The sequence below is a fragment of the Nycticebus coucang genome, chromosome 3, assembly GCF_027406575.1.
Source record: "Nycticebus coucang isolate mNycCou1 chromosome 3, mNycCou1.pri, whole genome shotgun sequence".
NCBI classification, from domain to species: domain Eukaryota; kingdom Metazoa; phylum Chordata; class Mammalia; order Primates; family Lorisidae; genus Nycticebus; species Nycticebus coucang.
The window spans coordinates 46184738-46256826 of NC_069782.1; the positions used below are offsets into that span (position 1 = coordinate 46184738).

At 42.6% G+C, this 72089-nt stretch overlaps 1 long non-coding RNA gene across 2 annotated transcripts; it reads left to right on the forward strand.

The window, feature by feature from the left end:
* The first annotated feature begins 3352 nt into the window (after positions 1–3352).
* On the forward strand, positions 3353–53117 carry LOC128582340 (uncharacterized). Of its 2 annotated transcripts, XR_008379032.1 has the most exons (4): positions 3353–3661; positions 9537–9654; positions 10848–10935; positions 49766–53117. It is a non-coding gene; the product is annotated as an uncharacterized LOC128582340 (long non-coding RNA). The 2 variants fall into 2 exon arrangements; XR_008379031.1 differs by lacking the exon at positions 3353–3661 and having other exon boundaries at positions 8988–9654.
* Positions 53118–72089: the final 18972 nt, after the last annotated feature.

Consider the following 72089-nt stretch of genomic DNA (forward strand, 5'->3'; position numbering starts at 1 on the left):
CCAGAACATCATCCAATATCCAATGTCCTTTCTCAGCCTGAGTTACCAGGCACAGAGGAGAGCTCTGAGTTAAGCCTAATTCCCACTCTTCTAGTCAGCAAGGGCAAGAGCACAGGCCTGGGGGATGTTTTTTGAAGGATGGCATATTCTTTTATCAAAAGGTATTTAGGAAGTTGTACTACTATTTGTAGACCCATAGGAGGAGAGAAATTGCGTTAAAAACTCACCCTCAGGTGAAGGGAAATGCCTTTGAACTCTGAGTCTCAGCAGGTAGTCACCTGTTCCCTCTCCTTGACACTGATGGTGACCAGAGACGCTGGGAGCAGTCTCCCCTCAGCAGACAGTCCCTGGATGCACCTGTGTTCAGTAATGCAGGTAGTTAGCAATTTTCCTTCTATCCTCTTCAGGTGTTTCCTTTCTACTCTGTACATGTTTTGGGGAAAATTGTAGGTCAGCATTTTGAAGTCATTCTGATTTTATTTACAACTGAAATCACAACCTACAGTGTCAGACTATCATTGTAAATAATTCTTCAGATTGTGTTAATACATGTATTCCTGGACCAATGATTGTAAACTCATTGCTGTCTCAGAATGCAGACATTGGCTTTTCATTTTTTTCTTTTCTTTCTTTTTTTTTTGGAAACAGGGTCTCACTTTGTTACCCTCAGTAGAGGGGGTCTCACTTTGTTACCCTCATCACAGCTCACAGAAACCTCAAACTCCTGGGCTTAAGTGATTCTCTTGTCTCAGCCTCCCCAGTAGCTGGGACTACAGGTGCCCATCACAATGCCCAGCTACTTTTTAGAGATGAGGTCTCCCAAGTGCTGGGATTATAGGTGTAAGCCACTGCGCCCAGCACATTAAAAATTTTTTTTTTTATTCTTTAAGAAAGAAACAGATCCAGTTAAAGAAAAATTCTGGAAGGAGCTTTCTTGCCCAGGGCTTGAACACTTGAAGAGTATCTTCTGATCACCAGCTTCTGAACAAATTGGGAATGGAACAGGTAAATCTGCCAGGGTCGCTTTCCCACCCATCTCTGAAGCTGTTAGAATATTAGCCATTCTTCAGATGCAACCCCAAGAGGTCCCGCTTCCCTCAGTGTGAATAATTCTGTCAAGTCCATTCTAACTTTGATGCTGGCATTAGTTTGGTCTACTTCCTCTAAGCAAGCCAAGCAAATTCTCCAAATACCAAATACAAGATGGAGATTCAAAGGGCATTGTCCTCCTCCTGCTGCTCCACCCCCACCCCAGCCAGCCGCGTGAGGCCTTCAGATTACAGCTTAAGCCAACAGGTCGCTGGACACTGCCGAGTTATCCTCCATGTCAGTTCAACTGGGGAGTTTTCTGCATCGCAAAATCAATGTTTACCCTGCCCTCACAAGCCTGGCACTGCGCTCTCTCACCCTCCCCTGCCGGTAGATTTGCATCATTTCTGTGTGTGTCTCCAGCTCTGTTGAGACTGTCTGTGGGTGGTTTCCCTGAGAGGGGATGACAAGGGCAAAGGTCAGAAGTGTCCATGATTCATTTCCTCTTCCCTGCACACAGTAGATGGTTTTCTGGGTGAGTCACTCAGATGCCAAACACAGGACGGATTTTCTTCACATAGAGGCCCCGAGGCTCTGCTGTGCCCTGAATTGGAGGAACTCGGTTCTTAATTCCTCCTCAAAAATTTTGTATTTTTTTCCGATGATCTCATAAGCCCATTTGTATTCTCTTTCTTTGCGTCTGATGACTCTGATTTGTGAAAGCTGCCAGCCCCTTGGGGAACTTGCTGTTATCTAGCAGAGCTCTGCTGAGTTCTGATGCTGCGGTAATTAGATTCTGAAAAATAGACCTCAAATATATTCCCCTCGTACACTATTGTCTGGTACGTCGCCTACACTGGAGCGTCAGTGGTCGTCTGTGCTTCTTAAACATTTACGCTCCCCTTTTTCTTCCAGAATAACAATCTTTGAGGGGAACAAGGACATCAACTAAGAAGATGATGTTGAAATACCCAGAGCTAGGATCTGTAGCAAAGTGGTATTTTCTCAATGGAGGGAGGTTATGGTGTTCTTTCTTTTTTAACCTTTAAAAAATTATGAACTAGAATATACAAATAGAAAACATAATTGTACAGTATAACAAATAATTACAAAATGAATCTGTCCATCAAGAAATGGTCTATAATTTTCTTTTCTTGTTGGGTCTTTTCCTGGTTTGGGGATCAGGGTGATGTTTGCTTCATAGAACATGTTGGGTAGTTTTCCTTCTTTTCTATATTTTGGAACAGGTTGAGTAATATAGGTACTAGTTCCTCTTTAAAGGTTTGGTAGAATTCTGACGTGAAGCCATCTGGTCCTGGGCTTTTCTTTTTAGGGAGATTTTGTATGGTTGATGCTATTTCAGAACTTGATATAGGCCTGTTCAACATTTCCACTTGATTCTGGCTAAGTCTTGGAAGGTGACGTGCTTCCAAGTATTGGTCAATTTCCTTCAGATTTTCATATTTCTGAGAATAAAGTTTCTTGTAATATTCATTAAAGATTTTTTGAATTTCTGAGGAGTCTGTTGTTATTTCTTCTTTAGTAAAGTATCTAAAGAATGGAAGAAAAAGTATCCAATGTACTCAGCCCTACTCTGAAACTAATTTATGGCTTTCATATGAAAGCTAGAACCCAGTTATAACCTAAGAATATGGGGAAGGGGGAAAGGGAGGGGAGGGAGGGGGGAGGATGGGCTGAGGGAGGGTGACTGGTGGGATTACATCTACGGTGCATCTTACAAGGATACATGTGAAACTTGGTAAATGTAGAATATAAATGTCTTAACACAGTAACTAAGAAAATGCCAGGAAGGCTATGTTAACCAGTGTGATGAAAATATGTTAAATGGTCTGTAAAATCAGTGTATGGTGCCCCTTGATCACAATGTACACAGCTATGATTTAACAGTTAAATAAAATTAAAAAAAAAAAAAAAAAGAAATGGTCCATGACCAGCCAAGAAGTCCCTCCTTTGTTTACTCAAGACCACATTTCCTCCCTCCCCTTTGAGGTAACTATTATCCTGACTTTTGTGGCAATCACTTCCTTGCTTTTCTTACCACTGGTGTATGTAAGGTTATTATTTTCTAAAGCTGTATCTCTTCTATCTTCTGCTGGTGGCACCAGGTAATTCATTTGTATTAAGTAAGGATCGCAGGATGACACTGGGCTGGAGTTGTGTCTGTGTGCAGTGTTCTCTCCCCATCCCCCAATTCCACAGAACTGCTTACCCCTGTCTGCTTTGTCATGAACTAATAATACTGCTGCTAAGAAACGGGTTTAGAATGTTGACAGTGACAAGGGAAGCAAGCATGGCACTGGCAGTGGTCTCTCTTCTGCACTCTGGGGCTCCTGAGTTGCAAGTCGAGGTAAGTCATTTGTGACGAGAAACAGGAATGCCCTCCCCCTCCTCTCACTGCTCCCTCTTTTTAATTTCCTTGGGGAAGAAGCCCAGCAAGTTCTAACATCTGCAGAACTTGGGCAGGAAAAGGACCCGTTCACTGGTCCTGAAATTTTCCCCCTTGGCTTCTTACGTCAAGAACACACACGCATGGTGCTTCGGCATTGCAACTCACTGCCACGATTCTCTGATGTTTGGTCTGACATACTCTGTGCTGAGCTAGAATAAGGAGGTAAGTAGGAATGGGACTTAAACCCTGACTCAGTCATTTTTACTCCCTTGCTTTCCTTCACTTCCTTATTTGGCTCAGGCAGGTTTGCGGAGGAGGGGAAGGAAAACCAGCATTTCTTATGCCCCCTAATTTGTGCCAGGCTCTTTTGAGTCCATTATCTTATTAAATACTAACAACATTATGAGATAATTACCTATTGTCTCCATTTTGTAAAGGGAGGCCACTACATTTCAGAGAGCTTAAGTAACGAACCAGGACCATGTAGTTAGAAATAAGCACAAATGGGAAGTAATATGTTTAACTCCAAAGCTAAGTTTTCTTTTTTCTTTGTTAAGCTTTCTTTGATTTTATTTGCCTGATAACCTCGGAGACCCCTTAGCAATCACTTTTTTAAAAGACCTTCTATTTCCTTTCCTTCTTCTTTTTTATTTTTTTGAGAGAGTCTTGTTCTGTTGCTCCAGCAAGAATGCAGTGACGTCTTTATAGCTCACAGCAATCTCAAACTCCTGGGCTCCAGCAATCCTTCTGCCGCAGCTTCTGGAGTGGCTGGGACTAGATGCGTGCCACCAGGTCCAGCTAATTTTTCTATTTTTGGTAACAATGGGGTCTTGCTCTTGTTCAGGATGGTCTTGAATCCCTGACCTCAAACAGTCCTCTTGCCGCTTGGCTAGAGATTATAGGCGTGAGCCCCTGTGCCCAGCCAAGAGCTTCTATTTCTATTAGACAGAATAAAAAGTGCTTGGGTTTATTAGCAGCAATGGGTTTAAGGTTTTCTTCTTAAGAGCACTGGTTTAGGGTTGGAAAACTGTCTGGTAAAGGATCTCATGGTAGTTTCATCAGGGACGGAGGGTGGACCACCTATCTTTAAAGCTCATGTTTGATTCAAGGCGACTGTCCATGCTTCCTGACATCACACACTGCTGTGACCTGGTGCCCTGCCAGGGTTGGGGAACCTGCAGCCTCAAGGCCACGTGTGGCCCTCCAATATCCAAGTATAGCCCCTCTACTGAATCTTAACTTCACAGAACAGATCTCTTATTAAAAGGATTTGTTCTATAAAATTTGGAGTCAGTTGAAAGGCTGCACTCAAGGGTCCAGAAGGCCGCACGAGGCTCCAAGACTGTAGGCTCCCACCCCAGCCGGAGATGCCCGCTGTGCTGTACTGCTGCTCACTGTAGAAAACAGTTTGTAAGGTGCCAGTCTGTCCTGGACCTCGCCCAGGGGATGTCACTAAGCAGCATAAGGATTCTGTCATCTGTTGGTCTTTCCTACAGGGCAGTTCCTCAGTGTGGAGCCTGTCACCAGTGTTTGCCATGAGAGGAGACCAGGTTAAATGCTTACAGGAAACAGTTGAGCCAGCAGAGGTGCAGGTATCAGGAAAACAAATGAGAAAGGAACTTAATTTTGGAGTAAGTTTGGAGGTGGTATTTATGGAGCACATAGAAGTTATTTTTGGAGATGCTCATGTGTTGTCTAAATCCATGCACTTAACTCTAGGAGGGAGCAGTGTCTGTGTCACACGCCAACTGTGGCACCTGCCTGAGGCTCATGGCTGGAACCTGGGCCAGTGGCCTTGCTTACTGTGGGGTCAGTGCTAGTGTTACAGGGTATCTGTTTTTCAGAGAAGGAAGTTGTAGAGGAAACTATGGTAGCTTCAAAGGGGCTCTGGGATGACAACTTTTTCATCTGTGAGAAATGAGAAACAATTTTTCAGGTTCTCCCACTCCCAGGCTCTAGACTGCAAATCCTCTGAAGGGATATTGTTTCCTCTTACGAAATACTTTTCTCTCTTTAGTAATATCTGTGGCTATTCACTTGTTCATTTGTAATTCATTCGTTTAATCAACAATTTTTTTTTTACCTTTTTAAAAATATTTCAGGTTAATGTGAGGGTACAAAGAACCAGGTCACACTATTTGAATTTGTTAAGTAGGTCATACTATTTGAATTTATTAGTTGTATCTTACACCCAAAATATTTTTTTGAGCTCATACTGAATGCTGGACATTGTCTTAGACCTGAGTGATACACAGCAATACAGATAAACAGTTACGATTTATTTTATTTTAAAAAGTTTTCTTCTTTTTTTCCATGAATATTGAACCCCTTCCAATCCCATTTTTCTGCCACCCACATACTTTCCAGCTCTTATTTATTTTGGGTGGGAAAGAGGTTGGTGGATTACTTGTAATTATCCTACAGTTTTAAAAGAGAAAAACATAAATATGAACTAACCTGATGATTTCATTATCTCTTTTGGGTTATATAAAATAATTCAAATGTCTTTGTTTATTTTTGTTTAATTTTTCTGAGTGCGATACTTCGTGAAGCAGCCTCCAGGACGTAGTCCAGGCTTCCTCTTGCACGTTGCACAGCAGAACGTGGTTTCTTTCCTTCCACCTTTCCCATTTCTTCTGCTGCAAACCATGCAATCCTTTGTTGATTTTTTTTCATTTTTCATTGTAAAATGTGTCTTCCCATCTAGCCTTTTCTCAGAGTCAGAGATGATAGTCTTCCCTCTTTCTTGAGTTTCTGTTCCTCATGTTGCTCACAAACTGAGTGATGATTTCCCCTGTAAGAAAGGTGTGTCTGCACTTTTTTCTACTTTCCTTCTTATCCAATGAGCAAAAGTTATATAGCTGTTCACACCTGCGATTTCCATTAGCCAAAAGAACATTTTTTCCCACCATTTGCAGGACCTCCTTGTAAATCCATAACATTCATGGTACTGATTAGTTCTGTCCACTCTTCTCATAACTTTACTATTCTAAAATAACTATTGATTTTTCACATTGAACAAGTATTTCTTCCTATAAGTGATCAACTATGTTTGGGGGCCAAAGAATGTACCCAGCATTGTCTTTAACTTCTTATCATGGAATGAGGGGCACCTCATTTTCATATCACATTCATGGACACATAATTCATCTTCCTGAAGTTTCTTATTTTTCAGATCCCTGGGAAAATCCTTCCTAGAAGCCATAACTGTTGCTGTTATATGTATTTTCATTTTATGCAATTCCTGAGTAAGTTGAAGGCTTGTGTAGAACCGGTCCGTGTGGACGTGACAGCGTGAACCACTCATGTGTGCTTGCAAAAGTTGTGTTAAACAAATCACTATTCAAGACCTTAATGGCAAATTAATTCAAATAGAACTTTCTGTTATTGTCTTGCCGTAATAGGGAATGTGAGAAGATACATCACCATTTTCTGAATCACATGGGCAAAAAATTCATAGGCCCCACTATGTAGCTTCTTCTGTGTAGCACCTGAATTGACTCCTTCCTTTGAAACCTACTGTGCTCTCATCTGTAGCCACATTGCTTCCCAGTACACAAAGTTCTTTGTGTTTATTGTCAATACACTCACTTACGTTCTTCACCTTGCTCCCTCAGCTATGCACACTCCCTTGAGCTGTGACAGGAGGAACTAAATGCAGCATCCAAAATACTTGGAAAAAATGGAGATGAGAGAAAATATCCTTGAAGAATGGGGTTTGGTCTAGCCAGTGTTTGGTAAAATAGCCTTCAAATTCAGAGCCATGTTTGGTATTACATCAAAGAACCCCTTCATTTCTTCTGATGAAACATCCTTCCATGAGGGCCACAGGGAGTATTTTGTTAGTGGAGTCACCTTCTGTATTTTTTATGATATATACATATTTATTGTGGCCACAGTATCACCAATAAATCCTCTGAGAAAAAGAACAGGAAATATTCAAGTTCAATTTTTGGCTTAGCACTTCTGGGTGAATCCCTGTTGTGTGACAGAGTGTGGGAACTTTGTAAGATCACAAGATCTTTGCAAGAACTTTGCAAGATCATGATCGTGCAATAAACCTTCCAGCTCCTTGTTACGGGTTGCGTATTATCACTTTTCTTCTTCATCAGTAGCTTCACATTCACAGATTCACAAATACTGCTGCACACAGGAGGAGTTTCTTCATGCTCACTTTCACCAGCAAACTCTCCTTCAACCTCACTGTGCTCAGAAATCCATGTTGCAATATCATCACTTACATGCTTGCTATTTTCCCATAAGCATGAATACAATGTATGATCACCTGTTCACATGGAGACACACAGCCTGCTGAGGAAGAGTACAAACCACGCGGTCCATCTGCTAGAGTCCTCACTACTCAAGGGAGCATCACGCAGGCTCCCACAGCAGAGAGAGGGAGCAGAGCAACCAAGAATATGTGTTGGACATCTTTGGACATTGGAGCAGAATAGGAAAATCAGTATGTCGATCAAGGTCTGACACAGGATGGTAAAGTTAAAACATAATTATGTAACTGCATGTGCTTGTATTTGTCATGGGCAGGAATAATTAAAAAAATGACATGTGTAAAGCTCAACAGTAGGGAAATAATGTGTGTTTTTCTAGGAGATGGAGCATGAGTCTGACTAGAAAATAGCCACATATGTCATTTCCCTTGTTCTTCTCATTTCTGTTTCTACATTGGCAACCAATTCTTGGAGTATGTTTTTTATGGATTTAAGTTTCTTTTCCAAGTTATTGTAGAGGGATCATTGATCTGTCTCCTGACTTTGTGCGAGTTACCAAATATTTTTATATATCTGAGATAGTTTGGTATCATACAATGTTAGAACTGGGAAGACCACCAGTGTTTACCCATAAGGAAATGGAATTCTGATGCGGAGGTGATTTGCCCAATGTCAGTGGCTAGTTAGCGGCAGAATTAGTTCTGTTCTTCTACCTCCAGAATGGAATTCCTGCCTGATTTGTCTCCCTAACTTCTATTTTATGACTGACCAAACTTCATGATGCTGCAAGTTCCTCTCTGTATCTAACATGTGCGTTTATGTAATGACTATCACGCCAATATGGTAACGTGTATTGAAAGCCTACTGTCTAGTGTGCAGGGAGCTGAGGGCTTTACGCATACAATGCTACGAATCCTCACAGTAACACTGTAAGACCAGAGTTGCTGTTATTTTCACTTTACAGATGAGGAAATGGAGTTAGAGAGGCTAAGGCAATGGTTTCCTTACCAGCTTTAGAAAATTAGATTATCTTAAATGACAAGATAATGATGGCATTGAATTAAAACTCAGAATAAAATAAATATCCATAAGCTCATACTGATATTGCTAAGGAAGGGATAAATAAATAAATTGAACACAGGGGCAGCTCTCCCTTATAGAACTCTTTCTTACAGATTCTGACTAATTAATGTAGAAGGGGTGCAGGAAACAGAAAATCACCATTAGGAAATCACAGTGATATCTGCGCAGATGTCAACGTGGGAAAGTTTGAGGAGAAACACAGCATTTACAGCGTCTCAAAGTATCTCCCTTAAGATATTTATGAATTATAAATGGAAAAATAGTAACTTTACAGTGGAGAAACCCAGCAGACATGATCTCAACCGAGAGGTCCAGGCTAATGTCACCAACTGTGAACGTAATGCTATCTTGTGCCCTCGATATGATACATTGAGAAGGGCACTTCCTGTCACTAAACACATCAAACATTAATCTTATCTTAAGAAAATACCACACTAGGGCTGGGCGTGGTGGCTCAAGCCCGTAATCCAGCACTTTGGGAGGCCAAAGCGCGTGGATTGCCTGAGCTCACTGGTTCAAGACCAGCTTGAGCCAGAGTGAGACCCTAAAATAGCTGGGCATTGTGGCGGGCGCCTGTAGTCCCAGCTGCTTGGGAGGCTGTAACAAGAGAATCGCTTAAGTCCAAGAGTTTGAGGTTGCTGTGAGCTATGATACCACAGTACTCTACCAAGGGTGATGAAGTGAGACTCTGTCTCCAAAAGAAAAAAAAAGGAATGAGAAGAAAATAACAAACAAACACCAACTGAGCAGCATTCTATAAATTATCTACCTCTTGTCTTCAAAAGCGGCAAGGTCATAAAAGTCAAGGAAAGGCTGAGGAGGAGGGCTGAGGAGACACAACAAAACACAGTGTGAAATCCTGGAAAGGAACAAAGATGTTAGTGGAAAACTGGTGAACACTGAGTATCACCCTAAGCAAGCACAGCATTACCCCAATGTTCATTTCTTAGTTTTGAGATTGTCTGCTGGTCATGCAAGATGCTAGTAATGGTAGGGGAGCCAGATAAAGGATATATGGAAACTCTCTATGTTGTTTTTACAACTTTTCTATAGGTTTAAAATTATTTCAAAATTGGAAGTTGGAAAAACAAATTGCCAGCCCCCGATCTGAACTAAATTAGAAATTTCCAGGTTGATACAACCCAGAACTCTGTACAGGATGACCCCTCTATCCAAGTTTGTAGGGTCAGGATTTGAACCCAGGACTGCCTGATTCCAGAGTTCATGTTCTTTGCCAGAGAAGGCTGCCTAATAGAGACTTGAAGTTAATTGGAAATTCAGATTAAAAAATCTCAACAATTTTTGAGATAAAAACACTCAGTGCACAGTGTTGTGTTTTTATATCTTGTTTTTTTAAATATAACGATATATAGACTTGGTGATTGAATTGAAATGATGACTAAATCTTTTTTTCTTGACCACGATTCCTAAATCATTTCCATTTATTTTATTAGGCAGCATAATTGTCCCAACCAAATATGGTATATGCAAGCCCTGGCTCTCAAGTTGCAAATGTCACTGTTAATAAAATCTGGGTAAATAAAAAAAGTTAATGGGCTCAGTGCTTGTAGCACAGTGGTTATGGCACCAGTCACATACACTGAAGTTGAGGGGTTTGAACCCAGCCTGGGCCAGCTAACCAACAATGATAACTGCAACAAAAAATACCCGGGCATTTTGGCAGGTGCCTGTAGTCCCAGCTACTTGGGAGGCTGAAGCAAGAAAATCGCTTAAGCCCAAGAGTTTGAGGTTGCTGTGAGGTGAGACACCATGGCACTCTACTGAGGGTGACATAGTGAGACTCTGTCTCAAAAAAAAAAAAAAAAAGTTAATGATTGATGTATATACATTTTGAATTAGATAAAAGGAGCAAAATTAGTAGCTGGATTCAGCGTTATGCATCTATAGTCCCAGCCTCTTAGGAGGCTGAGGTAGGAGGATGGCTTGAGCCCAGGAGTTTGAGGCCAGCCTGGGCAACATAGTGAGATCACCATCTCTTAAAAAATAAAAGAGCAAAATCATTTTTAAAAGTAATTTTGTAAGTGTGGTGAAAAGTTGAGGCCTATTTAATCTGTCATCTCTGATATTTGGCACAGCTCATCTCATATTGCCTCAGAATCTGGCAAGTGGAAGTTCCCAGCAGGCTGGAGTTACCCAAACTTGAGGGGACCGGTTGCCAAAGAGGTATGACTAGGAGGGCCCTGTGCCCAAGTCCTCTTCCTTCTCACTGCCTTTTGTCAGGCACCCTATCAGTGCCTAAAGATAGATGAATGTGGCATGGATCCCTGCCTTAAAGTGATGCCTGCCTTAGCTTGGGTGAGAGGCCTATGTGGGATTCAGAGCTGGGGCTTTGGCAGGTAAGGGCAAAAGGAAGGACAATTGCTATCAGAATAAAAATCTGAGACTAGGCGTGGTGGCTCACCCATACTGAGGCCCTGGCAGGAGGATCCCTTCAGCTCAGGAGTTAGAGACCAGCCTGAGCAAGAGTGAGGCCCCTGTTGTGGGGGGCACATATAGTCCCAGCTGCTCAGGAGGCTGAGGCAGGAAGATAGCTTGAACCCAGGAGTTGGAGGTTGTTGTGAGCTATGACACTGCCGCACTCTACTCAGGGTGACAGAGTAAGAAAAACAAAGGGAACAAAAACTGATCATCTCATTTACATACTAGGAAATTATCATCATTTACCTGGTGTGATGGCTCCTTCACTTAAAATTGACTGTGAACTGCCGCTTTGTGAACAGTGGATCTTTTCTACCCCCTGGGGGCAGCTGTGGTCTGGAAGAAGGGGGGGAGGTTCGGAAAGAGCTTTTCACCCTGCATAGTGCAGTGGAAGGACTGAAGGGGGACGGCCCTGGGGCCTCCAAGGCCCCTGGCCATGAGCAGGCTAGGGAGCTGGGGCAGCCGGTGCTGGCCCCAGGCAGGCGCCTCCCCCAGATTTCCCCAGATTTGTCAGGTGCACGGACATTTTGCCACATGCAAAAATGAATAATGGCAGAGAGTCGTGAGCTACCGGCCTGTAGTGGGGAATCTGCCCCTGGGATGGGGCGCGGGTGAGGGTAGGAAACATGAAAACTTCACAGAATACATTGTGCCTCAGGGCACTTAAAATTCCTTATTTAACTTTATTTTATGGAGATGAAATCTCCCTATATTATCCAGGCTAGTCTCTAACTCCCACACTCAAGGGATCCTCCCTCCTTAGCCTCCTGAGAAGCTGGGATGACAGCCAAGTGCCTCGGGCCTGGCTCTTCACGTCTGAGGTTAGTCCTGGAGTGTGAGTAGGAGTTTGTTAGGAGTAAAGAGCTTTCCAGTGAAAGGGCTGCGGGGCCGTAGTGAAGAACCCCTCCCTCACTCTGGTCCACTCCCTTTGAGCTTTTTCCTAGGGTGAGATACAGTGTCCTTCAAAACACAAACCCGTGTCCTGGGAGGGTCTATGATGTCCTAGCTGCTGTTAGAGGGATATAGTGGTGAGTTTTGTTAAAGAAAGAGACCCCCATGGTGCCTCCCCCCATACTTCTGCTCCCAGTTTTGGGGTGAAATGCTGGTTCTGGGTAGTGGGAGGGCATGAGGAAGGGAGGGGTGTGTGTGGAGGGGGCTGGGGAATGGGGCCTAAAGACCAATGTCACCTTTTAAGCCTGCTGGCTTTTGTGACATGGTCTTTCTCTGGTGTAGGTGGGAGGTGACTAATGATTTGAGCATTTCACACAGTCATGGTGATTGAGACGAGCAATGTGCAGGGCACAGAGCCGGGTGGTGACAGCAAGGTGGCAGGTGGGTCGCTGAGTCCCTCAGCACTCATCTGCTCCTTCCGTCAGAGGGCCACACCTTCTGCTGGCAGAGGAAGGAGCAGAAAAGGGGTGAAGAAACTTGTCATGGCCATGGGACCAACAGGGCAGGGACTGGACCCGAGTCCTGGCTCTTCAGCACGAGCTGTGCTGCTTCTCTCTCTATCTTTTTTTTTTTAGAGACAGAGTCACCCTTGGTAGAGTGCTGTGCTGTCACAGCTCACAGCAACCTCCAGTTCTTGGGCTTAGGTGATTCTCTTGCCTCAGCCTATCGAGTAGCTGGGACTACAGGCGCCTGCCACAACCCCTGGCTATTTTTTTGTTGCAGTTTGACTGGGGCCAGGTTCAAACACCCTCTGTATATGGGGCTGGTGCCCTCCCCACTGAGCCACAGGCGCTGCCCTTGTGCTGCTTCTCAAGCCAAGGTTTGGGCATAATCTTCAGTTTCCCTTCCTGGCATTTTGCATGAAGCAATTCTTTACTGTGTTGGCCTGACCAGAGTGGTAGTGCCACAGATCCTCACTGACCACCAGGTATTTCCGGGTCCCTGTGACTGCTGAAGATATCCATCCACCCCCATGTCCTGGTGCCCTCCAGGACTTTGCTACCACCTAGGAACGATGGCTACTGACCCAAGTGGATGAGTCTGGAAATCCAACCCAGGGCAAGATCTTGGGAGAGGCTGGTAGCTCTGGGCAAGCCTTTTAAGTTCTCAAGCCTCCTGAGCAGAGTAGTGAAATTGTTTCTCCAGATTTCACAGGATTGTGTTGAGAAGCCAACAGGTTGCCCTCATTTTAAGAGTGCTTCAAAATAATTAAAGTAGAATTTTGTCATAGATATTATAAGAGTAAGAAAGAGCTCCTGGGCTGGGGGCCGTGGCTCACACTGTAATCTTAGCACTCTGGGAAGCTGAGGTGGGAGGATCATTTGAGCTCAGGAGTTGAAGATCAGCCTGAGCAAGAGTAGGACCCTGTCTCTACTAAAAATAGAAAAATTAGTAGGGCATTGTGTACTTGCAGCTACTTGGGAGGCTGAGGCAGGAGGATTGCTTGAGCCTAGGAGTCTGAGGTTGCTGCGAGGTAGGCTGAAGCCATAGCACTTTACTCTGGGGCAACAGAGTGAGACTCTGTCTCAAACTAAAAAAGGAAAAAAAGAAAAGAAAGCACTCCTGGTTACAAGAAACTCACAGTCTAGCGGCTGAGTGAGGCCCTCAATCGACATTTATAGGCAATGAACGGATGCAGGACTTTGCTCTTCTCAAAGTGCAGTGCGTGGCTAAGAACATTCATATCACTGGGGTATTAAAAATATGGAATCTTAGGCTCTGTCCCAGACCTGTCAGATCAGAACACGTCTCTTAACAGGATCCCAGGTGGGCTGGATGGACATTAAATGAAATGATCACTGGTTGCACAGCACATAGGTTCTGTCTCAGAGACAGGAAAGTCCTCCCGAGGAGAGAACGCTAGACCTAGGAAAAAAATGAGTAGAGAAGAGAGTAACAGCATAGAATTTTTCCGTAGGGATTGTTTCTTCATTTGAGACATCACAGCTCTAAAAGGGCTGCAAACGTGTGTGTCATCAAACAGTTGAGTCTGTGACCCACGTTCATGTCTGAGAGCACTACCAATTTAGTGTGACAAAAATTATTAAGCAACAGTTATTCATAATCATTCACCACGTGCATGTTCTAGGCATGGGGCTGAGGGATGAACAAAACAGAGATATCCTTTCCCTGAGTTCTGAACCCAGAAGAGCCTAGGATAGAATCCTGGGAAAACCATCTGTTGGCTGTCTAAATTTGAGAAGTTATTGATCCTCTGTATTCCTCTGGTTCCAGGCCCGTGAAAAGGGATCATAACGGCACCCACTTCATTGGGTTTATGTGAGGATTATGTGAGCAATATACTTAGAACAGTGGGGATGATCAGAGGAGCACAGAGAGACTTAATAAGCACTTTCTGTAGTTAGTGGTCGGTGTGGTCAGGATAACTAAAAATTTCAAAGATCTTTCAAGAGTCCCTGGATTACCAAAACCACTTCGTTGTGTGTGAAGGTTGGTTGAGGTCTTACTTTTCCTGCCTCTTGATTGCAGACAACACCAGCAAAGGACTGATAATGTTCATGATGAGATCTAGCATGAGCCTGTCCAAAACTTTCTTCCTTAGCTGTTTCATCCTGCCTTGTTCCTTGCCCGTTGTGTAACCATGACACCACTGAACTTTCCAAGTTTAGGTTTACTCATCTGTACAATGGTAATAATCATTACACCTGCACACAGGGTGGTTGCTAGAATTAAAAGACTTACCAAAAGTTTAGTGGTTAGTAGAGTGCTTGATTCACATTAACCAGTTGATACATCTTAGCTGTCATGGTCAACTATTATGCCCTTGTTTAAAGAGCTGTCTGGAAACTAAGCCCATGGAGGGAGGGCATTACTGGAACATCAAGTTGAGGCTGGCTTTGATAGTGTGGTGTCTTTTATGCTCATTTCCCTGGTGGTTCTGTATGTTCTGTGTTGATAGAAACTTGACCTGATTGGTTATTAGGCCATATAAATTGTTACTAGTTCAGACCTATCCTGTGAGCAGGAGGAAAGTGGGGTCTGCATCCACAAAATAATCTCTGTTAAAAATGACAATTCTCTTGCAATTACCATCCCACAAACTTTGTTACATACAATTTGAGTTGGAATGCTCTTTCTCTCAAGTTTACGTAATTAGCCTTGGTGATTCTTTAACAAGGACAGATGGGTGAAGTACATCTATGGAGATGGATAGATGTACTTTGAAATGTGACCATGGTGGGATGGAGCAAGATGGTGTGAGTAACAGCTTCCCTGCAACTGGGCATGGTGAGTCTGGGGAGATAAGACTCCAGGCATCTCTGGCTGGTGGTATCTGCCTATAATCATCCCTTTGAGGATACAGGGAGTCAGCAAGGGACTTCTGGACCCCAAGAGGAGGACAAAAACAGTGGAAAACTGGCAAGTGGTTGCATGTGTTCAATCGACCTAATCCCACCGGCAACTGTAAGTACAAGCAGCAGTGAGACTGCAAACTGGAAAGGCCTTACCTGTGAACTGTTTCGGTGTTTCTGGACTTGGCACTCACTTGAACTGCCTTGGGGAGAGCTTGAGCAGGAGTACAGAGAACTTTGGGCATTGTCTAGGGCCCCAGACTGAGCTGCTGAGCCGGATGGAGCTAATAGTATTCGGCTGTGGGCCCCAGGGACCCATTGTGAGAGAACTGCCCTGGCAAGCTCTGCCCTCAGGGTCGCAGAGCAAGGATTGGGTGGGAGCTAGTAATCTAGTGACTGAGCAGCCTAAAGGCGGGGACTGAGCTGCCTTACAGCCTTAACCCTCAGGGGCAGAGTGAGACTGGTTTTGGCACACTGGAGCCTCGGGCTGTTGCCCTCGGTAGAGTGCCGTGGCGTCACAGCCCATAGCAACCTCAAAGTCCTGGGCTTGGCACCACCCGGACCTCCATAAGAGCTGTGTCCACTGGGCCTCTGTATGCCCTGACCAGGAACTGCGGAAACTGCACAACCCTGCATCCTCCCTCCCTCCTGTACCCTCCCTGCCTCCACACCAGCCTGCTCATCTGGCCAGGGACACTGGTAGCCGCATGCCCTCTGGAGCCCTCCCTGCCTCTGCGCAAAGCCCTTCTTCTGGCCAGAGACTGCTGGAGGCTTGGGCTTTCTGTGCCAAACTCACTGGGCACCAGGTACTCCCAGAACTGTGTGCACCACCTCCCGCCCTGTTGCTGGATTTGGGTGTGTCACACTCTGGAGCTGCTTCCACAATCAGAACTCCCTAGCCGGGGCAGCCACAGAGGAACTACACGGGGTTACTCCCTACAAAGATACAGCAACAATAGAGTGATCCCGCTGGGGTCTAATGTTGGAGAGACACCTCCCCAACTCTGAGAACGGCCAGAGGCAACAGTGAAAAACAATCATGAGGTGAAATCAGCAGAAAAACACTGGCAATATGAATAATCAGAGTATATCAACTTCCCCAAGGATCAATGGAGCAGACACAGCACAAGATCCCATGCACAAACAAATAGCTGAGATGTCAGAAATCGAGTTCAGAATTTGGATAGCAAATAAAATCGAATTAGAATTCCAAGCAGTAACCCAAAAAATATCTCAAGAATTTAACGAATTCAAAGACAAAATGACCAAAGATATTGACACATTGAGACAAGAACTTGCAGCCCTCAAAGATCTGAGAAACACAGTAGAATCCCTCAGCAACAGAATGGAGCAAGCAGAATAAAGGATTTCTGACATTGAAGACAAAGCTTTTGAATGCTCCCAAACTCTCAAAGAGGAAGAGAAATGGAGGGCAAAAACAGATCACTCCCTCAGAGAGCTCTGGGACAATTCTAAGAAAACTAATATTCATCTTATAAGGATCCCCGAAAGCGATGAAGTGACTTCACAAGGAACAGAGTCTCTTCTCCATGAGATTATGAAGGAGAACTTTCCAGACAGGCCAAGAGATTCTGAAATTCAGATAGCAGACAGTTTCAGAATTCCAGCATGACTCAACACAAATAAGACATCCCCTATACACATGATAATCAATTTCACTAAAGTTAATAGGAAGGAGAAAATTCTGAAAGCAGCCCGACGAAAGAAAACCATCACCTACAAGGGCAAGAATATTAGAATAACTACAGATCTCTCTGCTGAAGCCTTTCAAGCTAGAAAAGGATAGTCATAGACTTTTAATTTCCTAAAACAAAATAACTTTCAACCCAGGATCCTCTACCCAGCTAAACTGAATTTCATTTTATGACGGAGAAATTAAATACTTCAATGACATTCACATGTTGAAGATATTTGCCATAACTAAACCAGCTCTCCAGGATATTCTCAGACCTATCCTCCATAAAGACCAGAGTAATCCTCCACCACAAAAGTAAACCCACCCAGAAAATTCTGATCAAATTCCAACTTCCATAGTCACAAAAGGATTAAAAATGTCCACCGGACTCTCAAATGGCTTATTAATATTCTCAATTAATGTGAATGGTTTAAATTGTCCTCTAAAGAGGCACAGGTTGGCTGATTGGATACAAAAACTCAAGGCAGATATCTGCTGCATACAAGAATCACATTTTACATTAAAAGACAAATATAGACTCAAGGTGAAGGGATGGTCATCTATATTCCAGGCAAATGGAAAGCAGAAAAAAAGCAGGCATTGCTATCCTATTCGCAGATGCAATAGGCTTTAAACCAACTGATATAAATAAGGGTAAGGATGGACACTTCATGTTTGTTAAAGGTAATACTGAATATGATGAGATCTCTATTATTAATATTTATGCACCCAACCACAACGCACCTCAATTTATAAGAGAAACTCTAATAGACATGAGCAACTTGATTTCCTCTAGTTCCATAGTAGTTGGAGATTTTCACACCCCATTAGCAGTGCTGGAGAGATCCTCTAAAAAGAAGCTAAGCAAAGAAATTTTAGATTTAAACTTAAGCATTCAACATCTGGACTTAACAGACATCTACAGAACATTTCATCCCAACAAAACTGAATACACATTCTTCTCATCAGCCCACGGAACATACTCCAAAATCGACCACATCCTAGGCCACAAATCTAACTTCAGCAAATTAAAAAAAATAGAAATTATTCCTTACATCTTCTCAGACCATCATGGAATAAAAGTTGAACTCAATAACAACAGGAACCTGCATATACATACAAAAACATGGAAGCTAAACTACATTATGCTGAAGGATAGATGGGTTACAGATGAGATTAAGAAGGAAATCACCAAATTTTTGGAACAAAACAACAATCAAGACATGAATTACCAGAACCTCTGAGATACTGCAAAGGCAGTCCTAAGAGGGAAATTTATAGCACTGCAAGCCTTCCTCAAGAAAACAGAAAGAGAGGAAGTTAATAACTTAATGGGATATCTCAAGCAACTGGAGAAGAAAGAACACTTCAACCCCAAACCCAGCAGAAGGAAAGAAATAATCAAAATCAGAGCAGAATTAAATGAAATTGAAAACAAAAGAATTATACAACAGATCAATAAATCCAAAAGTTGGTTTTTTGAAAAAAATCAATGAAATAGATAAACCTTTGGCCAACCTAACCAGGAAAAAAAGAGTAAAATCTCTAATTTCATCAATCAGAAATGGTAACAATGAAATAACAACAGACCCCTCAGAAATTCAAAAAATCCTTAACGAATACTACAAGAAAATCTACTCTCAGAAATATGAAAATCTGAAAGAAATCGACCAATACCTGAGTACGCCACCTACCAAGACTTAGCCAGAACGAAGTGGAAATGTTCAACAGGCCTATATCAAGTTCTGAAATAGCATCAACTATACAAAATCTCCCTAAAAAGAAAAGCCCAGGACCAGATGGCTTTACATCAGAATTCTACCAAACCTTTAAAGAGGAACTAGTACCTATATTACTCAACCTCTTCCAAAATATAGAAAAAGAAGGAATATTACCCAACACATTCTACGAAGCAAACATCATCTTGATCCCCAAACCAGGGAAAGACCCAACAAGAAAAGAAATTTATAGACCAATATCACTAATGAATATTGATGCTAAAATACTCAATAAGATCCTAACAAACAGAATCCAACAACACATCAAAAAATTATACACCACGACCCAGTGGGATTTATCCCAGGGTCTCAAGGCTGGTTCAATATACGTAAATCTATAAATGTAATTCAGCACATAAACAAACTAAAATATAAGGACCATATGATTCTTTCAATTGATGCAGAAAAAGCTTTTGAGAATATCCAGCATCCTTCATGATCAGAACACTTAAAAAAATTGGTATAGAAGGGACATTTCTTAAACTAATAGAAGCCATCTACAGCAAACCCACAGCCAATATCGTATTGAACGGAGTTAAATTGAAATCATTTCCACTTAGATCAGAAACCAGGCAAGGTTGCCCATTGTCTCCATTGCTCTTTAACATTGTAATGGACATTTTAGCCATTGCAATTAGGGAAGAAAAGGCGATCAAGGGTATCCACATAGGGTCAGAAGAGATCAAACTTTCACTCTTCGCAGATGATATCACTCTTCGCAGATCGTATATCTGGAAAACCCTAGGGATTCTACTACAAAACTTTTAGAAGTGATCAAGGAATACAGCAATGTCTCAGGCTACAAAATCAACACCCATAAATCTGTAGCCTTTATATATACCAACAATAACCAAGCAGAAAAAATAGTCAAGTACTCTATTTCTTTCACAGTAGTGCCGAAGAAGATGGAATATTTGGGAGTATACCTAACAAAGGACATGAAAGATCTCTACAAAGAGAACTATGAAACTCTAAGAAAAGAAATAGCTGAAGATGTTAACAAATGGAAAAACATACCATGCTCATGGCTGGGAAGAATCAACATTGTTAAAATGTCTATACTACCCAAAGCAATACATAATTTTAATGCAATTCCTATTAAAGCTCCATTGTCATATTTTAAAGATCTTGAAAAAATAATACTTCATTTTATATGGAATCAGAAAAAACCTCGAATAGCCAAAACATTACTCATCAATAAAAACAAAGCAGGAGAAATCATGCTACTGACCTGAGACTGTACTATAAATCGATAGTAATCAAAACAGCATGGTACTGGCACAAAAACAGAGAAGTAGATGTCTGGAACAGAATAGAGAACCAAGAGATGAATCCAGCTACTTACCGTTATTTGATCTTTGACAAGCCAGTTAAAAACATTCAGTAGGGAAAAGACTCCCTATTTAACAAACGGTGCTGGGTGAACTGGCTGGCAACCTGTAGAAGATTGAAACTGGACCCACACCTTTCACCATTAACTAAGATAGACTCTCACTGGATAAAAGATTTAAACTTAAGCCATGAAACTATAAAAATACTTGAAGAAAGTGCAGGGAAAACTCTTGAAGGAATTGGCCTGGGTGAATATTTTATGAGGAGGACTTCCCAGGCAATTGAAGCAGTATCAAAAATACACTACTGGGACCTGATCAAACTAAAAAGCTTCTGCACAGCCAAGAACATAGTAAGTAAAGCAAGCAGACAGCCCTCAGAATGGGAGAAAATATTTGCAGGTTATACCTCTGGTAAAGGTCTAATAACCAGAATCCACAGAGAACTCAAATGTATTAACAAGAAAAGAACACGTGATCCCATCTCTCAGGGTGGGCAAGAGAAACTTCTCTAAAGAAGACAGACGCACAATCTACAAACACATGAGAAAAAGCTCATCATCCTTAATCATCAGAGAAATGCAAATGAAAACTACTTTGAGATATCACCTAACCCCAGTAAGAGTAGCCCACATAACAAAATCCCCAAACCAGAGATGTTGGCGTGGATGTGGAGAAAAGGGCACACTTCTACACTGCTGGTGGGAATGCACACTAATATGTTCCTTCTGGAAGGATGTTTGGAGAATACTTAGAGACCTAAAAATAAACCTGCCATTCGATCCTATAATTCCTTTACTAGGTTTATACCCAGAAGACCAAAAATCACAACATAACAAAGACATCTGTACCAGAATGTTTATTGCAGCCCAATTCATAATTGCTAAGTCATGGAAGAAGCCCAAGTGCCCGTCGACCCACGAATGGACTAGCAAATTGTGGTACATGTATACCATGGAATATTATGCAGCCTTAAAGAAAGATGGAGACTTTACCTCTTTCATGTTTACATGGATGGAGCTGGAACATATTCTTCTTAGCAAAGTATCTCAGGAATGGAAGAAAAAGTATCCAATGTACTCAGCCCTACTATGAAGCTAATTTATAGCTTTCACATGAAAGCTATAACCCACCTATAGCTTAAGACTATGGGGAAAGGGCCAAGGAAGGGGAAGGGAGGGGGGAGGTTAGGGAGAAGGGAGGGTAATGGGTGGGGCCACAACTATGTTGCATCTTAGAATGGGTACAGGCGAAACTTACTAAATGCAGAATACAAATGTCTACATACAATAACTAAGAAAATGCCACGAAGGCTACGTTGAACAGTTTGATGAGAATATTTCAGATTGTATATGAAACCAGCACATTGTACCCCTTGATCGCACTATGATCGTACACAGCTATGATTTAACAATAAAAATGAATAAATAAATAAATAAATAAAATGTGAGCATGGTCTGAAACTGCCAGCCAGCCCAGTCTCTGCTCTTCCAAACTGTGAGGCTGGATATTTCATCACCTTCCCTTCTCCATTCCCTTTTCATTACTACACAATGTGCGATTTTACCATGACATGAAAATAGAACACCTCTTGTAAATCTTAGCAGATTTTGTTTTGTATTTTCTTGTGAAGTCAAGCTAGAACCCCGCACTGGCAAAACCAGCTGTGCCTCACATTCAAACACACGCTATAAAGTGTCAGGGAAAGAAAAAGTGACTTAATGCACAAAAAACAGTACTGAGGGTGGAATCTGTTTTCGAGATGTGCGAGCTGAAAGCAAGTCATATTTTCATAAATATTAAATGAAACTCATTTTATTGTGGAAGACAGGCTGCATTTTCTTATGAACATTACCAGGGGATGCTTCTTTTCTGAAACTTGGGTTGTTTCCTTGGAATGATATGTGTGTGAACACATTACAATAAATCTTCTGAGAACTAGAAAATATATGATGGCTTGGTACTATAAAAATTGTATTTACTTTCTTCTAAAATGTGTCAAAATTTTATCTGCAGAAGAATTCTGTCAGTGAAGAGCAGGGGAAAAAATGGTATCTTATATTTCAACTCCTTTGCCCTTGGTTTGAAGTATTTGAGATTTAAAAAGTCAGTCCCAAATTTTGGATAGGAAGCGTGACATGAGCAACATCTGTCCTTGGATCCTCAGTATTTTTTTTCTATTTTCCAAATTCTCCTTCAATTTTGGCTGCCACAAAGAGCTGCACTCTGTCCCCTATCACTCGCACCCCTGACTGTCACCAGGAAAAGATCGGACTCAGTGTGCATATGATCTTTCAGAACAGTGTGTGCACTTATGATTTTCTCACTAAGTGCAGAAGGAAAGGTTGGAGCATTTGCGGGGCATTTGGGACATGTAGGAGGCAATCGTGTTTTGTGGGGCAGGAGGGACAGAGCCTCCCCTCTCAGGGGGCACCTACCACATCACGCTTTCTCTGTCCCTGGAGTTGGATGGTGCACTAGTCCTGGAGAAGGAGATGGTGCCGTGAGCTGCTTGGTGTTTCTGAAAGTGCACTGGGACCAACTAGGAACCTAGCTGTGTGGCCTGGCTGTGTGTGGGAGAGAGTCCGTCTCACAAGGAAGTGAACCGGCACAGCTGTCAGAAATGCTTCTCTCCTTCAGAGAAGCTAATTACGGTCCTTCAGGCAGGATGGAGCCTGCAGGAATAGGCAGTGTGGTCAGTGGCTTCTGACAGACTGTCACAGATGGCCACTGTTAGTGCCCTGCTCAAATGGAGCAGAACTTGAATGCAGAGGCCCCATCCCTCTCAAGTGGCTCTTCCAGAATATAGTCTGATTTTTCTAGAACTATTTAGAAGTTTTTCCTCTTGCGTGTGAAAGGTGATGATGAGGTATATTATACAAGCCTGTCCTTTTCCAGGTTAAGCTGTGCTATGCTGACTGGGACAACTCTTGGGTCTTGATTTGAGAGATCATCTATGTAGAAGCAAAGAAACAGGCTTTGAAATGAAGCTGAACACAAATCCCTCTAGGGCAGGAAGAGTATCCATCTTTTTTTATTTTATTTTTGAGACAGAGTCTTACTCTGTTTCCCTGGGTAGAGTGCCATGGCATCATAGCTCACAGCAACCTCATACTCTTGGGCTTCAGCAATCCTCTTGCCTCATCCTCCCAAGTAGCTAGGACTACAGGCATATAACACTAAACTTGGCTAGTTTTTCTATTTTTAGCAGAGACAGTGTCTCACTCATGCTCATGGTGGTCCTGAACTCCTGAGCTCCAGTAATCTGCCTGCCTTGGCCTCTCAGACAGCTGGGATTACAGGCATGAACCACTGTGCACAGGACCATCCTGTTTGTGGATAACTAGTAATACCCAGCTCTCTTGGTGATGAGTGAATATAGTAATGATTTATTGAATGTTAAGGCAATGAATTGATGAATACATGAGTAAATGAACTAACCTGTCTGAATTCCCAGAGCTGCTATGTTTTAGCTTTCTGAGTCTCAATGTTCTTTTTGCAAATTGGAAATATAATACTTAAGGGGTTGCCAGAAGAAATAAAACCATCAAATGCATCTATAGCCCTTGACATAATGCCTGAATAAGGGCAAGCTATGAAGGTGGTAGTAACAGTGTCATGTTGATAGCTCCCACCGCACACTGTCATTGTTCACTGGGGAGCAGGTGGTTAAAATATTAGATGCACATCCTTACAGCAACCATTGAGATCAACAACAGAGAAGAAGCTGGAGTAGAGTCTGGGCAGGGGGTGTTTTATGAGATTTAGGTGAGAGATTGTGCATTCTTTGGCTTTTGCAAAAAAAGTAGAAACAGCCTTAGCAAACTTGGGTCAATATCAACAGGAGATTGGTCTTTTTGGAAGATCATAGATGTGTCAGGCCATTTCTACCACACACCTACCTATCTGAAGAATAGAGGGGGAGAGAAATTCAAGGATGTAGGTGTGTGCACGTATGTGTGTACATGTGTGTATGTGTGCACATATGTGTACGTGTGTATATGTCTGTGAGTATGTGTGCATGTGTGTTTTAAAGGCCTAGAAGGCACTGCTTGATTGGTAATGGAAACACAGTTATGGGGAGGCAGTGGGAGAAAAAAAAAAGGTTGGTGTTAACCAAAGTAAGTTTCTGCTTTTCTCCCTTCTGCCTGGGGCCAGCCTCACATACCCACTGCCACCTTGGGCTGGGTAGCTCATGCTGGCTCATCATTCTTTCTGGAGAAAAGCAATGAAGTTTGCTGTTACGTGATCTCATGCTACTTTTGCATGAGATTTTTATAGCCTTTACAATTTACAAAGTACCCTTTAAAAGGGAATACATAAAATGCATGAAAGGAAAACCAAGAGAGAAAGTTGATACCATGAATGTGTGTCATTAGCTACGTTAAACTAGGTATATTGGGCTAGATTTTTTACATATATTGTGTGCCATTTCACAGCTCCTCTCTCCATTTTATCAGTGGGAACGCTGGGACTCAGATTATGTAACTTGGGTAGCACGTTGTGAAGTCAGGATTCAAACCTGGGCTCCGTGCCTATAGCTTAGTGATTAGGGCGCTGGCCACATACACCTGGGCTGACGGGTTCAAACCCAGCCCAGGCCTGCCAAACAACAATGACAATTACAACAAAAAAAATGGCCAAGTGTTGTGGCGGGAGCTTGTAGTCCTAGCTACTTGGAAGGCTAAGGCAAGAGACTTGCTTAAGCCCAAGAATTTGAGGTGAATGTGAGCTGTGGTGCCATAGCACTCTCCTGAGGGTGACATAGTGAGACTGTCTCAAAAAAAACTTCAAACCCAGCTCTTTCTGAATTCCAAAGCTATTCTCTTTCTGACATTCTCTGATGCATGCGAGGACTCAAAGCTAAATGAGCCCCTTCACCTCCTGCCTTTGTCTTCTTCTGCCCGTAGTTGTCTCGGCTTATGTGGAAAAGTGAGCTCCGCGACAGGAGATGTGCTGATGGGAACTAATCCCTTGATTTGTCAGGGACAACGGCTGTATCTTAACCTAAGAGGCGTGAACAATTACGGAGTCAGTAATTTGTGCCAGCCACTGTGCTAAGAGCATCACCTTCCCAATCCTCGCAGAAAGCCCATGAGCTGAGGATGCTGTGAGCTCACGCTGGGAGGCCATGGCTGGGATCCGAGCAGGGGCTTTGTCACTCACGGCTGAGCCTCAGAGGGGGGTGGGTGGTGGGTGGGTCCATTGCACCTGTTTCAGGCTGATGCAGGAGAAGAATGCACAGGGACCTGGGTCCTCGGGTCACAGCGTTCCCTTCCTCTTGACTACACACAGCTAGTGTGAGACCTTTCTTCCTCCAGAAATGAGTGAGCTGTGAGTGCAGACACAGTTCACTGATAGTCAATATGACTTGTAAGCTGGGAGGGACAGCGGTTTTGCAGGTCCACATCCTACCTTATTACCTGCTTGCCTATAAGAATATTAGCTAATATTTGTTGAGCTGCTGCTAAGTGCCAGATACTGTCCTAGTTAGGGAACACGTGTTCTCGCATTTAATCTCCAGAACGGCTCTCTGTGAGTGGAACTGAGACAGGAAAGTTAAGTCCATTTGCGGAGGTCTCAAGGTCAGCAAATAGATAGGCTCCCCTAAATAGATAGTTAGGGTCACAGTGACTGACAAGGCGGTCTCTTGCTGAAAAGCTCAACCAGACTATAAATTCCAGCAGTTTATTCTGTGTTTTTTCACCTTTCCAACAGAGTGAAGTCTTGGTGTTCCCTTCTGTGCATAGTGGGGACTCTAATCCTTGTTGCTCCACTGAACCACCGAAAGGTGAGGGTTTCAGGGTGACTGGCCATGACGTGGAGCATAGTGTATGAGCTATGTGCTTTTTCACCGACTTGGATTGAGGCCAGGCTTATCCTCCTGTTCCTATTCTGGGCCTGCTTCATTATTACCGTTGGTTTGCGCTTCTCTTTACCTGCGGAGTTCTCAGCCTCTGCTCTCTGCTCACATTTCTCTTCTAACCAAGCCTCCCCTCAGGGATGTGCTCAGATCTTTTGCCTCTGTGAGTAAGGGGTGAATTTCACAAAGGGCACTTTCCCCATCAAAGTCAAATTCCATATTCGATGTTTTCTGAGCTATGAAGTTCTGACCTGGCTGGGCATTGTGTTCTTAGAGGAGGGACACAGCATGAAGCTTTTGATTTATGTCAGGGCCCTTCTCTCTCCTTTTGGAGCAGTATCAGTCAGAGGTACTTCTTAGAGAAACTCCGGCTGGTTCTTAGGAGCTTCCTGTCATCCTGGGCCAGCTGCTATGGCCGGGTTGCCAGGTAGCAGGTGTGGCAGGCAAACATACCTGCTTCAGAGGCCTGGGCCCTTTGAAGTGCCGAAGGAATGTCACACTTCAAAGAAACCTTGCTGCAGCTGTCACCTGGCTATCTAGGGGAGGTCAGAGAGTTAATGTGCAACCATGAAACTCCGGCTTCTCACCTTCAACCAACACCTGTGGTGCTAAAGCACATTTTCTCCAGTGTGGAGGTTTGAAAGCTCCGTTCCTCCTTCATCTCAGGTAGAGCTCGGTGGCGCCCTGAATCTTTAGATAAAGATCATTGTGCACATCTGTCCAACGATGAAATAAGTGAATGAGTTGGGCTATTCTTTTCTGAATAGGAATTATTTAATAATGAATTAGGTATTTGCAATTACTATTAGCATGAGTTTAATTATAGGACTAATTTGTAAAAAAAAAAAGAACTAGTGAGGCTTTGTACAAACATGGCATCTTTTATCTGAGGATCACCATGCAAAGCGAATTAACAAACTCTTCCCAGCAGTTCCACTCTGTGCACTAAATTACTATTTTATATTTTCTGGGACATCCAGGACTCGGGTGCTGGGGTGGCAAGTCAAAGTTTATTTGTAAAGTGCATCAAAGATGGATATAGATTAGATTAAAAAAAAAAAAGGACTTACTGGTTGTGGTGTTATTAAATGCTAGTCTGAAAAACTGTGGCAGTTTTTAAAGAGTTTTGTCAAGAGGACTTTCTGCCACTTTGGTGGTTCCCTTTTCACCACCAAACCAAACCTGAGTCTTTGACTTACATACACACAAAAAAATATACCAAAGAAAAGAAAAAGAGAGTTGGAGTGAGGGGGTAGGAAGACTCAGAATCTGGGGGACTATTGTAAGGCTCTGCCTCTGCTAAAACCTGGGTAGCAAGAAGATGGGTCCCAGTTAAACATCAGAAAAGGCCAAGATTTAGCTGGGGTAGTGTTGGCGACAGTTCCTGTTTTTAACTTTGGTTTCAGCTCCCTTTTCTCTCCTACCTTGACCTACACATTCCGGAAACGATGGTAGACTCTGCGTCTTTACAAAGCAAGCACATTATTCAGGGTGTAGTTCCTGCCCTGACTTCTGTCTAGTGCTGACAGACGACAGACCAGACCTGATAGCCTAACAGTCCCTCTGTACTTGGCTGATGTTTCTTCTACAAACATTGGGCAGGGAGAGAAAAGATTTTGGAACAGGCCCAATTCTTTGCAAACTGCCCGTGGCTACTCTGATGGCGGCACCTGTTCACCCTCACCCTCTGTTCCTTGCTCGCTCTCCTCGACTTGTGCCTTACGGCTTTAGAAATCTATATAATGTCTATAGCTTTGGTGCCAAACCTGGCAATCAGTTTGCTTCTGGACTCATTTTGGATTGCAGCAGAGAGAGTACAAAGCCAACGGAGCTGAAATAAAAGTTCCTAGAACCGAGTCACTTAGTTCAAAATCAGGCTCTACTATGCACGAGGCATGGGAGCTTGAACAGGTTTTTTAATCTCTCTGCTGCAATTTCCTTGTCTGTCAAATATAAGCAGCATTCATCCCTACCTTATAGAAAAGTCATGAGAGTTAAATGAGATAATACTTGAATAAGCTTATGGTAAACACTCAAAAATGGTGTGGTAATGAGAATTTCTACTGTCAGTTTATTAGGCCCTCAAAACATAAGAGAGCTTACGTTTACATCTCTTTCCTGGACCCAGAGCATCGTCAACTATTACGGTGTTTCTTTACCTATAAGTTGGGTTTAATTAATAGTTCATAAATTCAATGAAGAAAAGAAAAATATCTGTACATGAGGCAGATATTAAGGATAGTAATATTTTATAAAACTTTTATTTCTATTATACATGTATACTTATGTATTATATATGTGTTTACTTACATGTTTACATATGTGTATTTGTGTACATAGTTATTTTACAATGTAAAATATCTTATTTCCAGCCAGTCAAAACAAATGAAAAGCATAAGATATGGTCATACAAATCAAAAACTGTGACCCTCTGTGCCGTGGGTTGTGTACCAAGCTCTTTCAAGATGGGAGGGTCTTTTAGAAATATGATTAGGAAAGTCACCAGTGCAGCTAAGGAGGGAAGAAAGAAAAATTCACTTGACTCATGGGGCAAAGAGGACAAAGACTGTTAGTTATACTGTGTCAATTGTAAAAATTTGCTCTTTGCTGGGTGGTGCCTGTGGCTCAAGGAGTAGCGCACCGGCCTCATATACTGGACGTGGTGGGTTCAAACCTGGCCCCGGCCAAAACCTGCAAAAAAAAAAAAATTTCTCTTTGCAAAGTATATACATTCAAAGGGTTAATAGCTTTACTGTATAAAGAACACTTACAAAGAATGTGAATAACAAATCCAAAAGGAAGTACAATCAGCTCTCCCTCTGGGTCTGTGTTTTGTGTCTGTGGAGTTAACCGACTGTGGATAAAAAATATATATATATATATTTTTTGTAGAGACAGAGTTTCACTTTACTGCCCTCGGTAGAGTGCCCGCGGCATCACACGGCTCACAGCTTACGCGATTCTCTTGCCTCAGCCTCCCAAGTAGCTGGGACTACAGGCACCTGCCACAATGCTTGGCTATTTTTTTGTTGCAGTTTGGCTGGGCCTGGGTTTGAACCCGCCACCCTTGGTATATGGGGCTGGCGCCTTACTAACTGAGCCACAGGCACGGCCCGATAAAAAATATTTTAAAAAATTGTGTTAGAGAGGGACTTTACCTAACAAATGCAATCACTGTAACCTGGTTTATTGTACTCTTGATGAATACCCAACAATAAAAAAAAAAAGTAAAAAAGGGCGGCGCCTGTGGCTCAAGGAGTAGGGCGCAGGTCCCTGCCGGAGGTGGCGGGTTCAAACCCAGCCCTGGCCAAAAACCAAAAAAAAAAAAAAGAACAATATGGAGATTCCACAAATGACTAAAAGTAGAATCACCATTTGACCTAGCAATCTCATTTCTGGATATATAGCCAACAGAATTGAAATAAAGATGTCAAAGTGAAAAAAAAATTGTGTCTGAACTGAACATGTACAGACTATTGTCATCATGTTATCATTCCCTAAACAAAACAGTATAACAATGATTAACACAGCTCTTATGATGTATTAGGAATTAGAAGTAACCTAGTGATGGCTTAAAGTATACAGAACATGTGCCTAGGTACTATGTAGATACCAGCTCATTTTACACAGGGGACTTGACCATCCGGGGGTTTTGGTATTTGAGGGTGGTTCTAGAACTAATACCTTGCAGATGACTGTAAATAGTAAACAATCATAGAAAAAGATCCTCAGCCTCATCAGTAACAAAGAAAGACAATGGAATTATTTTTTCACCTGTTAAATTAGCAATTTTGTTTTATGATAATACCCAGTGTAGAGAAAGTTATAGGAAAATAAATACCTCCATGCAAGACCAGTGGAAATAAATATTGGCATAACTTCTCTGAGGAAGTAACCTACAATTTGATTTCAAAAGCCATAAAAATGTATATATGCCATGATTGGGCAAGGTGGCTCATGTCTATAATCCTAGCACTCTCGGAGGCTGAGGCTACAGGGTCCCTGGCCTTCAGGAGTTGGACACCAGCCTGAGTGAGAGGAAAACCTCATCTCTACTAAAAATAGAAACACTAGCCAGGCATCATGGCAGGAGCCTGTAGTCCCAGGTACTAGGGAAGCTGAGGTGGAGAATTGCTTGAACCCAGGAATTTGAGGTTGCTGTGAGGTAGGCTTATGCCATGGCACTCTAGCCTGGGGCAACAGAGTGAGATTCTATCTCAAAAAAAATGTATATACTCCTTGAGTTGACAATTCTATCTGGAAAATTTATCTTATGGCCATAATAAAGCAGGTGCACAAACATTTAGCAACCAGGATTTTCACTATAGGGCTGTTACAGTAAAAAAGATTGGATAATAAATTTTTTATTCAAACAAACACAACTGATAACATAAGCTTTGGTGCAAGTGATACAACAGAATAAGAGTTAGTCATTAAAAATGAAAACTACCGAGATAGTTTTCTTCTGTGTAGGGCCTGGTCTCCACCAGCAAATTTCACTTTGTGAAGCCTTGCTTTCTGTGGGTACCAGACAAATCTTAAATTATTTAAAGACTTTAACCTTCAGTTCTTCAACTTTGCCAAAGGGCAATAGATTCAATTCAGGTACAAGTGCTAACTTGCATAATAAGAATGTGATCAGCTTTAAGTGATATATAATGCGAAAGAAACTGCAAGTTATTTATACATGAGCCATGTAGTCCCTACCTGCCCTGGGCTCTCCATAAGAGATGTAATCATACCCGGTTAAGCTTTGGCCTCTCCCCACTAACCTGGTGCAAGGGTCAAGCATTCTGGACTGTGTGGTGTTGTTACGCCTGCTGATGGAACTGCTGTCCCTTGCTGCCTACTCCAGGGGAACCCAGGGCCGTGAACCAGAGCCTGTAGGTACTTGCAGCTGCCAGGGTGCTGCTGCAGCTCTTGTTTTCCCCTAACTAGCAACCCAGGGGCTGAGGAGGGCTCAGGAGCCATTTAATTACCCTTTTTGTGTTTTTCATATCTATTGAGGCTAGCCCACTGGTAAGAAGAAAAAAATGCTGTTGGTCCCACTTTTGGAATTAGGAAATTAAACCACACTGTATCATATGGAGATGACAAACCATATGGTGAGCAAAAAAAGCAGTTAGAGGGCCAGGTGTGGTGGCTTGGACCTATAATCCCAGCTACTCAGCAGGCTGAGATAGGAAGATTGCTTGAGGTTAAGAGTTCGAGATCAGCCTGGACAACATAGTGAGACTCCTTCCCCCCACACCCCAGCTCTAAGGAAAAAAAAAAACAACGAAAATAATTAGCTTGGCATGGTGGCACTTGCCTGTAGTCCCAGCTACTTGGAAGGCTGAGGCAGGAGGCAATGTTGAGCCCTAGAGTTCAAGTCTGCAGTGGGCCACTGCACCAGGCAACAGAGTGAGAACTTGTCCCTAAAAAAATAAATAAAAAATCTGAAAAAGCAGTTATAACACAATATTATATACACTATAGTATTATTTTGGGGGAAATAATATGTACGCATAGATTAATATACATGGAAAATACAGCAAAAAAGGCGAATATATGTCGTAACGCTAATGGTGGTTTTTCCTTTTGTTTTTTCTCCTGGTTGGGAGGATTTAGGTGGTTCTTGTAGTTTATTTACATTTAGTAATTTTTCTTGGAGCCCACATTACTTTTGTAAAAAAGACAAAATAACTTTTTTGACACTGTTGTTGTTGCTGCCTGTGCCAGAGAATGGCAGCTCACGTGTAGCGGCCTTTCGGTAAATACCTTTTACAGGGATGACTGAATCCATGGGAAGGTCATGCTTTCCGTCGGGAATGGAAAGCGGTAAAGAAGGCCTTGAACGCCTCGTTACCAACACAGTTTTCTAATCTCCTCAGCTTGTTAGGGTCACAGGTTGGAGTTTTGGGATTGTGTGTTAGAAAACATTGTTCCTTTCTTCTTCAAAAATCATGTATGACTTTTTTTAAAGTAACTCTTTCCAAAAATCTTTTAAATTACTCTCTTAAAAAGGATCACCCACAACTTTGGGCACCCCTTGTGTGCTATCTTTCCTTTAGCCCAGATTGTTCCCACCTACTGAAGAGGGCTGGTTACTGTAGTTCAGCTGATCTGCTCAGCCTACCCCTGAAAGGTGGGACAGTCATGGGTCTGACCAGTCTGGTCAGAGGTTGGCAAGGGAAAAATATCTCTGTATGAGCCCTCCCTGTCTATGCACTCAGTGTCTCTGGGCAACTGGGAGGGCATTTATCATCCTTCCTCCAAGAGTGCTGAGCAGCCCCTCATATGCGCAGTTCAGTTTGTGGTAAATTTCTGTCTTTACCAATGAGCTTGTGATGGGAGTCAAGTACAAAGGAAGCATTAAGTCTGGTTTTATTCTGGTTACACAGTTAATTCTGGCACTGTAGATGGTTTCCCAAGCATTATACAAAGCCTGAGTTTGTTGCATTAAAGGTGAGCACAGGAGTCAATGACACAGTGGCTATTGGTTCGTGTTTCTTGTCTTTCTGCAGCGGGGTTATTTTGAAGAATAAATTTGCCGTATGCACCTGGTACTGGGTTAGGAGCTGTTAGTGATCAGTAAATGGGAGTTCCCTGTCCACTTCCCCTTCTCTCCTCATGGCCTCTACATGAGAGGTTTGCACTAGGAGGCTGGGGCAACTAATTATCTCAACTGGTGTGGGAATTTAGCTGCAGAGATTGGTAGATTTAAACTTGGATAGTTCTGACCAGAGGAACACTGCTGTACACCTCATTAAGTATCTTTGAGGCGTTTTGTCTTTCTCTCCCTGTCTGTCTACTCCACACACACCCTTCTTAAAGACTGCCACTGTTGAATTTGAAGTTTTCACAATACCAATACCATGGGGTTTGTGGGAACTGAATAAATTGCTTCAAGATCTAACATAAAAATAAGTCCTGGCCTGAAGTCTAAAAGCAGTCACTGGGAACCCAGTCAGAGCCGGGCATGGGCCCAGGCCCAGGCTAATGAGATGTTTACATACTCAGCCTTTCCCTCAGTCTCGGCTTCCTGGGGCTCATTTGTGAGGAAGTCCAGTATGTTCTAGAGAAAGTGCTTCCCAGCCTAGTGCTGGGGTTCCCCTAGCAGGGAGGGGACCCCAAACCCAGCATGTTCAACATATGACAAAGCCCCAGCCCAAAGCAATTACTTTTTTTTTTCAATCACTTGTTTTTCACCTGAGTCTACATCTTTTACCCTCTTTACTTCTGATCTTTTATATTCTGAGAGGAGCTGAGAGGAGATATAAATAGGCAAAGGAAATGTCATCTTATTTCTTTCAATGTTTGTAGGAGCACTTGGTCGTAGAGCGTTTCAGGGGAGTATTTTAATCTAACAGTTGAAGAAGGCACCCGAAAGAGAATTTAGAACTGGAAAACAAGAACTTTGTCTAAAGGAAGCATTTTTCTCCAGATGAAATTTTTTTGGACGTTAGCATTGCAGAATGTCATGTTTCTTCTAAAAGTAGGCAAGCAATTTGTGTAATTTGTGCCCGTGTGAGGAGGGGAGGACCAGATGGCTTTGCCAGTAGACTTTCATGTCTCAACTAGAACAGGGAGAGACAAAAGGGAGGCAAACTTAGTGGCTTAAGAGATGGAGAGTAATTATTTCAAATTAGGGGTGGGAAGAATTCAAGTTAAAGTTTATTTCCAGAAATTGCTTCCACATTCCTTGATTTGGGGATGACTTTTTAATAATAGCTCTTCTGACGTATAGTACCAAAATCTCCTTTTTATTTGCTTTAATCATAACTTCAGGGGTGTCAAGAAAAATTACAAACTTGTAAATAAGGGAAAAAGAGGACAACATGTCCTATATTAATGTCACATTGGGGAAATGCTCAAAAGGCCACCAATGACGATATAATTGTTTAACAGTTGGATGCACTGTTGCACATTTACTACTGACAGGGCCCAGACTTTTAGGTCCTTGTTAATTTGTAGATTTATGTCTGGGATCAAAGATGGCCTCAAAGATTGTGGTTCATTGCCCTGTGGGACATTAACCAGTTTAATTTAACCTAATAATCTTATTTATACATTCTCTTTTACAAATTTCTCTGAATGCTCAGGTCACCAAATGCCCTTGAAACCAATTTGATCCTTCTGTTAGCTTCCCCATCAATGAAATGAATATGAGTTAACATGTGTTCATTCTTTATTTTATGACTCAACATTTGTAACTATTTTAAAATTGCACCAATAGTGAAATTTGATCTTTTATTGTTTGCTGATTTCTCATAATAACTTGTCTTTGATGCTGAGAGGAATTGTGACTTTACTAACATTGATTTTTGTGGAGGCCTCATGTAATCCCACGTATTTTATTCAAACACATTTGTAAATAACCAACAAATCTATTTCCTCAGGTAAATCAGCGTGTAACTCCATCCTTGTTTTTAAAGGAAGTTAGAGCGAGTGAGATTGGAAAATTAGCTTTTAATATAATTCAATATTGATTGTCAATGAAGAGGTCTTGTAAGTATATATGAGTTTTTGGTGGCTTTTGTGTTAAAAGTTATAGCTACTCACATAAATGGTTTGGCAAAAAAGACTGAAATGGTTTGAAAGAAAATCAAATGTTTTAAAAGGAAAATAATCTGGACTATAAACAGTTAAGTTCAGTTGGAATTATCTGTTCACTGCCTGAATGGATTTGACTCCTTGTCCTTGAATAATGAGCCACTTGAATTCAACTACTTTTTGGTGTGATATAGTTGCGTCTTTGAAATTTTGGAGATGCGACGTGACTTCAAATAATCTTAATTATTTATTTAAAAAAAAAAAGCCAGGCCTGAGAAACTGTGCTACTTTTAAGGCAACAGATACACATTTCTAGGACAGTGACCATTCTCTGTCAGTCTCTTCCACCCAGAGAGGTAAGGTCTCTTTATACAAACACGTACTTGATTTCCATTTGTTATATAAACCTATCTCGAAGCTGCAAATAAACTCATGACAAATGGGCCCCTTATGTTTATATTAGTGTTTCAATATTTAAAATAAAAGTACTAATAACCATTAATATTTATTTCTTTAGACTACCCATTCTATAGTTAAATAATTAAATTCTTGCTTTGAGTTGTGCATAAATGGACTGTCCTCAAGAGGGTTACCCCCCTCACTGAGGGTAGTAGGTCATGAGAGGAAATAACCAGTGAGTTTTGTGTATTTAACTAAGCGGTATTCATCCTTCGGGCTCCCCAAATCTCCATTTGTAAATATGGCATTACCTTTGTTTCAAAACTGGGGCAAGCGTTATGCTCCTCACTGTAGTATTCCTTCAGCAGCCAATTTCCAAGATGGAGTATCATCCAAGGTACAGCAGAAAAGAAATGTTTAATGTTTTCTCTTTTATTGATATATAGTATTTTATTTATTTATGGGGTATGTGCAAGTGTTTGTTATATGCATGGGATGTGCCATGATCAAGCCAGCGTATTTGGAGTCAGGTTCAATTAAGACTGGTTAATCCCTCACCTTGAGTCTTTACCATTTGTGTGGGTGTCATTTCGAGTCCTCCCTTCTAGTTACTTTGAAATATATAGAATATTACTGCTGAGAATAGTCACCCTAGTCTGTGTCAAACACTATAGTTTATTTCTTCTAACGATGTGTTTGTACCCACAATCACCCTCTCTTCCTGGTCTTGGGTATCTATTGCTTTATTCTCCATGTCTGTGAGATCCACTTTTTTAGCTCCTAGGTAAGAGTGAGAATACGTGATATTTTATCCTTTGGCACCTGGCTTATTTCATTTATCACACTGACCTCCAGTTCCACCCATGTTGCAGCACTGCCGTGATTTTATTCTTTTTATGGCCAAACAATATTCCATTGTATATGGAGACCACATTTTCTTTATCTGTTTGTCCACTGATGCACTTAGGTTGATTCTGTGGCTTTGCTGCTGTGAGTAGTGCTGTCACAAAAATACATGAGTGCAGGTGCCCTGTTAGGATACTGATTTCTTCTCCTTTGGATACATACCCAGAAGTCGGATTTCTGGATCATATGGTAGTTCTATTTTACTTTCTGAGAAATCACTACACTGCTCCTCATATTAGTTATATTAACTAATATTCTCACCAACAGTATGTAAGAGTTGCCTTTTCACCACATCTTTGCCAGCATCTATACTTCCTTTTTGTCTTTTTAATAACATTCGTTGCAGGCCAGTGCAGTGGCTCACTCCTGTAATCTTAGCACTCTATGAGGCTGAGGTGGGTGGACTGCTTGAGCTCAGTTCAAGATCAGCCTGAGCAAGAGCAAGACCCTGTCTCTACTAAAAATAGAAAAACTAGCCAGTGTCATGGCAGGAGCCTGTAGTCCCAGCTATTCACTTGAGCTCAAAAGTTTGAGGTTGCTGTGAGCTTTGACGATGCCATAGCACTCTACCCAGGGTGACAGAGTGAAACTCTGTCTCAAAAAAATAAAAAAAATTGCATTAATTCTAACTGGGGTGAAATGATATCTATCTCATTGTAGTTTTGGTTTGCATTTCCCTGATGATTAGAGATGGTAAGCAATTTTTCACATACTTGCTGGCCATTTGTCTGTATATCTTCTTTTGAGAAATGTCGATTCATGCCCTTTGCCCACTTTTAAGGGGATCATTTGTGGTTGTTTTCTTTTTTTTTTTTTTATTGTTGGGGATTCATTGAGGGTACAATAAGCCAGTTACACTGATTGCAATTGTTACGTAAAGTCCCTCTTGCAATCATGTCTTGCCCCCATAAAGTGTGACACACACTAAGGCCCCACCCTCCTCCCTCCATCCCTCTTTCTGCTCCCCCCCCATAACCTTAATTGTCATTAATTGTCCTCATATCAAGATTGAGTACATAGGATTCATGCTTCTCCATTTTTGTGATGCTTTGCTAAGAATAATGTCTTCCACTTCCATCCAGGTTAATACGAAGTATGTAAAGTCTCCATTTTTTTTAATGGCTGAATAGTATTCCATGGTATACATATACCACAGCTTGTTAATCCATTCCTGGGTTGGTGGGCATTTAGGCTGTTTCCACGTTTTGGCAATGGTAAATTGAGCTGCAAGAAACAGTCTAGTACAAGTGTCCTTATGATAAAAGGATTTTTTTCCTTCTGGGTAGATGCCCAGTAATGGGATTGCAGGATCGAATGGGAGGTCTAGCTTGAGTGCTTTGAGGTTTCTCCATACTTCCTTCCAGAAAGGTTGTGCTAGTTTGCAGTCCCACCAGCAGTGTAAAAGTGTTCCCTTCTCTCCACATCCACGCCAGCATCTGCAGTTTTGAGATTTTGTGATGCCATTCTCACTGGGGTTAGATGATATCTCAGGGTTGTTTTGATTTGCATTTCTCTAATATATAGAGATGATGAACATATTTTCATGTGTTTGTTAGCCATTCGTCTGTCATCTTTAGAGAAAGTTCTATTCATGTCTCTTGCCCATTGATATAAGGGATTGTTGGCTTTTTTCATGTGGATTACTTTGAGTTCTCTATAGATCCTGGTTATCAAGCTTTTGTCTGATTGAAAATATGCAAATATCCTTTCCCATTGTGTAGGTTGTCTCTTTGCTTTGGTTATTGTGTCCTTAGCTGTACAGAAGCTTTTCAGTTTAATGAAGTCCCATTTGTTTATTTTTGTTGTTGTTGCAATTGCCATGGCAGTCTTCTTCATGAAGTCTTCCCCCAGATATAAAATCAATGTCCACAAGTCAGTAGCCTTTGTATACACCAATAACAGTCAAGATGAGAAGCTAATTAAGGACACAACTCCCTTCACCATAGTTTCAAAGAAAATGAAATACCTAGGAATATACCTAACGAAGGAGGTGAAGGACCTCTATAAAGAAAACTATGAACTCCTCAGAAAGGAAATAGCAGAGGATATTAACAAATGGAAGAACATACCATGCTCATGGATGGGAAGAATCAACATTGTTAAAATGTCTATACTTCCCAAAGCAATCTACCTATTCAATGCCATTCCTATCAAAGTACCTACATCGTACTTTCAAGATTTGGAAAAAATGATTCTGCGTTTTGTATGGAACCGGAAAAAACCCCGTATAGCTAAGGCAGTTCTTAGTAACAAAAATAAAGCTGGGGGCATCAGCATACCAGATTTTAGTCTGTACTACAAAGCCATAGTGCTCAAGACAGCATGGTACTGGCACAAAAACAGAGACATAGACACTTGCAATCGAATTGAACACCAAGAAATGAAACTAACATCTTACAACCACCTAATCTTTGATAAACCAAACAAGAACATACCTTGGGGGAAAGACTCCCTATTCAATAAATGGTGTTGGGAGAACTGGATGTCTACATGTAAAAGACTGAAACTGGACCCACACCTTTCCCCACTCACAAAAGTTGATTCAAGATGGATAAAGGACTTAAATTTAAGGCATGAAACAATAAAAATCCTCAAAGAAAGCATAGGAAAAACACTGGAAGATATTGGCCTGTGGTTGTTTTCTATTGAATTGTTTTAGTTCCTTGTATATTCTGGATATTAGCCCCCTGTTGGGTGAGTAATTTGCATATATTTTCTCCTGCTCAAGAGGTTGTTTCTGGGCCGTGCCTGTGGCTCAGTGAACAGGGCGCCGGCCCCATATACCAAGGGTGGCGGGTTCAAACCCGGCCCCGGCCAAACTGCAACCAAAAAATAGCCAGGCGTTGTGGCGGGCGCCTGTAGTCCCAGCTACTCGGGAGGCTGAGGCAGGAGAATTGCCTAAGCCCAGGAGTTGAAGGTTGCTGTGAGCTGTGTGATGCCACGGCACTCTACTGAGGGCGATAAAGTGAAACTCTGTCTCTACAAAAAAAAAAAAAAAAAAAAAGAGGTTGATTCTTCACTTTGTTGTTCCTTTGCTATGCAGAAGCTTTTTGGTTTAATGTAATCTTATTTGTCTACTTTTATTTTTGTTGCCTGTGCTTTTGAGGTCTTACCCTAGTTTTCTTATTTTTTTTTCTAGGAGCTTTATAGTGTCAGGTCTTAGATTTATGTCTTTTATCCACCTTGAGTTAATTTTTTTTTTTTTTTTGAGACAGAGTCTCAGTTTGTCGCCCTCGGTAGAGTGCTGTGGCATCACAGGTCACAGTAAACTCAAACTCTTGGGCTCAAGTGATTCTCTTACCTCAGCCTCCTGAGTGGCTGGGACTAGAGTCACCTGCCACAATGCCCGGTTAGTTTTAGAGACAGGGTCTTGCTCAGGCTAAGACTGGTCTCAACTCCTAAGCTTAGGCAATCCACCCACCTTGGCCTCCCAGAGTGCTAGGATTACAGGCATGAGCCACTGCATCCAGCTGAGTTAATTTTTTTATGGGATGAGAGATAGCGGTCCAGTTTCAATCTTCTGCATAGGGTTATCCAGTTTTCCCAGCACCATTTATTGAAGAGGGTGCCCTTTCCCCGATATTCTTGGCAGCTTGTTGAAGATTAGTTGGCTAGAAATGTATTGATTTATTTCTCGGTTCTCTATTCTGTTCCATTATTCTGTGTGTCTATTTTAATTAATTAATTTATTTTTGAGACAGGGCCTTACTTTGTCATCCAAGCTGGAATGCAGTGGCATGATTATAGCTCACTGCATCCCCAAAGTCTTGGGCTCAACCAATCCTCCTGTTTTACCCTTACTTCCCAACCACCCTCTCCCTGAGAAGCTAGAAATACAGGCTTGTGCCATCTATGCTGAACAATTTTTTAATTTGTTTTATTTTATTTATTTATTTTTTTAGAGACAGAGTCTCATTTTGTCACCCTTGGTAGAGTGCTGTGGCGTTACAGCTCACGGCAACCTCCAGCTCTTGGGCTTAGGCAATTCTCTTGCCTCAGCCTCCTGAGTAGGTGGGACTACAGGCGCGTGCCACAACGCCCAGCTATGTTTTTGTTGCAGTTTGGCTGGGGCCGGGTTTGAACCCACCACCCTTGGTATATGGGGCCAGCGCCCTATTCACAGCCACAAGCGCTGCCATTTTTTAATTTTTTTTATTGAGACAGGATCTTGTTATGTTGGCCAGGCTGGTCTTGAGCTCTTGTCTTCAAGCGATTCCCCTTCCTTTTCCTCCCAAAGTGCTAGGATTATAGCATGAGTCACTGTGCCTGGCCTCTTTTTGTGTGTGTGCCTATGTGAGACAAGGTCTCTCTCTGTTGCCTGGTCGTGGGCTAGAGTGCACTGGTGTCATCAATCACAGCTCACAGCAACCTCAAACTCCTAGACTCCAGCCATCCTCTTGTCTCAGCCTAACAAGTGACTGGGACTAAAGGCATGGGCTGACCACACCTGGCTAATTTTTCTGCTTTTTGTAGAGATGAGGTCTCACTATTTTGCTCAGGCTGGTCTTAAACTCCTGGCCTCAAGCAATCCTCCTGCCTTGGCTCCCAGTGTCCTAGGATTGTGTGCCATCTGTCTGGCCTATTTTTATGCCAATACCAATACCATGCTGTATTGGTTTCTATAGCTTTATAATATGTTTAGAAGTCAGGAAGTGTGATGCCACCAGCTTTATTCTTTTTGTTAAGATTATTTCGGCTATTTGGACTTTTTCGATTCCATTAAAATTTTGAATTTTTTCCCATTTCTATGAAAGATATTGGCATTTTTATAGTAATTGCATTGAATCTGTAGATTGCTTTGGGTAACATGGTCATTTTAGGAATGTTTAATTTTTTTTAGTCACTATGTTAAAAACCTAAGACCAAGAGCAAAATTCTATAGTTCCATGATTGACAAATTGGAGTTGGTTAGACAATAAAAATAAAGAATTACGATTTTAACATGATTTTTACTAATCAATAAAAAGCTGACATTTTTGGTATCATATGTTAACAGGCATCTAAGTTGTAATTTGGAATACTTCAAAATGGATAAACAAACTTCGCAGATTTATAAAACTATTTTTAGCTCTTGTTGACAGCTCCCTAGAGATAAAGATGTTTATTATTTTTTCTCTTTTGACTAGTAATGAATTGCAAATAAATATTATATATAAAAAAAAAAACTTTTGCTCTTACTAAAATATCTTCAAATAGGAAAATGGGGTTTGAAATTGTTGAAAGCAGTTTCTGGAATCACTCCCACCCCCAGGCTGTAGTGCTTTCTTGGTCTTTGTAAAAGTGACATCAGAACATGGACCAGCTACACAGCTGCTTGTTGAACATGAAGCTTCTTCTAATTCTGCAGGTGCTATTTAATGTTATCAGAGAGCCTCGATTATTTTAAACGAGCAGTGTTTACATACTCCTTTACTGGGCACTCCTCATCAGCTTTGATCCATTTGAGTAAAACGGAAATGATGATCTCAGAGCTATTGACTCTTAGAACAAGAAAGTTGAAGTTGGCCAACTTTTTTTTTTTTTTTTTATAAGAATATTATTTGGCTGGGCACAGTGGTTCATGCCTATAATCCTAGCACTCTGGGAGGCCTACATGGGTGGATTGCTTGAGCTCAGGAATTCGAGGTCAGACTGAGCGAGAGTGAGACCTCATCTCCACCAAAAATAGGAAAAACAATTAGCCAGGCACTGTGGCAGGACTAAAGGCATGGGCCTATAGTCTCAGCTATTCAGGAGGCTGGGGCAGGAGGATTGCTTGAGCCAGGAATTTGAGGTTGCCATGAGTTATGCTAATGTCATGGCACTCTAGCCTGGGGAACAGAGTAAAACTGTCTCAGAAAAAGGGGGGGGGCACCTGTGGCTCAAAGGAGTAGGGCGTTGGCCCCATATGCCAGGGGTGGTGGGTTCGAACCCAGCCCTGGCCAAAAACTGCAAAAAAAAAAAAAAAAAAAAAAGAGAGAGAGAGAGAGAGGGAGAGACACTATTATTTGAAAAAAATTATAACAGGAATATATAGTCTTAGCTGAATATACAGGAAAGAATAAAGAGCATTGAGGGCGCAGAGTCAATCCACAAGGCTAGATACTGCAATCAGCAAGAGTCCTGTTTCTCTTTTGTTCAGCACCTTTGAGGAAGGAAGAGCTTTTTGTTACTTACAACCAAAAGTACCCTAAGCATTCTTAAAAACTTTCCCCAGATTCTTTTTTTCTAATTAATAAAAAGCTACTAAATTTGAAAAAAAATGATAAAGATAAATTATAATACTTGTTACTTGAGGCATTCCAGCATTTTTTTCATATAGTGGCACATGGCCTGTACCACATAACACAACATTTTTTACCAAAGGGGAAAAAAAAGTATTTCAAACTTTTCCTTAAAGCCATTCTTTCTAGCACTGTGTAATTTATCTAAGGATGAGTTTCGCACACTACAATCAGCCAGCTTAATTCCTGCAAGTAAGGATGTAGGAATGACTTAAGATTATTTGAGTTTTCTGCAGAAAAGCAACCTTAGCAAGTCCTATGGCAGGAACCTGATGAATCTAACAAGATCATGCTCATCCTGGAGCAACAATCGTAATGACCGAAAAGTATTCTTTTCTATGAAAGAATATAGGGTCCCCCTAGAGTAAATGATACAGCCCAAGGGATTTGGGGGGAAGTCTGGATGTTTCTGAAATCTTCAGCCGTCATGAAGAGCAGGGTGTATTGCTTGGTATACTTGGTAGAAAGATTTTCAGTTCAGTCCCAGCCCACGTAGAATTGGTCAGCATCTTTGCCCTAATTGGTTAGCTTTGTAGAAAAGCTCATATACTCTGAGTTCAAATTCTCACTCTACACTTGCTCGCTGTGTGACCTCAGACAAGTTACTTAAACTCTCTGTGCCTCCCTTAACTCATCTGTAAAATTGAGATTCATTAGAACCTACTACGATTGATCCTTGGTATTGTGGAGGGACTCGTTCCAGGAGCATCCTGGATACTAAAGTTCACATATACTCCATCCTGTAGTGGGTCTGGGGAACCCATGGATATGAAAATTTGGGCCTTCATATACATGAGAGTCACATTTCTTGAATCTGTTTGGTTATAGATACCGTGGGCCAACTATATTTATTGAACAATAATCCCCATGTAAGTAGAACCTGTGTGCTTCAAACCTACATTGTTCAAGGGCCAAGTGTGCTATGTGAATTGCAGTAATTGACAGAACAGTGTAAAAAACTTAGAAATAAGTACCTAGTACAGGGCAGGCATTTAATAAATACTAGCTGTCTTTATTTTTGTAATTCTACCTCTGGTATCCTAGGACTTTCTTTTAACTTTATTTTGTTTGTGTCTATATAGGTGCTTTAAAATTATTCTTTGTGTGTGATTATCATATACCTAGTATTAACAGTGCATTCAAAAACATTTATGAGTAAGTCAGGAAAAATTTTAGAAATAGAGGCCTTCCTAATACCCTGAAATCTTATCACCCAAGAGCTGTCTACTTCAGGTTTGTAAATTACAAGATAATCTACTGTTTAAGAGAGCAAAAGACTACAGCTTTCCTGGCTAGAGTGTTCCTTGTAAGGCATGAGGATGATTAATTACTTAATGAGACACTAAAAAGAGAAAAACACCTCATTCTTTTTTTGAGACAGAGTCTCAAGCTGTCACCCTGGGTAGAGTGCCGTAGCGTCATAGTTCACAGCAACCTCCATCTCGTGGGCTTAAGTGATTCTCTTGCCTCAGTCTCCCAAGTAGCTGGCACTACAGGTGCCTGCCACAACGCCCGGCTATTTTTCTGTTGCAGTTGTCGTTGTTTAGCTGGCCTGGGCCGGATTTGAACCTGCCATCCTCAGTGTATGTGGCTGGCACCCTACCCCTGAGCTACAGGCACCGCTGACACCTCATTCTTAGATGACAGCGTTTTCCTTTCTTTTATGAGATGGATCTAAGGCATTCCAATTCCTCTGCGTATCCGGAGTGAAAGCTACCTCTTTCTCTTGAAGTCCTTTCTTTGCTATTACTCATCCTGTAAGTTTTAAGTTGTCCTCCTTTCCCTTTTCCTTGAGTTCTCATAACCACCAGGGCCACCTCCTACCCCTGGCAACTTGGTTGGCGTCACACAAACTGTCAGTCTCTCCCACTGAACCATAGCTCCATGAAGAGAGAAATTATCATTTTTCTTCTTGTTGTGATTTTGGCACCCAGCAAAATGCTTAGCACATAGAAGATACTCAGTAAAAGTTTGTTTGTTGCATTCCGAGGCATTTGAGCTTCAGTGCTGAGGGCCCCAGTTAGCTTTGAGCCTTAGTGAATGTCCCAGGAGAGGCTAAATGGGTCTGAGAATTTGCTGGGCATATTTCCATGTGCTGAGTATAGAAGACTAAATTAGACCTTCTGCCTTTCTGCTTTACCCTACAAATCTGAGGTAACTCCTGGAAAATAAGTCAGCCTTGATAATGTGTTGCAGGGTTTCCTGGACAACTGACAGTAGACATTGGGGTGAGGAGAAGGCCAGTGGCTTTCCCATCCAGCTTCTGTGCCACCTCAGAATGCTACTCTTTTTTCAATTAAGAGGGGCAGAGTCCTGATCTGTAGATGAGCCTCTGCCTCATTTCCTTTTCTGTTCTCCGCACATAGATTTATGAGTAACTTTACTGCCCGGAATAACATGGGTTAACTTCCTTTTGGAGGAGATAAGCCTTACCTGAGTCACCCAAAGGCTTCTTGTTATTCCGATTCTTTTGTGGGTGTCAGGTTAACGCTGGCTGGACCTGGGGCTTCCCTTCTCTCATCTCATCTGCTTGCTAATCTCACTTGTTCATTTCTCTCTGCTGAATGAGGGTATTCCCTGGTCAGTGCACACAGTAAATGCAAAATGATGTTGCCATTTTGTCAAAGCAGGAGCCCTTTCCCTTCTCCCTGTGGGAAGGAGAAGAAAAGGTCTGTTAGTTGTGCTGGGTAAGGGCTACGTGCCTCTATCTCTTTTAGTTCTTGCTTTAAAAAGGAAGTGACTCATACTGCAGATAAACTGGACTTGAAAGAATGTCTGGCCTATGCAAAACTCCTATTTACATACCAGATTCTTTATTCAAAAGCAAATAGGGACTCTAGGACTTTGGGCCTGGACTGACTTCCTCTCAGTTCTTGCTTCTTGAGGGATAGTGACCTACGTGATTCCTGGGAGTAAGAGTGAAGCAGGAGGGAGGGAGGTCTAATTCTCTGCCCGTAAGGTTTTTTTGCACTCAGCTTCTCCTTTCTCTGTTGAAAATGAGGATTTCATGAATGTAAGAGCCGAGATCAGAGGGGGAGTCTGAAAGGTTCCTCCATGTTACATTTCTAACTCCTCAAAGGCTTAGACAACCCCCCACTGGTCTCCGTTATCTTCTGGTGATATTCACCCTACTGTGACCTTAACAGGGTTCAGGAAAGGAGCTTAGAGTAGGGACACCTGTACTTTAGTGTCATTTGGCTGGTGTGTAATCTGGGGCAAGTCATTTAATCTCTCAGCCTGTTCTCTCACCTGGGAGTAGGATTGTGTGATCACACCTGAATCCTAGGGCTGCCGTGAAGCAGATGTGAGAATTTCTATGAAGCCTAAACTCATCTAATATTTGAAATCGTCATTCATAAGAATTTTCTTTGTAACCTCATTTAGTGTCTAATTCTGTTTTGATTTTATGGTTCTTCTTTATGGCCTTTCTAAATTTTTCCTTAAATTTAAACCACTTTTCCTCTCCTTATTTTCTGGTCAATGGAGAATCTATCTGGATAGGTGCAGAAGCCACCTGATAGGGTCAAACCCCACCCAAATAGGGGGGACCCATCTAAAAGAATCACCCCACTACCCTCTCCCACCAGATGTACCACCTGGGAAAGGTAAATGGGCCAACCTCCACCCTTCCAACAGATGTCCAACCCAGGAAAGGGAATGGTCCCGACCTACCTTTCTGACCTTTAAAAACCCCATTCACCATTACCCACATGTGAATTTCTTCCCAGTTAGAAATCCCACTCCACCTGTGCCCAGGTGGTATAAAGCCATTTTAATCGCACAAACGGGCCTCTATTTTCCTTTCGTCTCGCGCCTTGGAATAATCTTTCATCTCGGCTCCATAACCTTCACCATCCACCTGGTATTTGTTGAACAAATGAATCAATGATGAATGAATGGTGATGGTTCCTGTTTGCAGTTATAAGCACCTACTATGTTCTCAAAAATGCAAATTTGTTCCTGAGATGCCTGGGCGGGTGGATTGGCTGCATGGTGAGGAGTTTATTTTATTCAACTGCACAGTTAAAGGGGTTCTTAAGGTCCAGGATTTCTTGCCCTGCCCACTGGCTTCTGAACCTACAATGACCTCAGGCTGGTGTGGTCCATAACAGTTCCCGTGTAGACCTGCCTGACCCAGTATTCCCAGCAAAACAGCATCTGGGCAGGGCATGAAGCAAATAAAATCTCTTGTTTTCACCTCCCTTAAAATAACTCTCAGACATTCAAAAGGCAGTTATTAATGCAGTCACAGCTAGTATATTAGTTTGGTGCAAACAACTATTAAAGCCATCTTCTCTGAGCTTTGCTCATAGATTCTGCTCTTTATTCATTTCATATTTCTTTTGCTTTCTGAATTCTGCTTCACTGTATATTCACTCATTTACTCTCTTCATCCCTTTCTCCCATTACCAATGAATCAACTGACTAGTGGTGAGTGGAAGCTCGAAGGCTCAAAGTTATACATTATTATTATAGGCCAGGCAGATGGCTCACACCTGTAATCCCAGCACTCTGGGGGGCCGAGGCGGTGGATCGCTTGAGCTCAGGAGTTGGAGACCAGCCTGAGCAAGAGCAAGACCTCATCTCTACTAAAAATAGAAAAACTAGCTGGGTGCTGTGGCAGGCACCTGTAGAGCCAGCTACTTGGGGTGGGGGTGGGGCTGAGGTGAGAGGATCCCTTGAGCCCAAGGGTTTGAGGTTGCTGTGAGCCATGGTGCCACGGTACTCAATGCTGGTTTGTATCTCAAAAAAAAAAAAAAAAAAGCAAACAAAAACATATATAAATAAAAGAATCTAGGGTAGACTAGAGATCCTAAATAAAACAAGACTAGTCACGAGCAAAGCGTCTTTTTTAAAGTAAAGCTCACTCTGACCTTCCCTTCTTTCTTGCTCTGTATGTATGTGTATGTAGGAGTGGAGAGCTGTTTGTTGAAAGATTACTTGTGGCATGGTTACGTGACCATCCAGGGAGAAACTTGGGAAGTGGACTGGAGGGCCCTAGACAGGAGGAGAACGACCCCTATGGCTATTGCAGCAATCCATGTAAAATGGGAGGAGCTTTGGGCAGGAGAACATGAAAGGAGAGGTAGACTAAGGTTGATATCACTTGAAGATTGATCAGAAATGGGAGCAAAGGGAGCAGGGAGGGAGAGGAAGTCATCAAGATAATTGCCAAACTTCTGTCTTGAGCAACTATGTAGCTGGGCATCATTCACAGTGAGACAACACAGAGAGTAGAGGAAGTTCAGCAGGAAGACAATGGGTCAAGGTGTGAGTGTGATTAGTAGAGTAAACCAGGCCCCAGGATTGCTTTCTGAAGCCATTCCCACACCACCGTGACCAGCTCTCTCATTCCTGATGGCTGATCAGGATTTATGAGAAGCATCCCTTGACTACCTGCCTTCTTGTTGGTGACCCTGTCAGTATCTGTAGCCGTCATCCTCTCCTCTGCTGATCTCCCAGACAAGTTGATCTCCTTCTCCCTCCTATCTAAGGCCATTTTTTCCATCAGTCCCTGGGCCCCCTTTCATTTGCCTCTTTAGGAGTACTCTCCGTTTCATCCTTCTTCATATCTCTATCTCCCTTTGACCTCTCCTCTTCTCTTCTCCCCTCCCCTCCCTTTGCCTCTGCTCTCCCCTCCCTTCCCCTCCTCTCCTCTTCTCTCTTTTCCTCCTTTCCCTTCCCTTCACCTCCCCTCCCCTTCTCTCCTTTCCTTTTGTTTGTTCTGACAGTGTCTCACTCTGTCATCCTGGGTAGAGTGCAGTGGCATCATCAAGTTCACAGCAACTTCAAACTCCTGGGTCTAAGTGATACTCTGGTCTCAGCCTCCCAAGTACAGGGTCTCTGCTTTGGATCAGGCTGGTCTTGAATTCCTGAGCTCAGGTGATCCTTTGTCCTCAGTCTCTCAGAGTGTTAGGATTCTAGGCATAAGCCACAGAGCCTAGTCCAAGCCACATTTTTTTTTGACACAGAATCTCACTCTGTCACCCTGGGTAGAGTGCTATGGTGTCACAGCTCACAGCAACCTCAAACTCTTGGGCTCAAGCCATCCTCTTGCCTCAGCCTCCTGAGTAGCTGGGACTACAGGTGCCCGCCACAACACCCAGCTTTTTTTTTTCAGTAGAGATGGGGTCTCACACCTGCTCAGGCTGGTCTTGAACTTCTGATTTCAAGCAGTGCATCTGCCTCAGCCTCCCAGAGTGCTAGGATGATAGGCGTGAGACACCATGCCTGGCCCTTCTTTCTCTTTGTTTAACTCAACATTCGAGCCCCAGGTCAGGGGTCCCCTCTTCTGGAAAGTCTCCTCTGACCTCCAGCCCAAGTTAGGGCTCTCTCCTTAACTGTCTAAAAGATTCCTCACAGTTGGTGCTCACTGCTTCCTCTGTGTCCTTCCCCCAGGGATCGATCTGAGGTCCTGGCCAGTGCTCAGACACAGATCAGGAGATGTCCCTGCTGAAAAGGAGTCCCTCTTCATTTTGCTGATGAAGAATTACTTGTGGTTTGTTGTCTAAGGAAAGAATCCAAACTTCCTGTCATAGGGATTCAAATGACTGTTTACCAAGAACCTACCATGGGCAAGGTACTAGAGTAGCATCTACAGAATGTAAAGATAGGAACCCTGCCCTCCAGTTGCTTAGTAAGGTGGCAGAGATACAATAGCTACTTAAGTAAAACACAATCAATAAAGAGAGAATAGCCCAAGAGAGGTAGAACTAAAATGCTGAGAGACCCCAGGTGAGGGTGTGATAGAGGGCCCTGGAGTCAGCAAAGGGTCGAGGACAGGCCTGTGGAGGGCTAGTGCTGGTGCAGTCTCAAACATGGGTGGGTGGGGAATGAAGGAGGGGGGAGGGCATCTGGGGCAGAGAGGCTGGTGAGAGGAAGGGCAGAGGCTGGGGTTCCGACTTTTGCTGTGTCTAAGAGTTAGCAGGCCTTTCCGTGGTCCTTTTGTTTTCTGCAAATTACAGAAATTGTATGGCACCAAGTTGGCATCTTGTGCCATTTGAAAATATGTATATAGCCTGGATAGATTATCCTGTGTCATCATGTTACTTTGGCTGCCTGATTTTTTTCCTTTTTGGACAACATTCAGAGTCGTAAAAATTTGGTAACATTTGTTTATTTATTCAGTAAACAGTGACCTTCATTAATGGCTGGGTGTAATGGCATCTGCCATGATAAAGGAGACAGAATCATGGTGCTGTGGGTGTGGTAAGAGACAGAAAGGTTATAGGAGGGTTAAAAACAACAAGGTAATAAATCCTGTAACACACGTACTAGCATGTCGCTGTAGGAGGGGGTCGAGGGTGGCTCTAGCTCTGGCTCAGACACAGGAGGAACTGACAGAGGTGTGAGAGCTGCGGAGTAGGAAGGGGTAGAAACATGTCCCTTGGAGGGTCACCAAAGGTGACAAGTGAGTGGGAGGTGAGCAATGAACCAGGTGGGCAGCGATTTTTACTTTTGAAGATTTGCAGCTTGGTGTCAGAAATATATCTACCCTCATCTATATTGTTTTTTTTTTTTATGTTGTTTGTTTTGCAGTTTTTGGCCGGGGCTGGGTTTGAACCTGCCACCTCTGACATATGGGGCCGGCGCCCTACTCCTTTGAGCCACAGGCGCTGCTCCTCATATATATTGTTTTTAAAAGAAGAAGAGAAATAGAACAAGGAAGAGGAGAGAAGAGAAAACGTAGTCCTGCCGATGTGACTCTGCAATTCCCGTGCTGTATAACTGAGGAAGGTCGCGGAGCAGCCACAGGGGAGTTTGGACCTCGTCAGGTGGCCTCTCGTCTCTCTGACCTGGATGATCTAGGATCCTGTTTCTGCCTCTGATTATGAAGCTGGAGATATGTATGTTGACAAGAAACAGTGAAACTCATTTTTAGGCACTTGTTTCCCCATGATTGAGAAGTGTTGGGTTTCTATCCATCAGCAGGGGCTGTTCATCTGAGTTTCCCTTAGAGAGGGGGGGCATTGATTTTACTTTGTTCCTTTCTTTTCCTTTTTCCCCTCTTCTTTCTCCCCTTCTCCCTCTCCCTCCCCTCCCCCACTCCCCCCTTCTGCCCCCCCTCCCCCTCCCCCTCCTTCCCCTCCCCCTCCTTCTATATTCTGGCACTTCCTCTTGCCTCAGTATCAGTACTGCATCACATAACGTGGTGATAAGAACTGAAATTGTTCATTGACATTATCATCGGGCTATTTTGAAAACATTATCTCATTGCGTTTCCAAGAATATCATCAAGTCTCCACCATAGCAGTTCCTTAAAAGAGAATGTTGTTTTTGTTCCAACTGAAGAAGCCAAAATATGTTAGTGAATTTTGTCTTCAGTGATACTGGCTTCCTTCCCTAATCCTGTGGCCAAAAGTACAGCTTTACCGAACTTTTTGCTCTAGCAGAATCTGATGGAGTTTGTTGACTTGGGAATTAGCGACTTTGAGTGGCTGGTCCTCCCTCTTCCTGCGGACTGTCTGCACTGTAGCCTCGCAGCAAACTGCATACCCGTGACGGAGTCTCTCCCATTGGTATCTGTGGACTTGTCATCTCTTTCCCCACCCTCACCCTCTAGCCAGTCGCCTTGTGCTCGGGCTGTGTTAGACAGAGCATCCTGTCATGGCAGAATTCAGAGCTAGTCAGTTTTCAATATATTCCCCCAAGTAGAAAAACAGCTTTCCTATTGCTTGAGAGTTTGACTTGTTTCCATTAACATGGAAAAGTGGTTGTCTAATCATCAGATTTTCCTCTTCTCTGACCTTGAATCCTCATTTGTGAGATTAGATAAAGTGAGCGTTCATTAGTGTTTCTATGAAAGGATTATTTTAAAAACTTTTAACTAGTCCCAGTTTTCTTCACGTTTTCTGGTTTATTGGTAAATTCATGTGTTTACTTGTTCATTTAATTAATTCTTTTATGGCTTTCTAAATTGCTATATACAAACCTAATTTTAGGTAGCATCCTTAAATAAATTTTAAGCAATAATAGTTGGGATGGGCGAGGTAGGGGAAAGAGAATTAGTGAGCACAGACACCATGAGACACCCTGGAGCTTCTGGAAGGCCCAGGGGCCTGATGGCTTACGTTTCCATCATCAGGACTCATTTCAGCAACAGTCTTGGCTCTAGAACGCAAGTAACAAACATTAGAATAGGCAATGGCCTTCAACCAGATACACTGGCAAAGCGTGTGTTCACATGGAAACCATGGTTTGGTTGTATCATGTACGTCAGCATGACTCCCAAGACTGAGTCTTTCGGGACTGCTAATTACTTTGTGAGGGAATTAATGTATGAGTAAACACAAGGTAGGATGTTGCTAGCATTAGTGACCAATGAGCAGAAGTCCTTGCAAGGCACATGGAGACTGAGACCAGCTACTTAATGAATTTACCAAAAGATTGATTTATTAGGCGACTCCCCAGAGAATTTAGCAATAAACAATGCTGCCAGCTCTTGATCGCTCAGCTGTAGCCTTCCTTCCTGTATTTGTTTGGAATAATGATTAACATACAGTGATCAAGTTTTTGCTTGTCATTTACTGTAGCATATTTTTTTCTTTTGTTTTTTAGTATCTTTGCCTATCAAGCAGGGCTTTTAAAGCTCATCCAGGAATTATGCTTTGGACCCTACATTTCTCTGCAATTTTCCATGTCACCTTGCTGGGCAGAGGAGTGGGAAAAAATGCAGACTTTTTTATTGAACACTGCCTTGTTTTAATATATTGTATCTGCTAAATTGGGAGAAAAAAGTATTCTTTGCATTTTTCTTTTGTGGAGATTATTTTACTTGCCTTTTTCTGTCTGGGTCTGAAAGGTTCAACATGACTGATAAAGAAGGTAAATAGCCGTGAGTGTGATTGGGGGGAAATAGGAATTGATTAGTGCTAGGGAAGCGTTAAACTCCTCTGGCTGGTCACTGTGCCTGGTTTTAGTGTCAAGGAATTTTATAGCCTCCCACTGTCAGGCAGCCCTCAGAAAATCTGCTCTTCTTTTCAACAATGATGCTGGGGCTGAAGCTGGGTGAGGTGTCCACTCAGCGTGTCAGCAGCGTGGAAAGGACCACGGTGGAAAGTCAACCAGAAGTGACAGTGCCAGTTAAAGAAAAGAGGACTTGGAAAAGGAGTGAGGATGAGTGTTAACAGTGACTCTGGGCAGGACGTTAGTGAAGGAAGAACTAAATTCAAGTTAAGGATAAGCAAAGAAACATAGGTATATTCTATGGCTGGGGCTAAGCCGGTTCGGTTCCATAGTGAGCGAGGACTTTTTGCTTTGAGTGCGCATTTGCAGGGTGTGGGTGTGTGTGGGGGGGGCTGGAGGCTGAGGCAGACTGGGGAGAGGACATTCTCCTTCTAGTCGGGTCAGCTCTTGGGCTCCAGCTAATTGTCACCATGTGGACCTCATGTTGCCAAGTCTTCTCAGTTCTCGAAAAAAAAAAAAGGTGTATCTGATATTTTATAGGGAATATGTCAGATTTTAAATGTAGCACCACACTAAAGAACAACAACAAAACAACAAAAAACCCAAGGAAAACAAACAGATGAAGAGGTACTAATTTTTAATTGCCATTGACATAAGTCTGCTTTTCAGTTTTGTTTTTTTTTTTCACCCTCAGTAGAGTGCTATGGCGTCACAGCTCACAGCAAACTCAAACTCTTGGGCTCAAGCGATTCTCTTGCCTCCGCCTCCTAAATACCTGGTACTACAGGTGTCCACCACAACATCTGGCTATTTTTAGAGATGAAGTCTTGCTCTGGCTCAGGCTGGTCTCCAACCTGTGAGCTGTTGGAGCAATCCACCTGCCTCGGCCTCCCAGAGTGCTAGGATTACAGGCGTGAGCCACTGCACCTGGCCTCAGTGTAAGTATTTGAGACAAACCTCTGCAGCTATAGAGGTGTCTCTAAATACAAATGCCCCCCGTGCCTGCTCAGGGTGAGCAGGCAGGCACGAGGAAGCAAGGTGGCGGAGACCCTGTGGGTTGCACAGACGTGGCTATTGGCCCTTTGTTCCCTTCTGCCTTTTTGCCCCACAATCTGCCCTTTTAGAGCCCTGCTAGCCCAGAGCCTACTTTCAACCATAAAGTAGTTGAACCATTTAGTAGTAGTGAACTACCATAAAGTACTTTCAACCATTTAAGACAACTAATTCTTTTAGCATATTTATTTATTTATTTTTATTTCAGATTAATACAAATGTACCAACAATTAGGTTACAATTGTGTTTGTTAGGGAAGGTCCTTGTCGTTGCGCCCCTCACCTAGGAGGTGTGCCATGCACCCTTCAGTTTTGCTTGTTAGATGGGAACACACGAATCCTCTTTCCTCCTCCACCTCCCCGCTCACTCCAACTGGAATTAAATTGAGTTTTTCTCTTGTGTGGGTGTGTGTTAGTTTGTCTACTGGCTTCATATTAGTAATGAGTACGTTGGATACTTGCTTTTCCATTCTTGTGATACTTTAATAAAGAGAATGTTCTCCAACATTATCCAGGTTGATAAAAAAGATGTAAAGTCTCCGTCTTTCTTATGGCTGAATAGTATTCCATGATATACATATACCGCAGTTTATTAAGCCATTCATGTGTTGACAGGCACTTGGCTTGTTTCCACAGTTTGGCAATTGTAAACTGAGCTGTTATAAACAATCTACTGCAAAAATCCTTATGACAAAATGTTTTTTTTTTCTTCTGGGTAGATACCTGGTCATGGGATTGCAGGATCAAATGGGAAGTCTAATTTGAGTTCTTTGAGGATTCTCCATATTTCCTTCCAAAGAGGCTGCGCTAGTTTGCATCTCACCAACAGTATAAAAGTGTTCCCTTCTCTCCACATTCATGCCAGCATCTATAGCTTTTAGCATATTTAAACACAAACCCAGTTACCTCCACAAATCAGTAATAGCAAGTGGAGAAAAGATTTGCCCTTTCTGTGTATGGGAAGCATCTAACTTTCCTTTAATGAAAGGTGCAGGGGAAAATCTGTCTTTGTCTTCCTCAATTTCTATTTCTTGCTAGTTTCCCCTCAGTGTTTCCTCCACCCCTTCCCTGCTATGACAGGTGTTGAGAGGCTCTGGGGCTGAATGGAGAAGCAGCTTCTTCTAGCCAGCCAGCTCCGGGTATAGGGCTGCCCAGCGTATCATATATTGAGTAGAATTTCAAGGCTCACCAGGCCCGGGGTAGAATGGTGCCCCAGTCTACTAGTGATGTCTTGCACAGACCCATGAGGAAGGAGAAGAAAGACATACTTATTCTGTGCCCAGTAAATGTAACTACTCATTTAAAATTAACTTGGGGATAAGGAAAGTAAATTTGCTCATATGTATCCCTGGGTTTGTTTTTGTTGTGCTAAAACTAAAGGGCAGCGTCCATATTTTTAGTGGGCTTTACTATGTATTCTCACAACATTTTTGTAAACGTAATGAGTTTTTGTTTTTGGTGTCACTAACAGGAGGTTGCTGCTTGTCCTCTATAAATATTATTTCTTCTTCTCATCCACGTTTCCTTCCGTGGCTGTCATTATCCTTCCCTAATATCTGTGGATACAGGACAGATGTCATTTCTGGCTCAATCATCTATATAAATAATAGGTTGGTGAAAATGATTCAAATAGTAAAAGATCTAGAAGCTTTGGGTTCCTCACGTATTTTCTGGAAACACTTAGAAATCCAGTCTTGCCCCCTCCAGACCACTGTAGTTTTCCAAAGTAAATGTGAAATCCTCCCACCACAGAGATCTGAGGTGGTGACTTGAAATGGCCCTAGGGACCAGGTGGAGTACAAGGATGTTGGCTTTGGGAAGGCAGAGCCCACAGGAGATGGTAACTGGTACCCACCCCTGGACTGGGCATGGGGTAAGCCAGAGGCCTGCTCATCCTCAGTTGACTGCTGCTGTAAACCTGAGCCCTGGGCTTCCAGAGCAGGTGTCTGGATATCCTTGTGGGTGTTTGAACAAGGTGTGGGGCAGATATAACATGCTTATGGACTGGATTTAGCCTCTGATTCCAGGAACCAGACCCTCTGATTCCTGCTGTCTAGCTACACTGGGACATGATCAGTGACATGAGAACAGGTGGTCTGAGACCTTCACTCAGATAATAGGAGAACCCGGGTGTGTGTGTGTGGGGGGGGGGGTGGCAGGCAGTATAGAGGGGTGACATCATAGGGACAAGTGAAGGCGTATTGCCTCCTAGCTCTGAGACCACCTACTCTGTTGATTCTCATGGCTACATGAGGATTATTGAGGGTCTAAGCTTCCTTAGAAATGGTCCCTCAACTTCCTGATCAAAGGAAGATCTTATGATGGTTCACTGAGTTAGAATGATTGTGTATTTGTGTATGTGTGTGTGTGTGTTGTGAGCAGTGGGTTGGGAGAGGGAAGAGTTAGAGGGAAGAATGTCCCAAAGTGGTCTGGCCACTGAGAACGGTCCTCACTGTCACCACTGCCCCAGGCACGGGAGAGCCTACCCCTCTCCTGCTGTGACCCTCTGTGTTTACTAGCCGATCTCTAGGCTCTCAGAAGCAATTAAGTCATAACACTTTCTTCTCTGGTTCCTTAAGGACTAAAGATTAAGGATTAAACTAGAATGGAAGAAATGTATTAGTTAAACCTCCTAAAGATTAAATGGCAATTTTGTGTCATGATGATCGCAGTTACATATGAATTTCATCTTTAAAAAAAATTTTTTTTATTGTTAAATCATAGCTGTGTACATTAGTGCAATCAAGGGGTACAATGTGCTGGTTTCACATACCATCTGAAACATTCCCATCAAACTGTTTAACACAGAAAATAAACACAGCAATGTGTCAATGTCGGCCCATCCTTTGTAGCAAAAGTGCCACTAAATGTGGGATGTTGCTGAGGGAGTATATAGGAGATTTCTACTTTTCACTCAGCTGCTCAAAAATGAAATCTATTTTAAAAAGCATACCTTGTTCTAGTTGCCTTCTAGTATTTAGAGTCCTATAACTTCAGAGATGCTGCTGATGAAAAAAATCGGTGCCCTTGCCCTAGGAATATACTGATGTATTCCTTTCCCTTCTCCACTTTGCCCACCATCTCCCACTTCTTTATAGAATTACTAACTTTTTTTGCAGTTTTTTGGCCAGGGGTGGGTTTGAACCCGTTACCTCTGGCATATGGGGCCGGCACCCTATTCCTTTGAGCCATAGGCGCCACCCAGAATTGCTAACTTTTAAGTCTGTTGCCCTCTCTTGGAGGTTCACTTAGGCTCAAAACACTTCCTTAGAGTGTAGTAGGTGTTCAATAAACTTTATTGACTGACTGACTGAACCAGTCAGCCTTGAGAGTTGTGAGCCTAAAAATTCACCTTTGTTCCAAACTCATGGGGCATTCGTAGGCATCAGGGGAACTCTGATTATTTGGAGATATTTTAACCTATACCTATCTGTTAAGGGTTAAAATGATTCCTATTTTCAGAGTAGGATATTATAAATGGAAAACAGGTTTCACAGTCATCTAATCAACTGCTGGCATTTTTAGATGAGGTTTTGTGGGTGTGCTCCTGTGTGTTTAAAGAAACAAAAGTCAAGAGACATTTACTGATGTATTCAAGGTCACAGAGCTATTCAAGAGGAAAGCTGGTGTTTTGAAGCCCAGTTCTCCAAATCATGACATGGCTAGTATCAGAGAAAAATCTAACCTACAGAGGTTCTCTGGCAGGTGACAAATGCCACACTGATGGTTCCCTTCTTCTATGGAAACAGGAATACAACTTCCTTGGAATCAAGCTAATTGCCACTGCTGAGAGTGTTCTTCCTTTGAACAGGGCCTATGTGGCTTCATTATGACTCTGAAATGAAGTTTTTAGTGAGCTTCTAAAAAATATATACACAAGTATGTGTGTGCGTGAGCGTGTGTGTATGCATGCATGTGTGTGTGTGTGTGTATTCACTTTACTTGCTGATATCAGAAAATCCTGCGTGTGAGCCTGTGTAAGCTTGGATACCTACTGGGAGAGGAAAATTCCATAAGGGGGGGGCCTGCCAATAACCTATAAAACTTGAAGTTATATCCGAAAGATGAAAATGGGAGTGTGAGTATAAACACTTAACACTCCTCAAGTTAAGCACTTGGGTTGAAATTGGCTCACAGAGGTGCCTGCCTGGAGGTGAACTGGAGTCTGCCAGCACGCAGGCTGGGACCAGAGACAGAGCAGGCCATCCGCTGAAGCGACGTCTTCAGGAGCATCAACAAGTCATCAGGAGAAGACTTGAAGGCCTTGGGGATTAAACCGGGACAGCTGAGTTCACTTCGTTTAATTCTCCAGGAATTATCTGTAGTCTGTTCTGCCATCCCTGCTAAAGCGCTGCACTCCTCTTTGCTTGCTGGTCTCTCTACCCCACTCCAAGTAGAGTCATTTTGGGAAAGAAATGATTAACTCTAATGTTGGCAACTGTCACTTTTAGATGTTTGGATTGATTGAAAGAAGAGGCAGAAACTGAGTGACTGATGGAAAAGATTTAAGAGGTAGGAAATCCACAGGCCTATTCCAGACAAAACATAATGGTTTAGTCTTAACGCCTGCCACTAGTTACTCTTTATTACATACAGAAAGACCCTGAAAATGCATTTTATACTTTAGTATAATTACATTATTTTCACTGTATTTTTTGCATTAAAAAAAAAAAAACTCAGCTAAGATGCCAACTAATTTTGGCCCCATGAGGACTTCAAAGATCTATTGTAAAGAAAGGTACACAGGATAAATTTTCTGGCTTTAATGGAATTGAGATCTGATTAGATCCTAGCTTTAGTACCTTCCTTCCCTCCCTCCCTTCTTTTCTCCTCCTCTTTCTGAGGAGCCTGGGGCTCAGGTTTATGGCAGCAATCATCTGAGGATGAGCAGGCCTCCAGCTCACCCCGTTGCCCAGTCCAGGGGCAGGTACCATTTACTGTCCCCTACAGCTGCTGCCTTCCCAGAGCCAACATCCTAGGGCCATTTCCAGTCACTACCTCAGATCTCCATGGTGGGAGCATTTTCACATTTACCTTGGGAAACTACAGTGGTCTAGGGAGGGCAAGGCTGGATTTCTAAGCATTTCCATTTTCTCCCTCTGTCTTTTCCTCCTTCCGTCTCTTCCATCTTTTTTTGTCAAGAGAGGAAATGGAGAGAGAATGGTGGAGCTGGGAATATGCTTTATAAACTTGTTACCCCGGCCAGCATGTGAGAGATATTACAATTTACCAATAATAGATTCAGACCCTAGACTATAAACACTTTCCTTTTTCTATTCAGCTTTTTTATCTGAACAGTTTTAAAGCTGAGTAAACAGGGCTTGGCCAGAGAAATTTCGCGGTGCCTCAGGCTGGGCCTCTGCTGTAGACTTTTCTCTCTCCCATGGGCAGGCTGGGGAGGACAGCTTCCTCCGCCAAGCCAGGTGAGAGCATGGCCCTTGGGAGCCTGGACATCCCTCTCCTGGAAGTGAGAGCAGGGAGGCCGCCTCCGCCCTGGCTACTTACTCCCTCAGCCCCCAGCTTCGTGTCAAAGTTTCTGTCTGAGGTGGGGAATATGCAGTCAGCAAAAAGTCCAGTTACTCAGCTTGGTCCCTGGGAGGAAGTGAGGGAAGACTATTCAAATTCATTTCTTGAATGAGGGGTATGTGGCATCTTTCGGGGAGTTTTAGAGCCATTTCCTCAATCTCTCTAAAAGTTTTAATCTGGTACTTTCTGGTTATATCATTATTTTTTAACTCCCTCACCCCTTATCATTTCTCTCACCTCTATAGCAATGCATTTCATTTATTTATTTATTTATTTATTTATTTATTTTTTATTGTTGGGGATTCATTGAGGGTACAATAAGCCAGGTTACACTGATATAGCAATGCATTTCTAATAATATGTGATGCTTAGGCATCAGTAAGAGGCATTAGATGCTGGAGAAATAAACAGGGCGGAGAGTTGAGTAGTTTTTTCTAAATATAATTTACAGCAGCATTTTAAAAAAACTCTGCAAGTCTCAACTCATTAGTGGGCCATCAACTCAATTTAGTGGGTTTCAACTTACAGCAGCATTTTTTTTTTTTTTAAGGAAAAATTTGCTTGCTTTGTGAAACTTGCTTCTGTGGCACATCCATGTGAGAGTGCGCACTCGGGTCTGATGTGAAGTGCGTTTCCTATAGTGGATTCAAAGGATTCGAAGATATTGATTTTTTTTTTTTTTTGAGAGAGAGGCTCACTATGTAGCCCATGGTAGAGTGCCGTGGCATCACACCTCACAGCAACCTCAAAGTCTCAGGCTTATGTGATTCTCTTGCCTCAGCCTCCCAAGTAACTGGGACTACAGGTGCCCGCCACAATGCCTGGCTATTTTTGTTGTTGTTGTCATTGTTGTTTAGCTGGCCTGGGCTGGGTTCAAACCCGTCAGCCCTTGTGCATGTAGCTGGAGCCCTAACCACTGAGCAACGAGCACCGAGCTGAAGATACTGATTTAAGACAATCACGCTTTCTGGGCTCAGTTCAAAGTAGCACATGCTGACTTTTCTTCAATCTCAAATCACTCAGTTAATCACTAAACTCACATTTTCAGAGAAATTACTTTACTTGATCAGAAGTAAAAATGTAATAGATAAAAAAGCTAAAATGAACAGTTTAAGTAACTATTTGTACCAGCTGTAGTAGCACCGAGCATTTGTAAAGAGATCATCTGCTTCTTAAAACCCTTTTGTGTTGCATTGGGAAGGTGTGAGAACATGCGACTAAAATAGCTTCAGTGGGGGTGGAAGGGGCTTTTTACTTACCCCAGAGAGCTCTGGAACTAGCGAGGTTTATCTGGATCAGGGAATATTCAATTGCATCAGATACACACAACCTGGGGTAGAATAAAACGTGAAAGCACAGTAGTAAACTTTATGACGTCCTTGGTTCCTTTCATAGCCACTCAGGTGGCTTTTTTGCAGGGCACAGGACAGGTGACCACCTGATGGTCAGCCCCAGAGCATGTGGCTCAGGGCTGTGTTGTAGGAGGCGTGGGAGATGTGTGCTGGGCTGGTGTGCACAGCTAGAGAGAAGCAGGCAGGCACATGTGCGCCTGGCTCTGCCAGGGAGCCCACTGCAGGGCCCTGCTAAGGACAAGGACCTGTCCTGCATGGCTGGAAACAGCCCCCCAGACCGCCTGCCCCCTTTTGGGTGTGCGGTGCCCAGACTTAAGCCGCTATTTAGTCAAACAAGGCTAGCAGCCCCACCCCCGCCTGTGGGCATGCTGCCCTGTATTGTACAGAGGAAGGCACAAAGAAACCAGTGATTTATGGACTCCTTGTGGGGAAAGCAAAACAAAGCAAAGCATAAAAGCCCCAAGAAACTTAAGCTACATTTTTCCATCTGAGGCTGGTTTTGCCTTTTTTTGGAAATGCTTCTTGTGTAGAATCACATCTTTGGAAAGTCCTCCTATTGTCTAAAAGAACCTACCTTCAGACAGGTCAGCAGGTAGAGTTCACTGGAGCTGTTTGAATCTTTATTCTGTCCAAGGACTACCCCACTTACCCTGCTCAGACAACACAACGGTTCCCCAGATGCAGGAGCCGGCATATGGCTTATGAGAATATATTGACGTCTTGTTTGCAGACTGACCTTTTTATTTTGTCCTTATCCTCCCTCCTTTCATCCTCCTCATCTCGGTTATTTGAGATGGCAGGGACAAAGAAGAGGGGCGAGAGGAAAGGCCACCGCTTGCTGGCTACCTCCAACAAGCCATGGGACATCCCTGCACACTTAGCCCAGACCCCTTGAATATGTGATCTGCCAGTCTGACTGTTTTTCATGTGTTGACCTAAAAAGAAAAATAAGCTGACATCTCATTTGGCAGGAATGCACCTCAAGCATGGACTTCAGAGACAAGGCTTTGTCAGGAACAGGCTTCCTGTCTTCTCTCCCCAGGATCCCAGCCTTTGTTCCAGGATCTTTGAACTCTCATTGTTACTGTTGGTGGTGGTTAGTAAGAATGCGGAGGAAGAGGAAGCACATTACACACTGTGGATGGCCCTGTAGAACTTTTCATTCAGTGGAAGAAGCTGGTGCAAGAGAAGGAAAAATGGCTTCTGCCCAGTCTTCTAGGTTCCTTGGCTGGGTTATGAATTAAATTGACATAAGACAGATTAACAGGAGAAAAAGCATATTTAATTACTTACATATGCATGAGAGTCCCAGAAAATATGAGACTGCAGGAAGGGTCAGGGGATTGAAGCTGACAGGGCATCCCAAGCAGTAGAAGGAGACAAGGGACAGAAAGGAACAGGGGTCCTTTTTGGGAGGAGGGGGAGACAAGCCATGAGGAGCCAGTGGAGGAAACGCAGGTGAACAAAGGCTGTCCTGCTGTGCAGATGGAAAGTGTTCAGGCAATAAAAATCATCTCTTCCTGATATGGATACTCAACTAATGTAGATTTCCTTTACAGATGTAAATTGCTTTTGCAAAAAACAAAAACAACAACCAAAAAAACCCCATAGCTTTTCAGAGCTACTCCTGTGTTAGCAATTTCTCAGAATACACAGCTTAAAATATGCCAGAGAAGTATATTTTGGGGTGTCTTATTCTGGTCTCCTGCAGTCCTATTTTGAGATAGTGTATCCTGAGCCCCAATACTGAGCCCTCACAAGGCACAGGGGATGGATAATTTATATCTTGCTTGTTAAGTTGCTAGAATATCTAGGCCTCTTGATTTCTTGTCATCCTGCTATTTGGTCATTAACTGAGGAATCAAAAGCTCAAAGGATGAGGGGATGGAGTTAAAACAAGTAAGTATTTTCATTAGAGAGCAGACAAATCTGATTGTACTAAAAAAAAAAAAAAAATAACAACCACAGGAGAGAGTTTAGTGCAATCTTATTCCTAACATGGTAAAGGGAGGGTGTCCCCTTAGCCTGTTCTCTATTTTCCAGTGATTGCATTTTAGTAATTTGATTTCTTAGGGTATTTGAGTAGTGAAGCATTTCCTGACCCCGGTTACTGAGGCTAATTGAGATTTAATTGTATATCTGCTCAATATTTTGTTTATGAAAACAGCAGTAGTTCCTCACTCTCCGGACTCAGGCCAGGAAGTGCATAGCAGCATAGCATGTGCTTTGAAGTGCTGGCACAATCCCTCGGTGCAATCTCTCCCTCCATCCACTTATGTTACCGGATATCATACCGTTAGAGGGTTATTCCTTTGGGTTAAAACAGAGCTTTGTTTTTCCCAGGAAGTGGCAACATAATAATTAAAAAAAATTTTTTTTTCACATTTCTACTTTTTTAAAATTGATGATCATTATAAGCATGGATGTAGTGCTTTCCCCAACAAAGTTTTATGAATTTCATCATGAATTTTTTAGTTAAATATTAGAAATATAGCATATTAAGCTGCTATTGGTAATAATATCTGAGTATAAATATTTTCAGAATTTTTGTAAAGGCTATCTGGGAAAAGAGCTTTGCAGAATTTGGAATATTGGTAGGGCAAGAGCTGAAATCACATAGAATTAGAAAATATTGAGGCCCAGTAAGCTGTTGGGCAGGAAAACTTTTGCTCTATCTTTTTATGTTCATTTTACAAATTAAACTAACCAAAGACAAATTAACAGGAGAAAAGGCACATCATTTTTATTAATATTTATGTGCATGAAAAGAAGTAAAACTCAAAGAAGTAGTTAAATTTGGGGAGGTTATATATCCTTTTAACAAAGGAAGGAGGGTTTGGGCTTTGAGGGCTGATAGATTGTGTGGAGGGAGAAGAGACCAGGAAATATATGGAGGAAACTCAAGGAAGACACAGGCTATTTTAGGAAGGTCTGTTCATGCAAACTTACCTGGTGTCAGATCTCCATCTCTGATGCAGATAAGGGGAAGACAGGTCTCCTTCCGCATCTTTTGATTCTCTTTGCCTTAAGCTGAAAATAATCCCGTGTTAAAGGGGTATGTTCTGATTCTCTTCAGAGACAAATGGGAAGGGTGGAACATAATTAGAAGGTAGAGACCCCAAAGTGTAACTGTATAGTTCCATGATTTTTACCTGAAACTGAACCTGATCCTTAAAACACAAACTTTGGCTGACTACTGTCTTAATAAATAGACCTGTGACTTCATCCAGTTAATATAAGGACATAAAGGAGGAGGTAATTTGTATCCATATTTTGTGGGATTTTGTTCATTCATTATATATAAATAATACTAAATAATACCTATATTTGAATGCAGAAGGAGTCCCACTGAGCCTAACTGGACTCCCAACATATCCTGGTGAGTCTGTAAGGCTGACATCAAGGCCCTAGGGAGTGATTTGTTTACATTTAAGAATTTGTGATGGGTAAACTGTGTTGCCATTTGCAGGGGTTTGGTGGGGGATCGTGGTGGGGATCACATAAATTGGTGCTGAAAGACCGATGGAGGGATGCCGAGAAGCAGAGGTACTTCTATAGCTTCTGTACTGCTCTGGGCTACAATTGAAAAATTGTAATTTATTGAAACACACTTTATTTGGACTTAATTATCCACATGTCACTTTGTCGGATAGCCACCCTGGGGCAATCAGTTAGCATAGGAAATGTATTTTATTATTCAAATGTTGTTCATTTTAAAGGTGTGATAATGGTTTTTAAGGTGTGATTATTTTTATCTTTTAGAGCTTCATCCTAATGAACCTGTGGGTGAAATGATGTTATATTTTTATTTATTTGAACATAAGTCATCCTTTGGTCTGGACGTGAAGGGAGAGGGAGCAGGGCAGGGTGGGGCTGAGGAACTGTGGCTAAGAGCTGGTAATTGTTGAAGCCGGTGATGAGCAAGTTATTACAATAGTCTCTACTTTAGAATGTATTTGAGATTTCCATAATTAAACCTTTGTTAAAGCAGAAAAAATAAAAATAAGTGCATAAGAGAATCTACTTACCACAAGCATTTTAGCTAATTTTGTGTGATTAGTCCTGAAGAATATGGTAATTAGGGCAAGGGATGTTACAAATCATTTTTCCTTTGCTGAAATGACAGCTATTTATGCAATGTGAGTTGGACTGAATGTGGTATAGGCACCTCTGCTGTTGCACAAACAGGATGTAAGAATCTGGTAAAAGCAGCAGATTCCCCTTGGACTGGTGTCCTAGACCGAGGGTCGATTTGGCCTCTTGCCAGGTGCTTCATGGAGGGTTGTTTCTTGTTCTGACCAAAGGCAGCTTCACTCTCCCAAAGCCAGAATACTGTTCCTGTGCTGCTGCTGAAACTTGCAGGTAAGGAACTTTTTGGAGGCCTAAATCCGCAGAGCTCTGGGGACGTGCTGGGTTTAAGAACAGGTTCCATGGCTAGTGTTTCTGCTTAAAAATGAGTGTTTTTGGGGCCAGGTGAAGTGGCTTATCCCTATAATCCTAGCACTCTGGGAGGCTGAGGGGGGAATCCTTTGAACTCAGGAGTTTGAGACCAGCCTGAGTATGAGGAAGATCCTATCTTTAATTAGAAAATAGAAAAATTAGCTGGGTGTTGCGGCAGGTGCCTGTAATCCCAGCTATTTGGGAGGCTGAGGCAGGAGAATCACTTGAGACCAGGAGTTTGAGGTTGCTCTGAGTTAGGCTGATACCACAGCACTCTAGCCCGGGTGACAGTGTGAGTTGGTCTAAAAAAATAAAACAAAGGCAAACAAAACCAAAACCAAAGAGTGTTATGAATGCCAGAGTTTGGTGGCACCACCTACCAAGGAGGTTGATAGGGAGGAGAGCTACAGGCCTCATCTGCCTTTAACTATAGACACAGGGAGTTTCAAATAGCACTTGGGCTGAGCTCAGAGCAGGTGTTGGGAGCACACTCCTATTTCTGTGTGGGGCACAGCATGTCTGCCACACAGAGGGCTCTGGAGAAATGTTGACATCAGCTTCCAGGGCTGTGTCTGTGTAAGCACAGGGGGAGTGGTAGGGGGCGAGGGGGGGATGGGGGCAGGTCAAGCCCAGGGGGATGGTACAGCCTTCGGCATTCACCTTGGCTTAGGCCCCAACCTCTTGACCTGGGGGAGGGAGATGAGGGAAAAGGCAGCGGACACTTTGAGATCATTTTTTGATACTCCCTCCATACCCCTGCTGACTCACATAGCTCTTTGAAGGAAGCAATTCTGGAAAGGAGTTGGGGTCCTGGAGTGTGTAGGTAGAAGCTAGAGTGAATGGATTTGTGTAATGACCCTTAATCTGAATCCCATTGGTAGCTTTGTAAGGTTTTGGCAAACTTGTGTTATACATTTTAAAATGAGTTTCTTGTTCATCTGCCCATTCTTACTAATTTAAAAAAAAGTGTGTACATCTATTGTCACATAGGGATACAGTCTGAACCTTGAGTTGTCTGGCAATTTTGTTGTTGTGTGGACATCACGGAGTGCACTTACATAAACCTAAATGGGACGTCCAACTACACACCCAGGCTATGTGGAATGGTCTATGGCTCTGGTCACCCACCTGCACAGTGTGTGTGCAGTCCTGAATACTGCAGGCAATTGGAACACAATGTTACATATTTATGTATCTGCACGTAGCTCAACACAGAAAAGGTACAGTAAAATTACAGTATAAAAGGTGAAAAATGGGACCTGTGGAGGGCAGTTGAGGAATGGAACTTGTGGGCCTGGGAGTTGCTCTCGGTGAGTCAGCAATGGTGGCCGGAGACTGTGAAGGCCGAGGATATCGCCGGAGACTCCTGTACATTTACGCTACACTAAATTTATAACAAATATTTTTCTTTCTTTGATAATAAATTAACCTTAGCTTGCCGTAACTTTTTTTTTTTTTTTTACTATATTAGCTCTTTAATGTTTTTACAAGTTTTAGACTGTTTTGCAGGACCTCTTGGCTGTACAAACACATTGTACAGCTGTACAAAGTTATTTTCTTCTTTATATCTTTACTTGATAAGCTTTTATCTATTTGCTTTTTTTATTATTTTGTTTTCCTTTCTAAACTTTGTCAAAAACTGAGACATAAACGCACATTAGTCTAGGCCTACACAAGTTCAGGATTATTAAAATCACACTTCCACCTCCACCTCTTGTCCTACTGGAAGGTCTTCAGAGGTGATAACATGTGTGGAGCTGTCACCTCCTATGAAACCAGTGCTTTCCTCTGGAATATCTCCTGAAGGATCTGCCTGGTGTTTTATAGCTACATTTTTTTTTTTTTTTTTTTAAAGACCGTGCCTTGCTCTGTTGCCCAGGCTGGAATGCACTGACATGATCTTAACTCACCGCACCCTGGAATTCCTGGGCTCAAGTGATCCTCCTGCCTCAGCCTCTTGAGTAGCCAGGACTACAGGCACACACTGCCATGTCTAGCTAACATTTTTTTTTTATAAGAAGAGGGAGTATGCTCTAAAATAACAATAAAAAGTATAATATAGTTTAGTAAATACAAAACCAGAAACACAGTCATCTATTATCAAGTATTGTGTACTGAGCGTAATTCTACTGTACTTTGATACAGCTGCTGGTGCCGTGGGTTTGTTTATACCAGGATCACCATGAACATATGAGTAGTGTGTTGTGCTGTGACAATGTGACAGCTATGACTAGGTTACAGAAATTTTTCAGCTCCACTGTCATCTTATGGGACCACTGTCAGGTATGCAGCCCCTCATTGACCAAAACATCATTAGACAGCACGCGATTGTGTATGTAGTATATAGATTTAATTATTTCTTGAGCCTCCTACGATGCTTTTATTAACATGATCTCATCGATCTTTAAAACAATCCTGCAAGCATTAATTTTTATTATTATTGTCACATAACAGTGGCTGAAATAATTTGAATGACTTTTATTTATTTACTTAACAAACACTCGCTGAGCATTCACAGGGTACCGGGAATCATTTTAGGTGCTGAGGGTTTACGGCTGAATGAGGCAGATATAGTCTATGTTCCCAGGAAGCTGTCTGTAATAAACAAAGAAAGCGAGAATGAGACAATGTCAAATATTGCTGAGAGCTGTGAGGAAATGAGCAGGATAAAGTCTCCTAGAGGACCAGGTGCGAGTCACCATGGTACAGGATAGCTTTGTGATTTTTCAAGGTCACCCAGCTTGGGAATGGCAGCTCTGGGTTTTCATCCATTTTCTGTGAGTAGCAGGCGGTAGGGGCTGGGAAAGTCTCCCTGATTCAAGGTGAAGCCGTGAGAGTTATGGGAGCATGTCGAAATGATATTTGCAGAGCTGGAAGGGCGCCAGGACACCTGGGCTATGAGGTTCCCCCCAGCCCCGCTTACTGCTGGGAGCACCCGGGACTTCAGAGGAAGTATTTGTTTTAAGTTTTAATCATTTCTGGAAATGGGCTTGTTCTTTGATGTTTCTCATTCTGTTTGCCTGACAACAGCACCAGAATCAGACTTGTTAAAAGGCCTCTCTTGCCTAATGAACTTTGAGGCTTTGGGAAAAAAAATCTGCCAGATGATAGAAATATTTCTCTTTCAGCTTAACTGCTGACCCAGACTAGTCAGAGAAATGGCCTTTCAAAGGATAAATCTATGAAATTCCATTTCTGCGGGTAAGTGCCTTGATTTGCATTGAGCATTGTTGTAAATGTCAACTGTCCCGTCTCCCACCGTCAGTTTGAATGGCTGTCAGTGTTTACTCTCCGAGATAAAATTACGCCAGTTTATTCGGCACATGGTTGGAGGCTATAAGGCCACACTGTTGCTTGCTAATCTCCATCTCACCCCTCTTATCTTCCTTCCTTCCTTTTCTCCTGTGAGCCACTTCCAGATTTTTCAAGGTTATGATGAAACACTGACTCCTTCACTTTGCAGGGCTGTGGGCTTCCCTAGGCTGCCCTGCTGAGCTAGTATTTCCAGGACTGATCCGGTGGATGGCCAGGAGGGTGGGAGAACGTGACCCAGTTGAGAGTGAACAAAGGGACACTCTGTGACAGTTTCCTTCCCTTGCCATTGAAAGTTAATGTGAAGAGCACAGGGCATAAAATTCTTCTAATGCCAGATTGTATGTGCCTGCCTTGGTTATTACCATCCCCAGATAGGCCATAGTGGGTGTTAAGTAAATACTTCTGGATGACAATCACACTAAGTTGTCTCTATTAGCTTAACCATACCCCCATGGCTTTCTTGCTCCCTTTCTCATGGAATACTGCTGGATTTATGCCAGTTGCTTTCTCTTGAAAAAGGGGTTGAGGGCAGAAAAGAAGGTAAGGCTGGACATATTGCCCAGGCGTGACTGGCTGCAGCAAAGGTGACTCTCCCAGCTGCAGAGCACTGTGGATGTGATGAATGGCACAGAAACATGCCTCCAGCAGCCAGCTGGCCCCTCACCAGTTCTTTGCAAATACCAGCTAAAGGAGGCTTTGGTTTTCTGCCAGGCTAGAGACAGCAAGAGCAAATCTCGCAGGTTCTTAGCCCTCGCACGGGGCTCATCATGCTTCTACCGCTGCTATCTCAGGTCCACATGAATTCTTTGTAATTTTCCTTCAGAGAATCTATAAAGGAAATGTCATTCTCCACTTCCCTCTGCTGATACATATTTGCTTTGGCCGAGAATCACTCCGTGTTCCTGTCTTCTCCACTCTCATCTCTTTGATTCAAATGTTCTCTCCTGCTGGCTACTTCTTGTCCCTGGAGGTACAAAACACATTCTGGTCTGGTGGAAACATCAGGAGGATGTGTTAGGTCACTCAAGGGGGTCTGGATTAATGTAGCTGTGCCTCTTAAAACTGGTTTATCTGTCCTTCCCTTCAGCTGCATCAGATGGAGCCAGTCTAGGACAGGCAGTTTATATAAATGAAAAGTTTTGGTTTAATAACTGAGGAGTTATGATACTATGTTTTGTATCTTTTAGATCCACACATTTTCACACTTTAACATCTGAGAATTTGGGAAGCAATTTTTTTCTTGTAATTGATATATGCTATGCATCAATTAGCTAGTTTTTTCATTTTTGGTAGATAACATAATTCTGTGCCTTGCAACAGATGGAATCTCTGATTTGGCCAAATATGGTAGTTAATTTTGGCCAGAAATCTCTCAATTTAACTTTCTAATCTTTTTCTTCTACCTGATATTAACCTTTCAGACTGATCTCTGAGCAAAGTATTTCCGTAATCAACTTGACTGTTTTTAATCATCACCATCATTGTTTTAAATATATGTAAATATTTTTGTTAGAAGAGAAAGGTGTGGGTCCAGTTTCAGTCTTCTACAAGTCACCAGCCAAATCACCAGCACCATTTGTTAAATAGGGAATCTTTCCCCAAACTTACATTATTTTATTTTTATTTTTATTTTTATTTTGTGGTTTTTGGCTGGGGCTGGGTTTGAACACGCCACCTCCAGCATATGGGACTGGCGCCCTACCCCTTTGAGTCACAGGTGCTACCCCCAGTCCCCCAACTTATATTTTTGATAGGCTTATCAAAGATCAAATGATGATAAGTGTCTGGGTTCATCTCTTGGTTCTCTATTCTGTTCCATACATCTACCTCTCTATTTTTGTGCCAGTACCATGCTGTTTTGATCACTATAGATTTATAGTATAGTCTGAAGTCTGGTAGTGTGATACCTTCTGATTTGTTTTTATTTCTGAGTAATGTCTTGGCTATTAAAGGTTTTTTTTCTGTTTCCATATAAAACGAAGTACTAATTTTTCCAGATTGTTAAAGTATGACAGAGGTACTTTAATAGGGATTGCATTAAATCTGTAGATTGCTTTGGGAAGTATAGACTTTTTTTTTTTTTTTTTTTTGTGGAGACAGAGTCTCACTGTACTGCCCTTGGTAGAGTGCCGTGGTGTCACACGGCTCACAGCAACCTCCAACTCCTGGGCTTAAGCGATTCTCTTGCCTCAGCCTCCCGAGTAGCTGGGACTACAGGCGTCCGCCACGATGCCCGGCTATTTTTTGGTTGCAGTTTGGCCGGGGCTGGGTTTGAACCCGTCACCCTCGGTATATGGGACCGGTGCCTTACCGACTGAGCCATAGGCGCCGCCCCAAGTATAGACATTTTAACAGTGTTGATTCTTCCCAGCCATGAGCATGTTCCATTTGTTAACATCTTCAGCTATTTCTTTTTTTGAAAGTTTTGTAGTTCCCTTTATAGAGATCTTTCACGTCCTTTGTTAGATACTCTCCCAGATATTTCATCTTCTTTGGTACTATTGTAAAGACCTTGGAATACTATGAAGCATTAAAAAAGATGGAGACTAATTCTTTTATGTTTACATAGATGAAGGTGGAAAATATTCTTCTTAGTAAAGTATCTCAAGAATGGAAAAAATATATATCCATTGTACTCCGTACTACTATGAAACCAATTTATAATCACTCACACTTTCATATGAGAGATGAATCACAACTATATCCCAGGATGAAGGCGGGGAGGGGAGGGTGATGCTAAGGGAAGGGGTTGGTTCGATAGAGGAAGGGTTAATGGTGGGACCACACCTATGGAGCATATTGCAAGGGTACAAGTCAAATCTATCAAGTATTGAACACAAATGTCTTAACACTGTGATTAACTAAATGAGGTGAAAGCTATGTTAATTAGTAGGATGTAAGCACTCCAGTTTGTACAAATAATCAACACATTGAATCCCACAAAGGCATAAATGTATTCGTGATCTATGTACATATGACTTAATAAAAAAATAAATATATGTAAATAGATTTATATAAAGGAAGAAAGGAGCCAGGATGGAAACAGCCTGGGTTCTAGATCTGCTTTTGATTTTTAAGAACCCAAATAAGTAATTGCTTTTTCCGCCTTTCCTTTCTTGGCTGTGAAATAATCAGTAAGAAGGCAGTGGTTGCAGAGGCTTTGATTTCATAGCTGCCTCTTCTCCCCTTGGGTTGTTTTTTTTGTTTTGTTTTGTTTTTTGTAGAGACAGAGTTTCACTTTATGGCCCCTGGTAGAGTGCCATGGCATCATACAGCTCACAGCAACCTCCAACTCCTGGGCTTAAGCGATTCTCTTGCCTCAGCCTCCCGAGTAGCTGGGACTACGGGTGCCTGCCACAACGCCCGGCTATTTTTTGGTTGCAGTTCAGCCGGGGCCGGGTTTGAACCTGCCACCCTCGGTATATGGGGCCGGCACCTTACCAACTGAGCCACAGGCGCTGCCCTCCCCTTGGGTTGTTACTCAGTGTCAAAGGGATGGGGCAGAGGATAGCGAGTCTAGATAATATGTCCTCAGAGTGAGGTTATATCATAGTGATTTGTTAGAATCTACTGTGCTAGTCTGCATTAATTTTGTGTGTAAGATAATGATCTCATAACATGAACAAACAAGAAGAGTTAATGGTCACTGAGTGCCAACCAGTGCTGGCACTGTGCTACCCATTTAATGTGGCTTGACTTGGGTGCCCCCACCCACAAAGGCTGATGTCTTACTCCCTAGTGACCATGACCTTATGTGGAAATAGTCTTCACAGATGACCAAGTTAAGAACAGGTCATTAGGGTGGGTCCAGATCTAATGTAATCATGCGCTTAGAAAAAGGAGAAATGTGGACCCAAAACACTCGGGGGGAATGCCTTGGCAAGATGGAGGCAGGCACGGGAGAGGCTAGACGGAGGCAGGCAGGGGAGAGGCTAGACGGAGGCAGGCAGGGGAGAGTCTAGACGGAGGCAGGCAGGGGGAGAGTCTAGATGGAGGCAGGCACGGGGAGGCAGGCAGGGGAGAGTCTAGACGGAGGCAGGCATGGGAGAGGCTAGACGGAGGCAGGCATGGGAGAGTCTAGACGGAGGCAGGCAGGGGGAGAGTCTAGACGGAGGCAGGCAGGGGGAGAGGCTAGATGGAGGCAGACATGGGAGAGTCTAGACGGAGGCAGGCAGGGGGAGAGGCTAGACGGAGGCAGGCAGGGGGAGAGGCTAGACGGAGGCAGGCATGGGGAGAGTCTAGACGGAGGCAGGCATGGGGAGAGGCTAGACG